This window comes from Pongo pygmaeus, chromosome Y (genome assembly GCF_028885625.2).
Source record: "Pongo pygmaeus isolate AG05252 chromosome Y, NHGRI_mPonPyg2-v2.0_pri, whole genome shotgun sequence".
Lineage (NCBI taxonomy): Eukaryota > Metazoa > Chordata > Mammalia > Primates > Hominidae > Pongo > Pongo pygmaeus.
This window is the reverse complement of record NC_072397.2, coordinates 48,047,055-48,119,143: the sequence shown is the minus strand read 5'-3', so window position 1 is coordinate 48,119,143 and position 72,089 is coordinate 48,047,055. Positions and strand designations below refer to the sequence as shown.

The window sequence follows — 72,089 nt, the reverse complement described above, 5'->3', positions numbered from 1 at the left end:
GGGCCCGTCGGGGGCTGGGGTGCTGGAGGAGAGATAGCACTAGGAGAAATATCTAAAATAAATGACGAGTTGATGGGTGCAGCAAAACCACGTGGCACATGTATAAATATGTAACAAACCTTCACGTTGTCCAATTGTACCCTAGAACTTAAAGTATGATAAAAAATAAAAAATAAATAATTGATTTACATGTGTTGAACAATACTTATATTGGAGAGATAACTGCCTCTTGCTCATGGTGTGTAAACCTTGCAATGTGTTATTTAATTTGGTGTTCTAATGTTCCGAGGAGAATTTTTACGTCAATAGTCATCAGGAAAATTGAGTTGTGGTTATATTTTAGTGTCTTTGTGGGGTTTGGTGTTGTGTTAATGCTGGGATCATAAAATAAGTTGGAAATTATTTTCTCTTTTTCATTTTTCTGAAGTAGTTTAAGAATGGTTGGTGTTAACCCTGCTTTAACATTTTGAAAAAAATTATTGAATGAAGTGAGACGGGCCTGGGCTTTTTGAGGGGAGGTTGTTGTTACTAGTTACATGACTGTTCAGATTTTTTTATGGTTTATTTTTAGTATAATCTATATTTCTAGACATTTGTCTATTCCTTTTAGCTTATCACATTTTTTTGGCATATACTTGGACTTAAGCTTTTATAATCTCTTCTTTTCCTACTTTTGTGGCATCAGTAGTAATAGCTCCTCTTTTATTTCGAATTTAATTATTTGAGATATCTTCTTTTTTTCTTTTAATCTGTTTGTCAGTCTTCTTAATCTTTTCAATAAAACCAAACTTTAATTGATGTGTCTATGGTTTTTAATTGCTATTATTTTAACTGCTGAAATTTTTATTCTTTAATTATGTTTGGTTACATTTAGTAGTTGATTTAGATAGATTTTTTTAAATGTACACATTTACTACTACAATTGAATACAAGCTTTACATGCATTCAATAATTTCGTGATGCTTTTTGTCTCCAGTTATGTTGAAATTTTCACTATGATTTCTTCTTTAAGCCATAATGTTTAGGAGCATGTTACTTGAATTTTTTGTATTTGCAAATTTTTAAATTTTTCTTCTGGTATTCATTTCTAGTTCCGTTCCATTTTAGTTGCAAATGATACTTTGCATGAGTTTAATTTTCTTGAATTGTGGTCCAATTTGTGATATAGTCTCAAGAATGTTCCACGTGCGCACCAGAAGCAGGAGCAGTCTGTTGTTGAGAAGATCGTTTCTATATGTGTGTTGGATTTGGTTGAATCACTGCTTGCTCAATCCTCTGTCTTCATGTTGGCCTGACAGATTGTCCTCTCCATTATTTTAAAGTCTCCTATCATTTTGGTGGTTGTGTGCATTCCTCCCTTTATTTTTGTTTATAATTTTTTTTTTAATATACAGACAAAGTGTTGCTATCTTGCGCAGGTTAATCTCAACTCCTGGGCTCAAGTTATCCTCCTGCCTCAGCCCCCGCCAAAATGCAGGGATTACAAGCAGGCGTGAGCCACTGTACTCAGCCTATTTCTCCTTTTAATTCTGTCATTATTTGTGTTATATGTTTGGAATAGTTGCTGATACATGTGCATATTTTAATTATGATATTTTCTTGGAGATTTACTTTTATTATATAATGTCCTTGTTTGTCTTTATGACAGTTTTTTGCTTGAAGTCTAGTCATCTAATGTAAATATGACCAACTTTGTTCTATTCTGGTTGCTATTTAGGATGATTTAGTCGCCATATAAAATATAATTTTCCATCCCCGCACTTTCAGTCCATGTTTATCCTTAAATAAAAGGTGAGCCTCTTATAAACAGAATTTATTTGATTTTCTATTTTTATTTTTTGAGTGACCTTGTGTCTGTTACTGGAGAATTTAACATTGTTACATATAAGGTTATTATTTGCAGTTAAGCAGTTACTATTGCCATTTTGTTAATTGTATTGTGTTTCTTTTGTAGTTCTTCTATTTATTTATTTTCTTTCTTGCTGTCTTCCTTTTCATCTAATTAATTTTTGCGCTAATATGTTTCTATTTCTTTTTCTTTTCTGTATATTCTATAAGTATTGTTTTTGTGGCTGCTATACAGATTACATGAAACGTCTCAAAGTCATAACAATCATTTTTAATGTGATATCATCTCCAGTAGCATATAAAAAATCCATTGTTTTATGTGACTGTCTTTCCCAACACACACTTTGCCCTTGATGTCACAACTTAGTCCTTTTATACGGTGTATTTAACATACACATATAATATTTTTGTATATTCTCTCTCAAATTCTGTAAAGGAATCAAAATTTCTTACCAACATCACAATAATACAGGATGCTATATTTCTGTATATGTTTACCTTACAACAGTGCTTTATAGTTTTGTATATTTTTTGGTACTCTCATTTTTTAATCTTAGGGACTTTCTGGCATTTCTTGAAGAACAAACCTAGGGGTCATAAACTCCTTTAGCTTTAGTTTATCTGAAAAAAAACCTTAATTTCACCTTCATGTTTCAATGAGAGTTTTGCCATATATAATGTTCTTGGTTGGTACTTTTTCTTTTTTTTTATACTTTAGTATATCATCCCACAATCTGAACTGCAAAATATCTTTAAACACATCTCTTGATACTATTAGTAGGACTAAATTGAATGTGTTTATTCTTTTTTCTGCTGAAACTTTTGAAATGTTTTCTATGAGATATTTAAGAGTTTTATATTTTGTCTTACTTTGGTTTTCTTTAAATTTATGCTAGTCAAAGTCTATTAAAGCTCGTGAGGTTTTTTTGTCCATTTCCTTTTTCAAATATGAGCAGTTTTTGTCCATTTTAAAAATTTATTTACGTATTTTGAGATGGATTCTCACTCTGTTGCCCCGGCAAGAGTGCAGTGGTGTGATCTCAGCTCATTGCAACCTCTGCCCCCCAGACTACAGTGATTTTCTTGCTTCAGCCTCCCAAGTAACTGGGACCAAATGTGCGTGCCACCATGATTGCCTAATTTTTTTTGTGTGTGTATGAAGACCAGGTTTCACTATATTGCCAGGCTGGTCTTGAACTCTTGACCACAATTGATCCACCTGCCTTTGCTCCCAAAGTGCAGGCATTACTGGTATGAGACACCGTGCATGGCCTACCTTGTTGTTTTTTTTTAACAACACACTTGGGACCTGTTATTCATTTTTTCTTGTCTTTTTCTCCCTTTGAAAGAGCAATGTCTGTCCTTTGCCTTTCCCACCGTTGTTTTTCAAAAACATGTAACATGTTAGGTTTCATGGATTCACAGCTAAAGAAAAATTTCCATTTGAAATAATTTTATCTTGAATTTCATCCATATGAGGTTTGCACAAGACTTTGAACTTAGATTTTAACATCGGTTCTGGAAAGAGCTAAGAATTATAGAACTAGCAGATGGAATGATTGTATTTTGTGTGGAAGAAAAAAATAAATTGGGCACATGAGGTATGGTTTTCTTGTTTTTGTTTCACTTAAAAATTTATGTTGAAACTTAATCCTCACAGCAACACTATTAGGAGGTGTGGTCTTTCGGGATGTGTTTAGGTCAGGTGTGCTTTATCCTCATCAATAGATGACTGCTCTTATTAAAAAGTTTGATGAAGAAAGTTTGGTCAATTACACATTATAGCTTCTCCCCACCTCATATTAATTAGCGGAGTGAAAAAATCTGATGAATGGTTTGCCTGCTTATCTCCAGTCATTCACCTTTTTGAAAAACATTAACCTAACAGTGTACCAGGTATGCAGATAAAATGTTTATAAGTCATAGTCCGTAATCTTGTGGAATTTAAGAGAAGATATACAAATTAACAACTTCCGGGACACATGGCACTTATAATTGTTCAGAAAGTGTGAAGATAATAAAATCACAAAAAGAGGGGGCTTCAATGGCATCATTGCAGATTTGATGCTTATGGGAAGTGAAGGAAAGAGCAGGCTGGAAGGATGGTGTCCATGGGGTTGCTAGGGATGACCCAGGACTTTTTGATTGAGGTAACCATGATAGTCAACACTGAGGAGAGTGGTATGGCACTTATAATTGTTCAGGAAGTGTGAAGATAATAAAATCACAAAAAGAGGGGTCTTAAATGGCATCATTGCAGATTTGATGCTTATGGGAAGTGAAGGAAAGAGCAGGCTGGTGGGATGATGCCAATGGGGTTGCTAGGAATGACTCAGGACTTTTTGATTGAGGTAACAATGATAGTCAACACTGAGGAGAGTGGTGGTCGTGGTTGACCTAATCACAGAGATTTCCTAAGAAGAGACTTTGTTTGTTCCTCGTTTGTTTTCCAGATATACATTTATTTTTCTGACAAAGAGCACATCTTCAAATAATAATGCCATAAAATTGCCTTTTATTCCATAGCATTGGAACCTATGTCATCTTCCTTCCTGTCTTCTGGATTTTTGCATGCTTTTTGGTTGCAGGCCCAGGTCCTGTGACAAGGGCATCAGTAACTTGGTCTTCATCTACATAGTGATGCTCCAACCACGGCAAACTTGTTCTCTACAGACAGATTGGGAAGATGTTCTCTAGAGTGGCCTCAAATAGAAGTCTGCTGTCTACCTTAACATGATAATCAGCAGCTTCTTCAAAAGCACCACCTGCTCTTAGAGCGTACTACAAGCCATTGACATTAATTCCAGCACCTACTGGTTGGTAGAATTTCAAACTCACCCATTTTAGTTATACCCTATGCTTTGTCTTCCTCTCACAGATTCTCAACTTCTTTATTAGCAGAGACTAGCTCTACCCCACTAAAGGTAAATCAAATGTAACCTGGGCAAGAATTATTTTTCTTGTTTATTACTTTTTTTCTTCCCCCAGGGGCTACGTGAACATAAGCTTGTTTTTTACACTAGCAGCATTTAGAAATATCTCTTCTGGAGGAACTCTGATGCTCTCAAATCACACGTGGTAATTCTCTGCTCCAGGCACAAAATGCAGTCTCAGCATCTCTATAGCAGGAGCCACTCTCTAAGAGTTTCTCCAGAGAAATAAGCTACCCAGACCATCCAGCTGCTGGTGAGTTGCTTTGTGGTCATGAACTGGGTAGATTTCCTCATCTCATGCTCATTGGCCACATTCAGGATTAGTGATTCAATGCTTTTGTTGTTCCAGAAGCTGTGCTCAGTGGCTATGCAGGAGTCAGTCTTTCAGTGCTGACTGTTGCTGAGAAAATAATAGTATTGTTCAAACAGTATATAGGATTTGCACTCAATATTTAAGAATTTAGTGACAGAAATCTCTTAAATACACATTACACTGATATAAAATAAGTTCCTCATTTATTACCAAATTTACTCTTTAGTATAACCCTTGGGATAACATTTTCTTTTCTTCTTCCATAAATATGCTTCACATGGATATATCACACATTGTGTATAATTTGACACAGTGTTAATATGGTTTAGGTCTATTTAGATGTTTGCACATTTATTTTAGCTCAATGTTTGTTCTCAGGAAGAGTATTTTTCTTCATAAACTAAGTTTTCAGAAAATTTTAAATGCAAGTTTTTCCCTCAGATCTTTGAGGACCATAATCTATTGGATTCTTGATCTTATTCACATATTGAGAAATATGTTTCTTTTCATTGCTTTATAATTAATTTGAATTTTATCTTAGATTCCTTTACGTGATTTTCTCTATTTTGGTATTGTGCTTTTAGCTATTGTTTTTCTTTTGATCAGTATGCCTTTAAGCTATTAAAATTAATTATTTTAAGAATTATATATTTTATTCCCATTCGACATTCATTCCATTTTATTTATACTTGTATTTAAACAATACGTCTTACTCTAGATTGTTATGTATTTTAATTTTTCATATTGTTTATTTGTTTTTTCCCTATTGGGACTTCTAAATATTCACTTCATCCTATCTTCGAATTCGTAATTTCTTTTTTCATTTATGTAATTTGTCTATGTATTCTATCATTTACATTTAAAATTTTTACCTAATTATTTTGATAATATAACTTATTTTGATCTTACTTTTATACCTTTCCCCTAATATGTTTAAACATTATAACTACTTATATTATTTCTATACTATATATACAATTTTGGGATTTATTAAGATCTAATGGTACAGCCATGTTTTTATTATAATTTTGTTTCTGAATAACTTTGGTCTTGATGTCTTTAAATTTGTATATTTTAGAAAGAATAGTAGACTTCATTTTATTATAAAGGACTGACCTCAATTGATGGGACCATTGAAGATTCTGGGTCGAGGTATTTTATTGTAGTGAAAAGTTATATGTAATGTTAATAATGCTCCCTTTACAGACACCTGAAAAAGATTAAATTTATTTACCTAAATTGTCCTGATTAAAACACAAGTTGTACATATGAACCAGAAACTAATATGAGGATTGGTGTTAATTTCCAAATCAACCAAAGAAAAGAAATACCACCTCCACTAACTACTGTAACTTATTTTTCTAAACTTTTGAAAATGTAAGGATTCTAGCTTTAGATAGCATAGTCAGATCCAAATACTCCTGCATCTATTCTGCTGTGACATTATATTCACCAATAAGACATGTTCAATTCTAACAAGCTGTGCTTTCATTATTAGCAATTCCCACAGGCAGCATCAACTTCCAGTCTAATTTTTATTCTACAGTTGTGCTTCTTTATTTCTTTCCTGAAAAATTATTTGTGGAGGTAGATGCCTTTGAAGGTCCTCAGCATATACGGTTATTTGAGGTTGAAAAGATAAGATTATTTAAACTTTTGGCATAAATTCTGATGCCTACATTATATCTTTGAAAGCATTGGTTGTCACACTGCTGCTGACATGTGCATTTAGGAGAAGCATATAAATGTCAATGCTTTGCAGTCTCTGAGGGGTTGAAATAAACAATACCGGCCATCTTGGCCACTGAGTCTCACATGTAGTTTTCATTCCCAATCCAGGCATCTAGATTCAGGGGCACCTTCCTCAGGGGCTTTTGGTCAAGGCCTTCTTCAGAAACCTTTGCTCAGATCCCTATTTCTGGAGAAGAAATGGAATTTTGATAATAATTTTTATTCATTCCTGTTAATACTAAATTCTTTTTAATCTTCCTCATACATTCGCCTCTCACTCTCCTGCCCCCTTGTTCACAAAATTGCAGGCCTGTTTTTAATGAGGGGGCCACCTCGGCAGTGAGACAGTACCCCATGCTTGCACTGATCCATCTGACCCTTTCCTGGTGCTTTTCCATGAGGAAAAAATTGAACAATGAGGAGTCGGTGCTTCATCTGATGTTGCCTGTTGCTTAACACTATCACAGAAAGGAAGACAAAAAGGCTTAAGTATTACTTTGATGTGGGCCTCTTGCTTTAATTTAAAACTCTGATATTAAGCAGGTAAGCTCTTCCCAGCTCAGCTCAGCTCTTGAAATTTCATGGAAGAAATTCTGTTTTTATTGGTCTAAATTTTGTGGCATTTATATAGAAAAAATTGTTATAAAATTGCATCATATATTTAAGAATACAGTGCCTTCCATTTTGCCATTTTACTGAAGAGAAAATTTGTGTAGACTATTGGAATTATTAACAGTGAAGCTCCAAATACTACTATTCAGAAAAAATAATGAATCAAAATCCAACTATTTCTTAATAGCATTTTCTTTTTTATAAACTGTCTATTTTATTATCTGTAATTTAAAAACTTCTGTAGAAAAGAGTTAAAATTTTCAAAGTTAATACAAAATTATTTTTAGAATTTCTTTCTGCATAACGTTTGTTGTAAGTAGCTAATATTAATAAGTTGTAATCATCAACTCTTATCTAAGCTGCACTTTAAAAAATGTGTTAATATTTGCTGCTGCCTAAAATATAATACATATTTACATAATCTAAGTTACTAAAATTATATAATTTTGCATAGTTATATACACACATATAAATAATCAACATACACAGGTCGTTTTTTTTCTATTTCTTGCTTACATTTTATGTTTGATATTTGTAACAGAACAAACTCTTTATGTCCTACTATCATAAATGGAAATTTGCCTATTTTGCATCTTGTTATATTAAATAATCAGACGTAGGCTTAGCTTCCCCTAGGTTACATTTTTTACATAATTATTATTAACATAAATAATCCAGAAATTATTTAAAGTTTGTAGAAAAATTTCCAGTGCCTTCACTGTGCATAATATAATTCTATTTTTTAAAGTGTTAATGCTGTTTGCATTATATAAAAGAACATTTTAGTGTATCAACTAACTACATCCCTGAAAGCATGGCTTAATTTTTCATTAGTATATAGCTTTTATTGTACTCCGCTATTTTTCTAAAAGTGCTTGCAAATCAGTTCCAGGCCACAGGGCTTTGTCTTCAACATAAAAAGAATGTCTCAGAAACCCACAGAAATAACTGCGCCAAGTACTCTTATAAACAGGCTTCTGATAGAATGACCTACGTAAATTTGAGACACTATCAGTGGACTAAGTTATTTGTCTAATTCTAGCAGAGAAGCATCTGTGATTACAAGATAGAGTAAAACAAATATGAGTAAAATAGGACTAAATAAACTGATGATGAATGATAATAGGTCTTGTTCTGAATGTGAACATAAAACATTTCTGCTATTATTTCCTTGGTACCCAAACATGAGCTAATGGGTGCCGTTGTTACTTGTTGTACACCCTTAAGAAGGCTTACAGTTTTTCATCTCCTCTATATTCGTAGTTGCCTGTATTTGTGGTTTAGAATCTCAGCTCTTCTCATAGTTGTAGCTACATTTATAGTTGCGTGCAGTTGAGTTGCATAGTTGCACTCAGTAGCTAGGGGATGGGCAGGGAGATGCAAACAATTCTTCAGAGTAAGTTATTATCTTCTGTTCCAGTGGAAGTTCTTGAGGCTTCGTTGCTACCTGGCACTCTTGTATGAGCTCCGTTGTGTTTCTGACACCTCTGGCATACACCGAGGGTGTGGGTTTGCCTGCAATGCAGCATCAACCTCTAGAGAACAGGGTTTTCCATGACCCAGTCATTGAATAGACTCGTTATCTACTTCTGCTGTTGAGAAAACATTATTTCTCCTTCAGGAATATCCACCCTCTTCATCAAGATCATCGTGTCATTCTTCAGGGTCACAGAATGCTCTACAGCTTACTTCCTGGTGTCCACCATGGAGGAGATTATTTGCACCTGAATTCGAGGAAGATTCTAAAGGGGTCACAGCTGCAGAATTCCAAGCACGCTCAGACAGACTGTGCTGATTTTAGAAAGACACATGGGGACCTGCCACAAGGAAGGCACTTTGCAGGGAGGCTTCAACCCCATGGCACAATTCTGCAGGAGGACTCTTATCCTTGTAACAGTCACATAGCCACTTATAGAAAGGCAACTCTTAGAAAATTTAAATGGGGACCAAAATACTAACCCTAGCCAGTTGATTATCTCAAAGAATTGGAAAAACAAAATTTTCCAATAATAGGGGATTAGAAGAGTAAACAAGGTATGCCTCTTCTTTGGAGCTACAGATATGTATTAAATATGGGATGTACAAAGAATTTTTTATGACATGGAGAAGTGCTTATGAGATAATATACCATTAAATATAATAATTAAAGGCATACATTAAAAAGCATAACCAAACTTATACCATAGAGGTCAAAATTAAAAACATGTAGAAAAAGGACTGAGAGGAAATATGCCGAATTATAGGAATTGAGGTGTTTCTTATAGGAATGAAGATCCTGTGAGAAATTAAGGTGCTTTATTGATTCTCTTGTATTTTTATAGTTTCCAAAAGTTCTACAGAGAGTGTAATATAGGACGTTAGTCAGGAATAAACGTCTCTTTAAATAAGCAGTGGAGAATTTCAAAGGAAGGGTGTGGTATGGGTCTATCTGTTTCTTTCAAAATCTAATATTTTCCACCTAGTGCTTCAGAAAAGACAAGATATTTTCAACAACTTAACCCCATCATCAAGAGGGTGCTACTTAAGTACATTATGGGTGGTCATAGAAAAACAACCAGGCAGCCACCAAGCATCAGAAAGTCCGTGATATCCATTGGCCTCTGAGATGGTCTGCATTTCTTTGAAGGAAAAAAGCAGGTTTTAAATCTCTAGAACCGAATCAAATCCTAAATTTGAATAGAAACATTAGAAAGGCTTATGAATGAGAAAAAGATTCAGGGTAATCAACGGTTAATTCTGACTATTTCTGAGTAATTTAAATTTACCTATAATTTTTAAAAAATTTAAGGTCACGTGTGGTGACTCAAACCTGTAATCCCAGCACTTTGGGAGGCCAAGGCGGTTGAATCACTTGAGACCAGGAGTTTGCGACCAGTTTGGGCACCATGGCAAAACCTCATATCCACTAAAAACACAAAAATTAGCCACTTGGTGGTGTGTGCTTGTAGTCCCAGCTACTTGGGAGGCTGATGCATGAGAATCGCTTGAACCTAGGGGGTGGAGTTGCAATATACCAAGACCTCACCACCGCACTCCAGTCTGGGTGACCGAGCAAGATCTTGTTTCAAAAAATTTTTTGTTGTATTTTAATTAGTAATCAAATAAGTTAATTAAATGTAAACTTACACTTAATTTACTTTTTAAACATTTTAAGAATTGATATTATTGTTTTGTGCCAGTACATTTTAAGAATCAATAAAATTATTTTTAAAATCAAAGGAATTTTAAAGCTTTTACTTCATTAGACTCCCTGGCAAGAAAGCCCTGGGAAGATAGAAAGTTTAGAGGATGTCAGAGGGAAGTTTGGGAAAAATAGAGGAATTTATGGAGGGCAGAAGAAGTGAACATCAGGGAAACCCTACCTTCACTCATTCTTCAGATGTGCTGATGGACTTCCCCACTCAACCTTGGTAACCTTCGCTACTGACCTCATCTTGTCTTCTGACTGGATGCTCCTTGCAGGAAGCTGGTGTCTGGAAAACTTGTCAATTTTAGTGTCAATTATTATTCAGAGTTTGAAAGGCAAGCCTCCACCTAAAGTGCCAGTCCTGGGGCCTTGGTGAGACCCTCTGCTGGGGAGAAATTCCACTTCACCTGGGGGTTCTTATTTTATACAAAATGGGGACATGAGGGGGCAGCCAAGCAGCAGAAAACCAAATCATAAGCAAGAATCAAACTCTTGCGGAGTGTGATTCTTTCTGCTACATAGTGCATAAGTTCTGGAGAGATTATAGGGGTGAAGAATAATAAAAGATTTTCTTTTTGAAACATCTTGCTTGGTTGCCCTGGTTGGAGTGCAGTGGCATGATCATAGCTCCCTGCAGCCTAGAACTCCAGGCTCAAGTGATCTTCTGCCTCAATCTCCAGCATAGCTGAGACTAGAGTTTGGAATTATCACACCTGGCTAAATTTTTTTAATGCTTCAAATTTTTTTGTATAAATGCGGTCTCACTATGTTGACAAGGCCGGTATCAAATTCCTGGCCTCAATCAATTGTTTCTCCTCAGCCAATAAATATGCCAGGAATACAGGCGTGGGTCACCGCGCCTGGCCAGGGCCTTTATAATGTTTTATTCTCCCAAGTTCTTCTCAAAAAAGTCAACATCTACCAAGTATCAGCTGAGATTTGAACTTCAACCCTGAGCTGAACTCAGTGGCAGGACTCTCCGTTCCCAACAAGGGATAAATGGAGAAATAAATGACGAGAGGAAGGAGCTTGATTCTGGCCATGCCAACTGGGCGCCTATTGTGAGCTACGAAGACCCACAGAGGTCAATCCAAATTCCAGCTCCAGCCACAGCAGGACACCCATGGTGTAGAAGGCCTAGCCCAGAGGAGGAAGCTTTAGCAAGCAGAGAACCCCTCCATGGAGTATTGACACTCAGTTATTTCAGTTATACTGAAAACTACTAGAAGGTATGAGATGTTGCACTGAACAATTATGAGCCAGAAAATCCATTCAATCTTCTTTAATTTGTTTAAAACTAACCTTTACTAAAAGGCAGCAAAGAGTAATGCTCACCTGTGAGAATTTAAAGACATCATAGCAAACCACTCCTTTCTCTGTTTAAGAGGAAAGGCGAAAGGCTTGTGTGGGAGAATAAGAAAAAAACATATTTATGCAATACTTTGAGTTTCTATTGCTCCTAACCACAATTGCTACATAATTTTTCCAAAATATAGCTCTTCTTTACCCATCCTACTATTCAAAAGTACCTCACTCTTTCTGTAAGCCCCAACTAATCCACCCTATTGTCCCTAGATGACCACAGATGCCTATTATCCTCTGCTTTTTACTGTCACTCTCCCCAGCCCAGCAAACTCATTCCTCTTCCTGCATAAGGCTCCTGGGTTTCTGCCCCTTTTTATCTGCACCCTCTGCTGAGATTCTTTTGTCTTCACCCATCCCAAAGCCATCCATACTTCCACTGCATTACTAGGGGTAATTATCTCATTCACCCAGCCTAATTTTCAAAGTTACCTTCCTGCCCCCACCCTCTCTTCACTCTGAACAAGATTTTACTAGGTTGTTGTTAAGTTCTGGGGTTCAGAGAATCTGACTAGTGTGAGTTTCCCAAGGTAAAGGTAATGCCTTAATAATTTTCACTTTAAATGCTCTTTGCGCAGTGTTTTGCACAATATTTAACACAATGATTGCTCCCAGAGTAAACGCATAAATCTTTGCAATGTCCTATTTGGCTCCCTTAGAGTTTAGATCTTTTCCCATACAACTATCCAGAGTCCTGTCTAACCAAAGTGAAAATGCAGAACTCCCTCTTTCTGGCTGGCATCCCTGCTGAGAACGGAAATAAATGCTGTCTATGCCAACTCCCTAGAACAAGTATAGGTTTCATCTGGACTAGTTTTCAAAATGAGGAAACAGGATGCAGACAAATACTTTATTCTCACTTTTTGGCCTGGGGTTTATTAACAAGGTGAAATTATATAGAAGAATAAATTAGTTTAGCTGAAAAGGAATAAATATATAGTTAACTGAGGGAAGAAATTGAAAATGCAATACAACCAGAAGAAGTTCAAGAATTCAAAGTTGTTGGTGCATAGAAATGTTACTGATTTTTGTACATTGGTTTTGTGTCTTAAACTTTACTTGCTTATCCATTTCAGGAGGCTTTTAAAGATTTCTCCAAAAGTAGTTTTGGAAAGGCTTTAGCATTCTCTATGTAGTGACTCATATTGCAAATGGAGAAAGAGAATTCAATTTTTTTTTCTATTTTTATGCCTTTTTCTTTTCTATTGGCTGATTGCTCTGTATAGGACTTTTAAATCTAATTAAATTGTGTTTGTTAGATTTTTGTATATTTTAATGTCTCCAATTAATTTTATATCTTTATAATGTCCCCTTATAAAGGAAAATGTATCTGTGTTATTTATTTATTTTATTATCTATGCACATTTAATTTTTTTCCAGTTTGGAAAATTACCAAATAATGCTGCTTCGAGCACTTTTCTGCACTGGAAAATATGCTGGCATTTCTATTGGGTGTATATACGTAGTAGCAGAGTTGCTGGGTCCTAGAGTGTGCTTACGTACATCGTGTATGTATTTATTTACTTGTTGGCCCTTCGGTTCTGTATGTGGAACACCTAGTCACATGTTTGCCAATTTTGTTCAATGTATTGCATCTTTGTTTATCAATTGATGGGATTTAGTTAAATAATTTAAATAAAATGCTTTTGTCACATAAATATAAGACAAATGTTGATTTTCACTTTGTTATTGCCTTTCAGCTCTCCTGAAGGTTTTTTTTTTATGAAGAGAAGGTTTTAATTCTAATAAAGTCCAATTTGTCATACTTGTGTCTTGATAATTAATGCACTTTTTGTCCCAAGAAATCTTGGCCTGTGCCAAAGTCATGAACATATTTATCTATGTCATCTACTAGAAATATTGTGTTCAACTTTCACCTTAAAATTTAAAATCCACTTATCATTGAAATTTGTTAATAATATAAGATAAGAGTATTTGTTTCTCCCATAAATAACCAGTTGACCTAGGGCTATTTACCGAGATGACTATCTTCTCTCCACTGCTCTTCTGTGCCTCTTTTGTAATATACAAAATGCCCAAATGTGTGAGTCTGAGTTGGACTCTCGTGTTTTTCTAGATTTCTTTGTGCCTATTTTTACATTACTACCATCCATAGTTTTTATTACTATAGCTTTAATCTAAGTCTGAATATATGCCATTGTAACCTCACAAACTTTGTCATTCTTCAGGAGAGTTTTTACGGTTCTTTGATTTTTTATATTTATTTAAATTTTTTAAACTGATTAGACTGTTTCCACAAGATCTCTGCCAAAATATTGTATTGTGAAAAGAGAAATCTATAAATCAATTTGGGGAGAAGTTACATAGAAACAAAGCAAAACAAAACACTAATAACACCCAAACAAATTTAAGGAGAACACCACAATAAGAAAAGAAATTCCAAAATTGGAATAAATATTTGCAACTCATGAAATTACAAAGGGGCTCACATTTCCATTAAGATCGTTCTCTCTCTACCACTCTCTCTCTCTTATTTTTTATTTTTATTTTTTTACAGAAACTCGCTCTGTCACCCAGTCCGGAATGCAGTCGTGTAATCTCGGCTCAATGCAACCTCCGCCTCCCAAGTTTCAGCAATTCTTCGGTCTCAACTTTCTGAGTAGCTGGCACTACAGGCGTGTGCCACCATTCCTGGCTAATTTTTTTGTAATTTTAGTAGAGACGGGGTTTCACCATATTTGCCAGGCTGGTTTTGAACTTCTGACCTCAAATGATGCACCCGCCTCAGCCTCTCAAAGTGTTGAAATTACAGGCGTGAGACACCACAGCTGACCTGTAAAGACCTCTTAAAAAATTAGTTAAAAAACAAACAAAACAGAAAGAAGAAACATCCACTCAGTTCAAACAAAAAAAAAAAAAAGAAAAGAAAGAAAAGAAAAGAAAAGAAAAAAAAAAGTCAAAAGACATTATTTTATGGGTCTAGTACCCTGTGCCCCTAACTGTAATGGCGGTGGACATGGGCTTCTCAGGACATGAAATTCATCAAACTGTTGCTGGTTGAAGGCGGGAAAATCTTTCGGGACCAGCCTCAAGAGCAGAGCCTGTGGTGCATTGTTTCATCCCGTAGCCCTGGAAAGAAAACCCGGCTGTGCCGTGCTTGATGTTTGCCTGCATTGGCCCTGTCCAGAGGCCTGAGCACCCGAGGACACCTAAGTCTGCCCAAATTCTCCCCATCCCAATATTCTATCTGGTATTGAGCATGACACCCTGTCTTCACTGAGCATGTGCTTATACAGTTTTGTGACCAACTCTTCATTTTACAACAGGAAGACTGAGTCCCCCAAAAAAGGTAAAGACTGGTCCAGATCCCAGAAATTGGGCAGAGCACAGAGTATTAGGGAGGGAGCCAGCTTTCTAGGCCTTGCAAGCACCCCACCCATCAGGTTTGCTTTGGAAATGAGAGCCCCTAAGTCCTGGAAAACCCTGTGCTCTACTTTCTACCTGGGCTTTCTATTCTTCCATACTCTCACGTAGGTGTTCAGGCATGCAGACACAAACACACCACACACACAAACGCACACAGTCTTCTAAAGTGGACATCTAAAGTGGAGATTCTAAAGTGAGGTTAGGGAAGAGGAAACCAAATAAGTGATAAAAGGGGAAGAAATAGTAGACGCAGCTTTGCCATGAGGCAGAGGCATCCACTCCCCCAGCTACATGTCCAAGAGCTGACAGCATGGGATGAAGGATCCTCCAGGTTCCCTGGGTTCTCCCGGGCCTGGGTACCTCCCCAGCTGTTTTGAGAGGACAGGACTGGGGTTGTGATTGCCACCTCTGTGGGCACCTGGAACTAAAATGAGCTATGCCCTCCTCCCAACACCCCTTGTGATATAAAGAGAGGCTACAGGAAAGAAAGCCTTTGTTTTCTCCATCATAAATAGGGGTACTCGAAAGGAATAATACCAAGGATTCAAGATACTCATAAGGGTCTGCTGCCCTTGGCTCTTCATTGGTAACTCACTGCGCTTTGAGACTCTGGGAAGAGGCTTTTCAGTTTCTAGAGGTCCTTCAGAGAAGAGAGAGGCCTAGAGACTTAGGCAGATGAGGACTTGGAATAAAGCAGAATGTGGCAATGCACTGGGCTCTGGAGTGTGGGGCCCAGAAAAAGTACTAGTTTTTTTGGGTGTCCTTGAGGTCCTCATTCGGAAGTGGAAGAAAATAATGTGTCTGAATGCTGTTAAAGGATTTAATGAGTGCACAGCACACCCAAAGTGGCTGAGGAAAACAGGAATCAAGGGAGGCTTCTGCGGTCACTTTTATGGCCCTTGGAACCTTCAGATACTGCTCCTTTTCCCCAGGGATCCCTGAAGAGCCACTGCCTTGAGAATCCCCCAATGCAGGTACCTGTTTTGTGATGCTTCACCCTGGGACTACAGTGCCAGTGGAGGCCTCTAGGTGGCGGCAGACCCCGTGTTTCTTATACCCGCTGGGCTTTACTGAAGCAGCTGGAGCCAGGGGGAGAGTCACTCTGAGGTCCTGCACCTCCTGTTATCATTCAAGATCTCCACATTATTGGGTGGCCAAAAGCAGGAAGAAGGGCTTTGTGATTTTCCATGTTATTTTACTCAGCGACTCTTCCCCTAGCACCCACCCTCTGGCAGCTACCTTGGTAGGTTCACCATGTGGCACCAAAAATGGTTATGTTATCCCTGCCTCTCCGCGGGGAGCCCACAGTCTGAGGACTGCTGGACAAAAACACTAAAGCAAGTACATGCGAAAGGAAAGAACATTTTACAATGGAAATAAAGTAGAATGTTGTGAGGGAGGGCTGGGGAGAGGTTGCGTGGAGGGGACATGAATGTCTCGCTGAGGTGACATTATGTTGTGACTAGAATGACAACAGAGAGCCAGTCCTGCGCAGATGTGGAAAGTGTGACAGGGAAAAGCCACTCTTTGTGAAGAGACTCACACGCACATGTGAGTTCAGCAGTGGAGGTTGTAACGGGACAAGTGTGGCAGCAGGCAGCCTGACAAAGACAGGAAGAGAGGGGCGGGAGGATCCTGGGGCCTGAAAGAGGAGGTTGGTCATTTGCCCCTCTCTGACAACGTTGCCCTGAATTTTAGCACATTTTGACAACAAATACTATCTCACAGTTTTTGTGAAGCAGAAACTAGATATAGCTTTGTTGGGTGCCTCTGCCTCAAGATCTCTTACGAGGCTGGGGCTGTGATTTCAACTGAAGCTGGATTTGGGGAGAGATCAGCCTCCAATCTGCCTCATGGAAATTGGCACGATTCAGTGTGAACTCAGAGCCCAAGTTTCTTCCTCTTGGTTGGCCTGGGAAACTCCTCAGTTCTCTATCATGTGGGTCTGTGTCTAGAGCATCTTAGGACACTGGAGATCACTTCCTCATCTTGAGGAATATAATAGAGAGATGGAAGATGAAAGAGATAGACAGACATATGCACAGAAAAAGAGAGAAGGGGAGACAGAGAGATTGAGAGGGGAAGCACAGGACAGACAGCCTAATGGCCTTAGCTGGTCAGAGGTAATTAAGTCCTAAGCATGAGGCCCTCTTGATAGAGATTACTAGCTTTGTAAAAGAAACCACAGAAGGCGGTCTCTCCCTCTCTCTGCTAAATGAGAATACAACCTGAAGTCCGGAGGTTGAAACTCAGAAGCAAGTCCTTACCAGACCCCAAACATGCTGGAAGCCCAATCTCAAATTTCTAGCCTCCGGAACTAAAGTCTTTTGTTTATAAGTTGCCTAGTCTATGTTTTTTGGTATAGAAGCCTGAACTAAGTCAGAAGTGATAACCTATCACATTTGTTGTATTCTCTTTGACAGAAACTAGAACCAGGTCGCCAAAGAGTTAAACCAGTGACTAGGAGAAATTCTTCAGTTTGCAGAATGACAGATAAGAAAAGATACAACTTGTTGAAAGACTGAAATTTATTCCATTTATGAGACTTCTAAAAACTGGCTAAAATTGGTCAGAACCAATATGGTCAACTGGAGTCTGTGTGAAATCAGCTCACTGATGTCAGAGCCCAAATTTCCATCATACGTTTTATACTAACTCTCCCCAAATTTGCACATGTGACCTGTGTGTAGCAGGAAAAGATGACTGTTCATGCCCAATGACTTTCCACACATTTCTTCTTTCAGCAATTCACTACTAATCCAGAACCCACCTCCTAAACCTTTCTGAGAATATTACTACCTTTAAGTAAGCACAGGGAAAGAGACGTGAGCTGGAATCCCATCTCTTTGTTGGAAACCCGGTGTTATAGTACCGACTTCTGGGGCACTGAGCGGTGAGCTGCGTTTTTACATAACAGAGTCACTCACAACTTAGTGCTGTTGTGAGACTTAGTTGGGGGCGCCCACCACATAGGCTGAGATGAGGCACATACATGATTCTAAATATAATGAACAGCACTGGAATATTTAATGCCAGACGACAGTATCTGATTTTCTTTTAATTTCAACCTCTTCTGCTGCAGAATGGAAAAATAAGGCCATATATATATAATTTATATCTTTTATGTATAAAGATATATAAAATATGTATCTTTTATATATAAAGATATGCAAAATATGTATCTTTTATATATAAAGATATATATGTATAAGTTTATATATTATATATATTTATATATAACATATAAATATAAATATATATACATAAAATTTATATTTTTTTTTTGAGACAGAGTCTCCTCTGTCACCCAGGCTGGAGTGCAGTGGCACGATCATGACTCAATGTAATCTCTGCTTCCCGGGCTCAAGTGATTCTTACACCTCAGCCTCCTAAGTGGCTGGGATTACAGGCATGCATCAACACATCTGGCTAATTTTTGCATTTTTAGTAGGGAAGGGTTTTTGCCATGCTGGTCATGGCTGGTTTCAAACCCCTGGCCTTAAGTGTTCCACCCGCCTTGGTCTACCAATCTGCTAAGATTACAGGCAAGAGCCACTGCATCCAACCGAGTTTTATTCATTCTATCTCACATATCGCCAGTGACTGTTTCTGGAAGTTGATGCTAGCATAATCCCATTATGCATACCTCAGGGCTGGGGAGACCTAAAGCATACAGTGATTTTTATATGGTCACAGAAATGAAAAGGAAAAGAAGATTTTAACCCAATTCTGTTCTCTCAAACCTGGGGCCCTGGTTGCATTTAAGTCTTTTTGGGGGAGTAAGGGGCATAATTGTGTTTGCACAACTGTTTACAGGTAAAGAGTTGACATGGGAGAGGAGGGTGAGAAATCAGCAGCCCAGCAGGGCCTTCACATAGATTTATGGAGGAAAAGGGCTCAGGGGATAAAACCTTGAAGAAGTTAACAGACTTCCCTTGTGACGGAACCTAACAGAATTTAGAACTTTGGGAACCAGACACCCATATTCTAGAACAGCCCTGTATATCGCTAATTTCATGGGAGATGCTTGAGAGAGCACTGTGTTCTCATTGTATGCTATATTCCTAAGCTGTTGCCTGAGAAAGGCTCAAAGTGAGAGTCTTTTCTCACAATATACGTATTGGCTCAGCCCACATCCTTGATACGACTGGCCATTCGACAAGAGGCACACACAGGTAACACAGTGTGGCCCAGGGCAGCTCCGTCCAGGCCAGGCCACCCTTGTCACCTAATCTGGGCAACCCGACCCTGCCTACCGTTACCATATGTTGCAGGGGGAGCAGGAAAGGAGGGGGCTCTTCCTCACAGGGGCAGGTTGTAAGGCATTGGAACCCTGCTGGGTCTGTCATGTTCATACCCAGGTCATGGCTGGTGGAATAAAAAGTTGAGTGTTGCGGACCAAGTGTATCTACTCAGATGTGAATCCCAAGGCCTTAAGTTGTCGTCTGGTTTCCTCATTGGCTGGGGGTCTATGCGGATACTTCTATGTTCCTGATCTAGGAAACAGAATTTCTAATGGAGATGTCACCTGGTGGTAAAAACAAAGCAGACAATTAAATTCTTTTTTTTTTTTTCCGGCTTCACTGCTGGGAACACACTTTGTAGAGCTGCATTAAAATCAGTGAGCAGATATTTGTGGGTTCAACTCCCCCATAACCTTGGACAACTGGCAGGTTCACCACAACCCCAAGCATGGCATACAATGAGTTCCTGTGAGAGCAGGCACGTGGCTGACAAAACCAGGATGGGCCCAGGATCCAGACCCAAATATGGAATTTCTCTGGGCTCTCTCTTAGGGGGTTTCCATGATTGACCCGAAGATCTTCCACCCAAAAGTCTAGCCTTAACTAGTCCTAATGGCAACTGAGTTAAGAGTAAAGTCCCTTTCTACGTTCTTGTAGAAATAGCAGAGGAGGCCTTTGTGTTGTTTTTACTTTACACTAGGCTGTATTTATTCATGTTACTACAGTTTGTATAGTTTTAATTATTCACCCCTGGTATCATCTGTAGCAGGCAGCTTCACGGTACTGCCAGACCTTCTCCAAGACTTAAAAGCCACCACTATCACTAATACTCTACAAAAATAGGGAAGAGCTTACATGAAAAGGGGATTATATTGTTCCCTGCATTTCTCTGCAATGTGTCATCCCAGAAAACTCATCCCTGTAGCCCATCAGCGCAGAAGCGGTGCCCTCACATATCTTTGTAATGTTCTGTAATGGAGGTCACTTCCCAGAGTGTTTAGCGTTTCAATGACTATTATTTCTGATCAAAATGGAATAAAACTAGAAATCCATAGCAGAAGAAAACAAAGGCAGCCACATATACATGGAAATTAGATCACTTTTGAGCATGCTCATGTTTAAGGGTTGTAAGACTTAATATTAAGAAGAATGCTCATGATGCCTAAAGCGAGTTACCGATTCAATGCAATCGTTTTAAATTAACAATTTTTTTTTTAGAAATAGAAAAAGGAACCAACAAATTATATGGAATCTCAAGCGACCATAAAGAGCCCAAAAATGTTTAAAAAAAACAACCATGCTAGTGACCTCACCTTTTTTGATTTCAAAGCACATTACAAACCAAGAGTAATGAAAACAGTTTGTGTCTGGCATAAAGACAGACACTTTTTCCAATAAAACAGAAGATAGCACAGATGTAAACCTCGCACATATGAGCAAATAGTTATTTGCACACCCATATTCATTGCAGCGTTATTCACAAAGGCCAATAGCTGAAAGCAACGCAAACTTTCCTGATAGAATAAATAAATAAATACAATTTGTAATATAAAAGTAATGGACTATTACTCAGCTTTTAAAGGTAGAAAATCTTGTACCATCCACAATAAAGAGAAATCTTGAGAACATGATGCTACGTAAAATTAGTCACAATAAAAGAGATGCTCTATGTTTCTACTTATGTGTAATATCTAAAGTATTGAAACTTAGAAACAGAAAATAGAATGATTTTTATCAGGAGCCAGGTTGTAAGGAAAATGAGTAGTTGTCATTTCATGTGTACTGAGTTTTAGTTTTGCAAAAGAGAAAAGTTTTACAAATATGTTGCATAACAATGTAAATACACGTAACATAACTGAACTGGATAAGAAAAAATGTTAAAGATTCTAAATTTTATGTTATGTATTTTTTCCACAATCGAAATTAAAAATGACACCCAAGAGCCAAGAGTGATGGCTCATGCCTGTAATCCCAACACTCTGGGAGGCTGGGGCATACAGATTACTTGAGGCCATGATTTCAAGACCAGCCTGGCCAACATGGTGAAACCCCAGCTCTATCAAAAATACAAAATTAGCCACGCATGGTGGTGCACACCTTTAATGCCAGCTACTCAAGTGGCAGCAGCAGGAGAATTGCTTTAACCTAGGAGGTGGATGTTGCAGTGATCCAAGATTGTGCCACTGCACTTTGGCGACAGGGTGAGAGTCTCTCAAAAAAAGGAGAAAAAAAAAAGAGACACCCGAAGGGACAGAGTTACAAAGTTTTTGAAAAATTATCTTCAAATCGCATAAATCTTTCTTTCACACTAAGATAATATAAACAATAGATATTGAAATTAAGACAATTTCCATGATTACCCACTTAGACAGAATCAATTATTGGCCATGAAACAAGACGAAAATATACCAGTCATAAACAAAATAGGGGCAATATTTATACAAGCAAACAAACCCTTAAATCATTATATTAACAAAAGACATAGGGATGGTTCATATTTGACTTTTGCCCCACACTGTCTTAAGGTGTACAGAGTTGAATATTGTCATACAAAATTACATTATATAAATTAAAACTAAAAACAATAAACTGATGTAAGGTGCCCTACCCTAAAACATGAAACACAGAAATGTAAAATTACAAAAAAAAGTTAAAAGAAACATTAACCCCCAGAATTCTTATTTGAATAATGTAATTCAAAATCATAATAAACAGGTAGAAACTAAAAACACAATTAACTGATGTCAGACAGCCTACTCTAAAAAATACAGAAACATAAAATTATAAAACATAATTAAGGAAAACTTTAATCCATAAAATCCTGAATGAACCTAGTGTCCAACTGAAAAAGAATCCTAGGTAACTACAATTTTCAACTCTTCCTGTGAATCCATGAAAAGTATAAATTTTGAATCATTTGGATACAGTTAGGGCAACAACAATTCAGAGAAAACACATTATAATTATTACAAAGAGCTGTGATGAGAAAGTTTTAAGGAATAAGCCTTTAGTTAATACTAGAGAAAGTTTTATATTATGCTAGTTGATGCATTGCTGCTTTTCTTACACAAAATGGTAAGGCTGTAATCTAGCCTTTAATAGAAAAGTCTTACATTTTTATATATGGCAACAATATAAATATTGTAAATACAATATAAAACATCAATATATAAAATAAAAATTGGAAATAAATTGTACTATTACTCAAATAAAAGTTAGGAAAACTGGAAGAAAATGCTAATAGTGACATTGAGCCTAGAGTCAGTTAAACATACAAGCCAAATATTTTAATAAATTTTTAATTATATAATTTATACATAATATATTCAGTTGAGCATGCTATTTTAGAACTTCTGAAACTGAAATTACAGACAAATGTGACACATGATAATTCAGAAAGTGAACACACAGTCATAGTAACCTTCATATTAAAGAAGACAGAATCATAAAATAATAAGTGAGAAATAAGGTAATAATTGGGAATTAAATATATGTCGAACAATATTCTAATTTACCTTAAGGAAACAGTTTTTGTAAGAAATCTGTAAAATGAGTACTTACAATAAACCATCCTACAGTAGAGGCTGTTGGAATACAGAGTTTAAATTTCTATGATTAGGTCCTACTAAGAAAAAGAAAATTTTAAAATAAAATAATTAGATTTTCCTATTTAATAAGATAATTTTTGCCTATAAAGTTTTTCAGTCTAATTTTTTTGTAGAATTAGGTTTTAGCCTTCATAAGGCTTGACACTATGAAGCAGAAAACAAGTATCATCTGTCTCTGGTGTTCCTGGAATTTCTAAACCAAATGCCAATTCCTCCACAACTCCCCTCACACATTTCTGAATTGAAACCCAACATATTTATAAAAAATGGCATAACAGCTGTCTCCAGAAATGTGCAGAGGTTTTCCCAGATCCACAAAAGCAATGACAAACTATTCAGATCATTTAGGTCCTCACAAGATTCTGGGAGGACTTTGGCTTTCAGTGTGAATGCACTGGAAGATTCTAAGAGAGAGGGAGAGAGAGAGAATGTGTGTGTGTTGAAATCAGAACCCTACCTTATGTGTTTATTGTAGAATTTGAAAATGAAAGCCTAAAGCTGAAAATTAAAATCACACATGACAGCACCTTGCAAACTATTTTCTTTGCTAGATAGGTGGTTCTAAGGTGTAGGACCCTGGAAAACCCTTTTCCCCTCCTTCCGGAAACAGCTACACACACTGCTCAAAGCCTGCATCTACATGTACCATGTCCAAGATCAGCTCAAGAGCCTGGACCCATATGCCACCTTCAGCAGGGTTGACTGCAGCTGCTTGTTCTTCCTGAGCATCTTCTCCAATGGTGACCTGAGAGTTGCGGGAGGCATTGGGGCCAGGATTGAACAGAGGAAAAAGGAGCATGGAAGCCAGGTGCTGAGGACCAGGCCATCTCACCTGGAGAGTTGTGGCCCTGAGACATCCAGAACAGCATGACATTTAGCTGCAGACAGCTGGCCCTGGGTGGCCCCGTGCTGATCACCGGCCTCGGCCCCTCAAACAGTGGGAAATGGAAGAATGGCTTGGAAATGGGCCCTGTCGACTGTGTGTCACCTGAGCACATTCTCCCGGGAGTCCAAGAGGGGCCATCGTGTCTCCAGAACCAGAACTGGAAGGTGAAACTGCCAGGCAGAACAAGGAAGACGGTCCTCAGTTGGGTGGAGGGTCTCACAGCAAGACACCTGGCTTAATCAAGCTTGGCCATTTTTGAAGCACGTTCAGTGACTAAAAGTGCCTACCATAAGCAGCTGGAACAAACTGTCTGAGAGCTGCAAGATGCATGCGAACCTCAAGTACCTGTTTGTAATTACAGCCAAGGACCAGCAGGCAGCATTACTGCATCCACATGGGGCTTTTGCTGAAACAAGTAAGTCTCTGCCAGCCCCTCCCAGGCTCCTGGGATGCCACTTGTTCTGGGTCTGTGGACAGATAACCAGGACACTTACTCAGTGTTTGACCACTCCTTGTGGCCCACAGCCTATAGCTCAACACCACCCCACCAGACCCTGCTTCCTAAGCCATTCCTCTTGTCAGAAGAAAAGGCAATGCCTTTGTCCCACATCCCCTGCCTTGTGTCATGTCATGTAGGGGTATGGAATGAATCAGTCAGCCTAAACTCCAGTCCTTCTGCCTGAGGAATCTGTCGTCGCCATCTGAGTCCCCCTCTAGGGAGCTGCCAGTGGGGGAGAGAGCAGCCCTGGAAGAGAGGCCCACCTGCTTCTGTTTGACTTCAGGGCAGACTCTCAGGGCAAGAACATAGAGCAGGTGGAGGCTTCACAAAAGCCTGTGGCAGGACTCTGGGCTTTGTGGGCTGAGCATCTCCCTCTCTGCTGCCTGTCATGGGGCCCACAACCACCCATTCAAGAGGGTCATCAACACATTGCAGGTGTGCAGATGTACGGCTCCCCAGGCAGAGCCTGCCAGGGACTGCATGCACACAGAGGATGGACACCTTGAAGTTGGACCATGGGGGGAACATTCCTGGAGAGGTGCATGCAGCCTGACCCTGCCATCACTGGGAACCCCTTCCAGCTGGGTACTAGACAGAATTCTGTGCACTTTCCTGGAAGCTCCATGCTGGGTCTGTTCATTTGGAATTTGAGGCTATCTGTGAGGAAGTAACAAAAGAGATATCTCAGAGCAGATTGTGGGGTTCAGGCTGAGTCCTTGTCTCCCTCCCTAGTCCCTCTTCAGACACGGGGCTGGAAAAAGGACCTGTGGATAATAAGGGAACTGCTTTGCAAGAACCCGCCTGAACAGCTGCTTCAAGAAAGAGCCATATTAAATATGCCTATAGCCCCTGATGAGGGAATGGAAGCCTCAGTCCCGGCTGCCATCTGTGAGCAGGTTTTCTTGCTAACAGGATGAAAGCAAAGAAATCTGGAATGAGCCCAGCCCTCTCAGGCATCTTGAAGGCTGTTGGGGTTCCTTCCAGGCCTTCTAGACTTCTGCTTCTTGGCAGGCCACCCAAGCACCTTTTTCCGGCCTCTGAGACTTTCTTGTTGTGGAAGGAGAGGGTCGTACTTTTCACTAGGCTGTGGGGACAGGCCCATCCAGCTCCCTGCTTCCACTAACAACCATGGGGATCTCACCTGGGCACACACTGCCCTAACATGGCCTTTCTAAGGCAGAAGATCATGTGTCTTGCAGTTTCAGCTTGCTAGGTCTTAAAACTTATCAGTGCTGTTATTAAGGTAGGGAAGTGAATGGGGAAATGATGCTTTAAAAAATTTCCCATAATCTTACCACGGAGATCATCAGCACAGATGACAGCACAGGCGGGGCTGCTGGGGAGGCTGAGGGAGAGTGTCCAGCCTGTTCTGCCAGCTGGTCCTTGCCAGGGGTGCCTCGTGACCCAGTCCCTTAGAGAAGCATGCAGACGCCTCAGCAAGAACCTGGAAGGTGCAGATCAGGGCAACACAGCACCATTGATGGTGGAGTGGGGCTACTTCCCATCAAGCTGTGTCTCCACAGCTGACCCTTGGAGCCAGGAGGTGATGTACAACATGGGCAAGGCAGTGAGCTCCATCAGCTGTGTGGCCTTCAACATTCACTTCAACTCAGACATCTCACCAGAAAGCAGTGTGGACTGGCTGATGCAGAAGCCTGCAAAGTGGAACAGAGCATCATGGGGTGGAGGATGTGGGACCTGCCTGCTCATCTGAGCACTGCTCCCTGAGGGTGTGATCTGCAGGATTCCTGAAGGAGGGCTGTGAGCTCATCAGCGAGGCCCTGAGCCTGTGGAACATGCCTGAGGCCATGCCCATGGGGATTTGTGTCTACTTGCACTTGCTTGCTCATCTCAGTACACTACAGGTGACTGTGCGGAGGTGAGCCTTGAGCATCCCCTGGGCTGTGTCAGCAAAAGGCTCTGGGCCTGGCCTGGCATTGAGGGATGGCAAATAAGTGGTCTGTGGTTGCATTGTCACCCCCTATGGTAGCACAAAATGAGAGATTCCAGACCTGCAGGACTGGAACCCAATCAAGTGGGTTAGGAGGCTGCTCACTTTCCCTCAGGGACATATGTGGAGGAGCTGAGGGAAGTTAAGGAGACCCTAGGGACTCACTTTTTCTGTCTGGGCTTCAACCTGCTCCAACCTTTTATGACCATTTTCTGGGAAGAACTCAGGAAACTCCTGTGCTCTAGTGAGGTGGGGCCTCCCCTCACAGGGTATTCTGAGACTGTGAGTGAGAAGCTAACACAGTGCCTTAGAATACTCATGGGAGCTGTCATCCTCTGTGGCCATCACATGTCCTTGTAGTGTTGAGACTGCCTGGCCTGCCTGGGATATGGCGGGGCTGTTTTGTGGTCAGCTGCTTTAGAATCTCACTTTCTCTGCAATCAAACAGTGTCTGTTTATGGGTTTAAAAAATCCTAATACTTCATTTATAGTAGTTTCAGCTTGTATGTGTTTATTTGTGTACATTTTATTAAAGAGGGCTTAAGACAATCGCATTTGAACGTCTTAATGGGGCATAGAATTTCATGTCACAACAGCGAATGTTGACCTCTTTTTCTACCTTTGTGTAAAGTATACATAGAAAGTGCAGCCAGAGGTGACTAGAGCTGAGCTGCTTGGGCTTGCTTGCTAGCCTGCAGTCAGGTGGACTCTGGCCGTGAGGCGGCGCCCACCCTGGATCTACATCCCCCACCCCCTCTCCTTAGTCCCTGAGTAACCAACAAGACCGTGCTAATGAGCCCGCGAGTGATGGGCATCGGGTACCCAAATACTATCCGGGAAGATTTGAATGCCATCTGGGCTGGGGCTGTTGGGGGTAGAGGCTGTGGCTGTCTTGGCTTTTAATGGTGCCACCCGCAGATGTGCCTGCCCTGTGCTGCTTCTCTAGCAGCCGGCTGCCCATGGCCCTGAGCTTGTCACAACATGCTTGCTACCTCATGCTGCTTGTGTTTGAAAAACCCATCCCGAGATGGCGCTGCTGGATGTAAGTCCTGAAAAGAGGGCATCACCTTTGTCCTGGGGGATTAGGAGCTGACCAGATTTCTCCTGACTCCCTCCCCGTACAAGTGGGGCTGGTGCTGCAATTCATGATGCCCCCCAGAAGATGTATTTGCACTGGCTGAGCGAATATATGATGCAGAGACCTAAATGAAGACACGTGAATGGGGTGTGTGGACATCAGATAGCAGCTGGCAAACAGGTGCCTCTCAGGTCTCTCGCACTCCAGCAAGTGTGGAATATGCTTGTGTCCATGTGTGTAGACATCTAGAGTGTGTATATTTGGCTGCTGCTTTTGCTGCCACTATTCCCAGGCCCAACCTGGCTTAAAGTCCAGGTTTTAAGTCAAAAAATAGGAGGTTTTTTGCCACACAGCTACTTGAGAGGCTGAGGGGAAAGCATCACTGGAGCCTAAGAGTTTGAGGCTGCAGTGACCCATGATTCAGCCACTGCACTGAAAGAGTGAGACGAGAGTGCGCCCTTCTACAGAGAATAGCTCTGGGGCATTTGGGGATCCCTACAGTCCCGGGCCTTCCCTGTCCCCTGCTGCCTGTGCTGCTTCCCTTGCCTGCTGTCAGAGCCCAACATGGAGGAGGAGGAGGTTGCCGCCCTGTGAGCCTGAGGGAGCCGTGTCTGACTGGGACTTCTGTCTGGGGTTTTGCGAAGAGCTACTTATGAATATGGTCTGTCCAGTACCTGGTTTCAAAGGAAGTGAGCATGAGCTAGCAAGTGTAGCAACCCCACAGCTGATAAACAACTTTGTTTTGGTTTTAAATCATCAATCTTCATTTCACATTGGAATAATGTAAGTGAAACCTGCTACCCCAGCCTCACCCGTGTGTTCTGTAACCCAGACTCATTTGGTTGTGAGGGCTGTTGTCAGAAATGTTATAAAAAAGTTATGCATAAATTAGATCAAATGTAAAATTATGCTTATAATGTCACTTGAGTGGGAGGTAAGAGGGTGGAATCACAGGAAATCGGTTGGGGTTTACACCCATGCTACTTACCAAGCTCATGAGAGTGTGGCACAGGTGACCATCACCTGACATTGGTGACAGAAGAGAAAAGGCCGACATGAAGGCAAGGTAGGGGAGAGGTGCCACGCTGTGGGGCCAGGCCCTGCTCATGCTGGGCCTCTTATGTCACTGAACATCTAACTGCCTGGGAACCGGCACTTTTCACATCAGTTGAGGTAAGAAGATGGGGGAGCACTCTCCAGAAGTCACACTGCACTGGGAGAATAGAAGAGAGTCTACAACTCGCCATCCTAGGGTAGGTTTTAGATTGAGCTGGACTGTCTTGGAGAGATAGTGAGATGGGAGGAAGACAGTCCCCCAGTTGCACCTGGCAGCCAGAGCCTATGAAGTTAGGGGGTTTGTGTGGGGGTGGCCTGTCCCTATGAGAGGACAAGCTTAAACCTACTAAAGGTGGTAGCTGCTGCTCTGCCATCCCTCTACAGAGCAGGCAGGTCCTCAGCTGCATGAATAGCTGAATGTCTTTTGGAGTGTTAGAGAGTCCTCTATGTCTTAGAAATTTTGAAAAGAAAAACAAATCTCAATTTTAATGTTTATTAGTTTCTCTGAGCCAATTGGGGAAAAAAAGGTCCTTCACATCTAAGGTTTAAGTGACACCCAAGGGTAGCCACCAGCGTCTCGGCCACTGAAGCCTCATGCATGCTCCCACTACCAGTTTGATTTGCGGCCTCATAGTTGTGTTGTACTAATCTTTCCTCTGGCCTTGTCCATTGAACACGGTTCACATGGCTAATACCACCTCTTGAGATGCGAGCACCATGCAAACCTGAGAATGGATTGGGTTTTTTTTACCATTGTGCCTCCTCCTCATCTGAGAGGCCCATTTTTCCTGGTTGATTCATTAAGTGTATTAGTGCTGTCAGTCGCCTTTGGACAACTCAAATGACAAGTTGCTGTTGATTCATAAAGAAAATGAAGGCTTTAGATGTGAAACCCTCCTTTATTCTTGTCCTTCTCTTAGGTGAAAGATTTTATTTCTTTCAAAAGGCTACATACTGGTATCCCAGCAGGCATAGTGTGAGAACGGGCATTTGTTAGGCTATGGTTTCAGTGTGGATGGGCAATTCTTCAAGATGGAAAACCAAGTCTCACTGAATTGCTGGAGCCATACTCACATTTCTCCACATCCTCCAACATGGGCTTTCATTTTTCTCCTGTGCTAGAATTTTTTTCACATACAAATTTTTTATTCACACTCCCACACAAACACGCACACACGTGTCTCACTCTGTCAGTGCAGTGGCTGAATCATGGGTCATTGCAGCCTCAAACTCTTAGGTTCCAGTGATGCTTTCACCTCAGCCTCTCAAGTAGCTGGGACTACAGGCATGCATAGCTACACCCAGCCAATTTTTATTTTTATTTTCTGGAGACTGAGCCTACTTATGTTGCCCAGACTCATCTTCAACTCCTGGGATCAGGAGATCATCCCACCTTGGCCACCCAAATTGTTAAGATTCCAGGTGTGAGCTACCACTCTCACCAAAATATGTTTTAAAGAACTGTTACAACCAAATTATGACTTATGATTATGCCACTGCCCTCCAGCCTGGGCACCAGAGCAAGACCTTGTATCTAAAAACTAAGCAAAACTAAACAAGAACAAAAAAAAACCCTTATAAACAAATTAAACTTTCAAGATTGTGTCATCTGTGTCCTTCCCTGCACTCCAAGCTCTCAATGTTAAATATAATGGTTATTGAGAAAATGGTTAGATATTATTAAGAAATTTCTATATATCCTGCAGCTGAGAATAGGTATTCTGATGTGGCCCAAATATTTTCTCACCGCTACCTTCAGGTTCTAAACTAGCAAATCAGGACACCTGCAGAGGACAGTTGGCAGTTTTCAAACAGAAAGAGAAATATCCCCGTTCATGAGAGTAATCCAGTGATTTTCAAAAAGACAAGTCAGACTGAGATGCAGCGCATCAGGACACAATTGCCCTGGAATAATCACTTCACACAGAATGGTTGAGGAGACTTTCTAAGATGTACAAATTTGGGCAACATAATACATGCTTATTTATTTCCGGCCCCTGCTGCCCGCCTGATTCCTAATGGCCACCCCACAATGTGGTCAGCAGTGGGGTGCAGCGTTCTGAGAGAGGGGCTCAGGGATGGGATGAAGGTCTTTCCTGCATTATCAAAATGCAGGTTAAAAAGTTGTTAAAAAGAAGTCCAAATGTTCTAATTCCTACCCTTAAATAGCTGCTAAGATGCATTATACAAGAGACCCAGGTAAGGGAAGGAGCATGTGCATTTGAATTCTCAGCTCACGTCTTAATTAGCTGTGATACTCTGGGCATGTGACCTCAACTATATGAGCCTGTTTTCCTGTCAACCGAAAACAATACTAAGCAAGAACAACGAGACTTAAGGCATCCTGCTACCAGACTTCAAACTATACTGCAAGGCTACAGTAACCAAAACAGCACAGTACTGATACCAAAACAGATATGTAGACCAATGGAAAAGAACAGAGATCTCAGAAATAACATCACACATCTACAGCCATCTGATCTCCGACAAACCTGACAAAAACAAGCAATGGGGAAAAATTTCCTTGTTAACAAATTGTGCTGAAAGAACCGGCTAGCCACATTCAGAAAACAGAAACTGGACTCCTTCCTTACACCTTATACAAACACTACCTCAAGATGGATTAAAGTCTTAAATGTTGAACACCAAACCATCAAAAACCCTAGAAGAAAACCTAGGCAATACCATTCAAGACATAGGCAAGAGAAAAGACTTCATGAATAAAATATCAAAAGTAGTCGCAACAGAAGCTAAAATTGACAAATGCGATATAATTAAACTAACGAGCTTCTGCACAGCAAAAGAAGCTATCATCAGAGTGACCAGGCAACCTACAGAATGAGAGAAAATTTTTGCAATCTAACCATCTGTCAGAGGTCTAATATGCAGAATCTACAAGGAACTTAAACAAATTCACACACACACAAATACCATCAAAAAGTGAGCAAAGAATATGAACAGACTCTTCTCAAAAGAAGACATTTCACTGGGCGTGGTTGATCAAGCCTGTAATCCCAGCACTTTCAGCCTTGGAGACAGGTGAATCATGAGGTCAGGTATTCAAGACCAACCCGGGCAACATGATGAAACCACGTCTCTACTAAAAACACAAAAAATTAACAGGGTGTATTGGCAGGTGGCCTGTAATCCCAGCTTCTTGGGACGCTAAGGCAGGGGAATCACTTGAACCTGGGTGGCAGATGTTGCAGTGAGTTGAGATCCTGCCGCTGCACTCCAGCCTGGGTAACAAAGCAAGATTCCATCTTAAAAACAATAATAATAAATAAAATAAATAAAAAGAAAAGAAGAAGAAGAAGAAGAGGAAGAAGAAGAAGACATTTATGTGGTCAACAAACGCACAAAAAGAACAAAGAAAAAAGCTCATCATCACTGATGATTACAGAAATGCAAATCAAAACCACAATGGGATACCATCTCACACCATTTGGAATGGAAGTTATTAAAAAGTCAGGAAACAACAGATGCTGGTGAGGCAGTGGAGAAATAGAAACGCTTTTACACTGCAGGAGTGAGTGTAAATTAGTTCAACCATTATGGAAGACAGTGTGGTGATTCCTCAAGGATCTAGAACCAGAAATACCATTTGACCCAGCAATCTCATTACTGGGTATATAACCAAAGGAATATAAATCATTGTAGCATAAAGACACATGCACTCATATGTCTATTGCAGCACTGTTTACAACAGCAAAGACTTGGAGCCAACCCTAATGCCCATCATTGATAGACTGGAAAAAGAAAATGTGGCACATATACACCATGAAATAATATTCAGCCGTAAAAAGAATGAGTTCATGTCCTTTGTAGGGACGTGAATGACGCTGGAAACCATTATCTTCAGCAAACTAACACGGGAACAGGAAACCAAACACCATATGTTCTCACTCATATGTGGGAGTTGAACAATGAGAACACAGGGACACTGGGAATGAAACATCACACACTGGGGCCTGTTAGGGGATTGAGGTCAAGAGGAGAGAAAATTAGGACAAATCCCTAATGCATGTGGGGCTTAAAACCTAGATGGCAGGTTGATAGATGCAGCAAACCACCATGGCACATGTAAAACTATGTAACAAACCTGCAATTTCTGCACATGTATTGCAGAACTTAAAGTAAAACAAACTAACAAAAATGTGCTAACGCTGAGGGGGAGTTGGGGTAGGGGCAGGAGTCAGGCTGGGGTGGGTGAGTCCTGGAGTTTTACCCAATCAGTGACACTGATGTGGGAACCGTCCAATCAGGCGCGCAGTGGGAGAGGAGAGGAAAGGAGGGCGTGGCTTCTGGCGTTTGGCGGGGTCTTTTTCTCTCGCTGGCGCTGGCACAGGAGCTTGGGATCCGTCTCCTCTTTAGTCTCCTCCACCTTGGGAGCCCCGGGCTACTCTCTCACAGCCCCTGTTACCCTGTGACCTGTAGGTCCTTGGGGACGCATAGTTAAGGTGCCAGGACATCATGGAAGCTGGGAAATGGTGAGTATGCGGGGTTCGGCATCCTGAGAGGGGAGAGCAGGCTGTGAAACCGGCAGGACCGGCCTCCCCACGGTTAGCTCCCAGTCTCCCGCAGCTTGGCCCTCAGTCCCCTGTGGCTGCAAGATGGCCGCTGGGCCAGCAGCGAAGACCCCCACGTCCCGCCCGGCCCATTCGGTCCTGTCCCTGTGCAGCGCCCTGCTCTGCGCCCACAGCCATGAGTATTTCCCAGATTGTTCAGGGATGCCAGGTGGGTCATCAGGGAAAAACCGAGACTGGGTGTTTGCGTGGGAGGAGCTGCAGCCCGTGGCGTCCACAGTCTCTCTTATTAAAAATTAACAGGAGTCTATGTTAAAATGTTAACCAGTTTATCTCAACAAACAGTGATTGCTGAAATGGAAAGCACCCAGACATGATTTGTGGTCCACCAGAGGGGCATAAAGGAAAGGCTTTTATAAGATGCATGAGAAAGCAACCCAAATTCAAGAACTTGTTACAGTTATGTAGTCGCCTTATTTGAACTATCCAGATGGAAATTTCCTAGATACATATTCAGAGGTTAATTGTATATTTGTCGTTGCTTAAACCTGCATTTTGTTTCAGGCTAACATAATGGTTTATAGGAAATGTATTTCAGTTAGGTTTCAGTTTTTTTTTTTTTAACCTATGAACACAGGGCACTAGAGCCACTTTAGTCTAATTTTCTGCTCTTTAATTACTTTAACACTCCAGAGGAGGACGGGTTTTCTCCTGTATTTTTTTAATGTATGGCAAGTGGATCCTCTTATCGACCACACTGTTTTTCAGCCTAACTCAGGTTTGCAGTAAAATTATAAGTTCCCACTTTCTTTGCTGCATTCTCAAATGCAACACATGAGACCAGGTTTCCCTTGCCAACTTACAATGCTATTAACTATTTGTCCTTTACTATACATTTCATTAAAGTTTTCTATTATTGGATTTCTTTCTACTTCTCCCTACATTTCTGGCAATATTTGCTTTTTATATTTAGAAGCCTCCCTTTTGGGCACATAAATATATATAGCTATATTCTCTTGACAAATTAATCTCTATTATTATTGTATGGTAAACTCATTTCATGCTTGTGGGAGACATTGCTAGAAAGTCTGTTTTGTCTAATTTAAGCATAACTACCATTGCACTCCTTTGGTTATTATTTCCATGGAATATCATTTTCTATCCTTTCACTTTTAGCCTATGCTCTTAATTCATAATTGAGTCTCCTGTAAGCAGCATATTACGAGGTTTAAAAGATTCATTTATCCACTGTCTGCTTTAGTCTTTTTTGGCTGCTTTAACAGAATATCACAGACTGGTAATTAATAAAGAATAGAATTTTATTTGACTCATGATTCTGGAGGCTGGGAGGGCAAAACAACATGACACTGGTATCTGTTGAAGGTCTAGTTGCTGGATAATAATGTTGCCAAAGATGTGAGAGAGAGAGAGTTTTTGTATTAATATATAACAACAGATCCATTCTTGTTATAATTAGCCCATTCCCATAATAAGAACATTAGTCCATTCATGAGGGCAGAGTTCTTATAGCTTAATTAATTTTTAAAGTTTCCACCTCTTAATTCTAACACATTGGCTATTAAATTTTATCCTAAATTTTGGAGATGATATTCAGTCTACAGCAGTATGTGTTTAGTAGATAATTTAATCTTTTTATTTGTAAGGTAGTGATAGGTAAGCAGTTACCATTGTAAATTTGTAGTTTTCTGTCCAGTTTAAATTTGTTTCTTTTTTTTCTGGTTCTGTCTTTCCTGCAGTATTGTTAATTTTTGTTGAGACAAAGTTATGCTTTCTTGCTCAGACTGAAGTACAGTTGCATATCACGGCTCACTGTAGCCTCAACCTCCTGGGATCAAGCAAACCTCCCACCTTAGCCGCCCAAGTAGCTTGGACTACAGACACACACCACAACACCCAAGGAGCTTATGATTCTTCCACTTTGGCCTCCCAAAGTGTTGGGATTATAAGCAGGAGCCACCATGTCCAATGTGTAATTTTTGTTGTTTGTGTATGTTTTAATTACTTTCTCTTTTTTTACTACAGTTTTTTTCCTAGTGGTTGTCATGAGACTTATATAAAACATCTTGTATTTTAATAGTCTAGTTTAAGATGATAACAATTTAGAGTATTCAGAATTTCGGTATGTATTTACCATTTTTAGTGACATTTATACTTTAGTATTTTTCATATTGTTAGTTAGCATTTCATGATATCAATATGAAGATTTCTTCTAGACCATGGCTGGAGAAGTAAAGAAGGTGTGTTTTGCCTGATTCAGGGACTATAGAGAGAACCAAATTCTGCAGGCCTGTCACCTGTCTCAGGTGAGTACGAATTCTCTTGTGTTTTTGACAGATAGTTGCAGTGGCAGGACCAAAGTCAAATGAGTTATAGGCAAGTCTACAGTAAGATGTGGCAGTATTCTGTTTTGAAGCGGGGACCACGATTGGCAAGCTTGCCACTTGGTCAAGTGCTTACCCTCTGAAGATGTCTTCCTTGGTCTTTGCCTCCAGCTGGGTGTCACAAACTCTGAACTGGATTCCAAGGCTTACATGAATGCACTTATGTTTGCTGTGGCAGCTGCATTATGTTGTGAGGGATGTGCACGCAAAACCACCCATTCTGTCGTCTTTCTTATGTTACTCTCGTTTATATTTCGCTTTCTGAAATAAATGTCAAGCTGGTGATTTTTAGATTCAAAAATTCTAAAATAAATTGCTCAAATTTACACATTATGTAAGCTATTAATAAAATTTCTTGTAGGTGCAACATATTTATTAAAATTTTTGGTTGTAATTTCAAGCTCACTGCAGGCAGAAAGGAATCATTAACATTTATATTCTTTTTTTTAGTCTGTGTCTAAATGATGGTGTTTTTAATTCCAGATATTTACTTTATACTTCAGTAATGCTCAGCGTATTTTGCAAAATTTTTGTTGTTCTTTTATTTCGAAACATAAGACTTTTTTATCTCCTGAAAACTATATTATAGTCATAGAGTTTTATTATATTTTGTGGTAAGAAGAGCAGAAACATATTGAGGACATAATTAAATTCTCCTATCTTTTTAATGATTATTAATTAAATTCTTCTCATTAGAGCATGTTATTAATGATTGTAATGCATTTTCTGTATAATTTTACTGCAATTTATTAAATTCCAATGACTTAAAATGTCTGCTTTTCATGAGTGAATGCAGTTTAATGCTGTAGATATCTAAAGAGTCATTTTTTGGCCGGGTGTGGTCACTCATGCCTGTATTCCCAGCACTTTGGGAGGCCGAGGCGGGTGGATCACGGGGTCAGGAAATCAAGACCGTCCTGACTAACATGGTGAAACCCCGTCTCTACTAAATATACAAAAAATTAGCCGGGCACAGTGGCGGGCGCCTGTATTCCCAGCTACTCGGGATGCTGAGGCAGGAAAATAGCATGAATCCAGTGGGCAGAGCCGAGATCATGCCACTGCACTCCAGCCTGGGCGACAGAGCAAGACTCTGTCTCAAAAAAAAAAAAGTTATTTTTCATTGTAAATCCATGTTTTATTCAGGATTTTATGCATTAAAATCTCTCTTCTTATTTTCAATTGCGTGTTATTGCGTTTCTTTTCTTGGGTATGTTTTCTCAGATCAGTTAATTGTATTTTTGCTTTTAAAGCTTGATATCACGAGTTCAATGATAATTTTTAGCTCGATACAGTTTATCTCAATGTGATGTTTAATATATGTGTGAATTAGCTGTGTTTGTTGGTTATAGATATATCTGTGTGTTTTTCACCTATGTAAGTCTGACATCTTTTTTGCTTGTTTGTTGTTTTTTTTTTTTTTCAGTTTCAGATAGGCTTTTTTTTTTTAAGAGAATTTTAAAACATATTTAAAACAGCAGAAATCAGTTATTTGTCCTCTTGCAGGGTGGGGAGATAACTTCCTTCCCCACAGGTTTGAGGCTATGGCTAAGTGGTGAGTCTTGGGGACATGCAGAAAAGATCCATCCCAGGCACTTGGCTGGACTTAAGTAAGCACAGCCTTTGGGCCACAAGACCTGATGGCTTGGGTACTGGTCTGAACATAAGTCCCCATCTTCCCAGAAATGTTGTCTTTTGTCTGCAACAACTGACTGGAGAAATATTTCAGAAAGATGTGTGTCTGGAACACCCAAAGGCATACCTTTCGTTTCTCCTTGGCGTAGGCCTTGCAGCACTGAGGAAACACCAGGTTTGCAATTGAGCCTTCAAGAGTCTTCATCCCTATGGAGCTCAGGGGCTCATAGGGTGACAGGAGAGGAGACAAGCTAACTTGGGAAGTATTCGTCCTTCAGCTTCTCCCCCACTGAAACACTATATATTAGGGCCACAGTTCATGGCAAAACATACATGCTCTCTTTCTTTCTCTCACACCTACATCTCGGAAACCCAACAACTTGATGGCAGGTAGCTCTGGGTATCCTTGGTCTGGCATTCACCCACTGGGCATCTGAGCTGTCCTAAAGCTCTTTTCAATCATTTCTTACTCTTTCCAGGCCCATGTGGGTAGGTGTTCCAGCCTTCACTCTTTCAGGCTGATCATAAAGGCACAGTGTGGGAAAATCCCCTACTGTGATGGCCATCGCTGGGAAGGGGGGAAGGCTAAGGGCCCACTGCTGCCCAAGGCTAGTGTAGACACCATCTGCTCCACTCGTCTCCTCAAAGATTGATATCAGGTGCAGCAGCTGCTGTCTGGAATGTTATCAAACCAGGACTGCACAGGCACTGCATTCTCTGTGTGGAAGATGTAAGAAGCAGGCGAGTTGTCCAGGATGACAGTTTTCCTCAGGTCCGTCCCCAGATGGCTGAGGTCCTTGACATAGCAGCCCTGGTGGAACAAACACAACTCATGAGCTAGGCCACCCCAGATCACCCCACACTGGTCCAGCACACCCATCACAGTGTGTTCGGAACAGGGAGTTTCTTATTCTCACTGACTTCAAGAATGAAGCTGCAGACCCTCATGGTGAGTGTTACAGTTCTTAAAGGTGGCATGTTCGGAGTTTGTTCCTTCTGACATTCGGATGTGTTCAAAGTTTCTTCCTTCTGGTGGGTTCGTGGTCTTGCTGGCTCAGGAATGAAGTTGCAGATGTTCGTGGTGAGTGTTACAGCTCTTAAGTTGGCATGTCTGGAGTAGTTCTTTCCTGCCAGTGGGTTCGTGGTCTCGCTGGCTTCAGGAGTGAAGTTGCAGACCTTCACGGTGAGTGTTACAGCTCATAAAGACATTGTGGACCCAAAGAATGAGCAGCAGCAAGATTTATTGCAAAGAGCAAAAGAACAAATCTTCCACAGTGTGGAAGGGGACCCGAGTGGGTTGCCACTGCTGGCTCGGGCAGCCTGCTTTTATTCTCTTATCTGGCCCCACCCACATCCTGCTGATTGGCAGAGCCGAGTGGTCTGTTTTGGCAGGGCTCTGATTGGTGCGTTTACAATCCCTGAGCTAGAAACAAAGGTTCTCCTTGTCCCCATCAGAATACCTATATACAGAGTGTCAATTGGTGCATTTACAAACCCTGAGCTAGATACACAGTGCTGATTGGTGTATTTACAATCCCTTAGCTAGACATAAAGGTTCTCCATGTCCCCACCAGACTCAGGAGCCTAGCTAGCTTCACCCAGTTGATCCTGCACCGGGTCTGCAGGTGGAGCTGCCTGCCAGTCCTGCGCCGTGCGCCCGCACTCCTCAGCCCTTGGGTGGTTGATGGGACTGGGTGCCGTGGAGCAGGGGGTGGCGCTCGTCGGGGAGGCTCCGGTCGCACAGGAGGAGTGGGGGAGGGCCAGGCATGGCAGGCTGCAGGTCCAGAGCCCTGCCCCATGGGAAGGCAACTAAGGTCCAGCGAGAAATTGAGCACACCAACAGCTGGCCCAGGTTCTAAGCCCCTCACTGCCCAGGGCCGGTGGGGCAGGCCGGCCACACCGAGTGCGGAGTCCACCGAGCCCAAGCCCACCCAGAACTTGCGCTGGCCCGCAAGCACCGGGCGCAGCTCCAGTTCCCGCCCGCACCTCTCCCTCCACAACTCCTCGCAAGCTGAGGGAGCCAGCTCTGGCCTTGGCCAGCCCAGAAAGGGGTTCCCACACTACAGCGGTGTGCTGAAGGGCTCCTCAAGTGCCGCCAAAGTGGGAGCCCCGGCAGAGGAGGCCCCGAGAGCGAGTGAGGGCTGTGAGGACTGCCAGCACACTGTCACCTCTCAACAGGATCTGCATACTTGTTCAGGCTGGAATGAAGACAGCAATGAAAAAAACACATTTAAGCAGTTCCTCCTGTCATCTCAGGAACTTATCCATATAAGGCCTTATGAGCAAATGGATCTGGTGCCTGATCCCCTCAATCTCTACAGGCATTAGGTAGTCAGCATTGCTGAATGCCTTCAAGGAGCTAGGCACAAGGGTTTCATCCAGGTCAGTGCCCATACAGATCCTTCCTTGATTTTTCTCTGTCACCTCTGGGAGCAGGCAGGTTCCTGGGATCTGATAAAACTGATACTGGAGACTCTGGAGCTGATCTGACTTAGCAATGGTGTTGACTTCCTAATTATGTGTGAAGAACTTAGCAGGGGAACGTGACTGGCCAACATGCTGGGTGCAAGAAGAGCAGAAAGGGGCCTTCTAAGGTGTGACAAACATGAGACCTCTTCGGAGAGCACTTTGGAAACCAGGACTTGCTTGGTAAGGACCAGGGCGTCTTCCCTCCATGCCTGGGTGATGATGGAGCCTTGTTCCATCTAACAATCCTGAGGGCTGGGCTGGCTGGGTGGGAAGACTGGAGGGCACGCTGGCCGGACTGGGATGGGGGGCATGGGCTGGGGCCTTATTCAGTTCCCGAGAGTCTGAGTTCCACAGCTGTTCATATTCCCCCTCTCCTTTCCATCACTGGCCGGGAAGGGAGGCGGCCTGTAGGGACGGTGGACGGCCTTGGCAGCGGCTCCCCAGGGTGCCCCCAGCCCCGATTCTCCCAGCGGGAGCTTCAGGATCCTCAGTTTGTTTCTAACATAGAGAATCCAGCAGATACGCATTTTTTTTCAACTTTTATTTTAAGTTCAGGGGTCCATATGTGTTAAACTTATTTTTCAACTTTTATTTTAAGTTTAGGGTTCCATGTGCAGGATATGCAGGTCTCTTACATAGATAAACGTGTGCCATTGTGCTTTACTGCACAGATCATCTCATCACCCATGTACTAAGGCCAGCATCCGCAGCTATTCTTCCTGATGCTCTCCTTTCCCTCCCCCATGCCATGAAACAGGTGTCCAGTGTGTGTTGTTCTTCCTAGTGTGTCCATGTGTTCTAATTGATCTGCTTCCGCTAATAAGTTAGAATAATAATAGGTGGTGTTTGGTTTTCAGTTCCTGCATTAGTTTGCTGGGATTAATGGCTTCAAACTCCAACCATGTCCCTGCAAGGGACATCATCTCATTACATTTTATGGCTTTATAGTGTTCCATGTGTAGGTGTACCACATTTTCTTTATCCAGTCTATCATTGATGGGCATGTAGATTGATTACATGACGTTGCTATTGTAAATAGCGCTGCAATGAACATATGCATACATGTATATTTAAAATAGAATTCTTTTCCTTCGGGTGTATAATAGTATTGCTGGGTCAAATGGTATTTCTGCTGCTAGGTCTTTGAGGAGCCTCCACACTCTCTTCCACAATGCTTGAAATAATTTACACTCTCACCAACAGTGTAAAAGTGTTTTCCTTTTTCTCCACAACCTCACCAGCATCTGTTTTTATTTTTTCTTTACTGTTTATTAATAGCCATTGTAATTGGTGTGATATGGTATCTCATTGTTGTTTTGATGTGTATTTATCCAGTTATCAGTGATGTTAAGCTTTTCATGTTTGTTGGGCACATGTATGTCTTCTTTTGAGATATGTCTGTTCATGTCCTTTGACCACTTTTTAATGGGGTTGTTTGTTTTTCTCTTGTAAATTTCAAGTCCCTCGTAGATTCTGGGTATTGGACGTTTGTCAGATGGATAGGTTGCAAAATTTTTCTCCCATTCTCTAGGTTCTCTGCTCTAATGATAGGTTTTTTTGGGTCTGCGGAAGCTGTTAATTTAATTAGACCCCATTAGTCAATTTTTGTTTTTGTTGCTATTGCTTTTGTCCTTTTTGTCATCAAATCTTTCCTCCTGCCTATATCGTGAATGGTATTATCTAGATTTTTTCTTCTAAGGTTTTTATAGTTTTAGGTTGTACATTTAAGTCTTTAATCCATATTGAGTTAATTTTTGTCTATGGTGTTAGGAAGGGTTCCAGTTTTAATTTTCTGCATATGACTAGTCAGTTCTCCTAGCACAATATATTGAATAGGGAGATCTTTCCCTAATTCCTTGTTTTTGTTGACTTTGTCAAAGATCAGGTTGTTGTAGGTTTTTGGCTTTATTTCTAGACTCCCTATTTTGTTTCATTTGTCCATGTTTCTGTTTCTATACCAGTACCATGCTGCTTTGATTACTGTACTAGTATAGTTTGAAGTTAGGCAGTGACGCTTTCAGCTTTTTTTTTTTTTTTCTTAAGGTTGGCTTGGCTATTTGGGCTCTTTTTTGGTTCCATATGAATTTTTAAAGTTTTTTTTTCTAATTCTCTGAAGAATGTCAGTAGTTCAATGGGAATAGCATTGAATCTATAAATTACTTAGGGCAATATGCTCATATTCATGATACTGATTCTTCCTCTCCATGAGCATGAAATGTTTCTACTTTTGTTTTGTGTCCACTCTGATTTCTGTAAGCAGTTGTTTGTAGTTCTCCTTGAAGAGGTCCTTCACTTTCCTTATTAGCTGTATTCCTAGGTATTTTTTTCTCTTTGTAGCAAATGTGAATGAAAGTTCATTCATTATTTGTCTCCCTGCTTGCCTGTTGTTTGTGTATGGGAATGCTAGCTACTTTTGCACATTGATTTTATATCCTGAGATTTTGCTACTGTTGCTTATCACCTTAAGAAGCTTTGGGGCTAAGAAGATGAGGCTTTCTAGATATAGGATCAGGTCATCTACAAACAAAGATAATTTGACTTCCTCTCTTTCTATTAGAATACTCTTTATTTCTTCCTCTGTTCTGATTTTCCTGGCGAAGGTTTCCGATACTGTGTCCAATAGGAGTGGTGAGAGAAGACATACTTTTCTTGTGCCAGTTTTCAGGGGGAATGTTTCCAGCTTTTGCACATTCAATATGATATTATCTGTGGGTTTGTTGTATATGGCGCTTATTATTTTGAGGTATGTTTCCTCAGTTCCTAGTTTATTGAGAATTTTAAACGTGAAGGAATATTGAATTTTATTGCATACTTTTTCTGCATCTATTGAGATAATCATGTGATTTTTGTATTTACTTCTCTTTATGTGACGAGTCACATTTATTGATTTGCATATGTTGAACCAACGTTGCATCCTGGGGACCAAGCCAATTCCATTGTGGTGGATGCACTTTTTAATGTGCTGCCGGATTTGGTTTGCCAGTATTTTATTGAGAATTTTTGCACGGTGTTCATCAAAGATGTTAGCATGATGTTTTGTTGTTGTTGTTGTTGTATCTATATTAGGTTTTGGTATCAGGATGATGCTGGCCTGATAGAATGAGTTAGAAAGAACTTCTTTGTTTTCAATTTTTTTTGGGTAGTTTTAGGAGAAAATGTACCATCTCACCTTTGTACTTCTGGTCAAATTCAGCTTGCTTGGTAGGCTAGTTGTTACTGCCTCAATTTCAGAACATATTATTGATCTATTCAGGTTTCAGTGTTGTGGCGGGTTTTTTTTTTTGCAATAAATTGTCCATTTCTTCTAGATTTTCTGGTTTATGTGCATAGAGGTGTTTACAGTATTCTCTGATGGTTGTTCTTATTTCCATGGGATCAGGGATGATATCTCCCTTATTATTTCTCATTGTGTTTGGTTCTTCTTTCTTTTCTTATTTATTTGTCTAGCTAGTGTTCCATTTAGTTTATTAATTTTTTTCATAAAAACGGCTCCTGGATTGGTTGAGTTTTTTTTTTTTTTTTTTTGGAAGGGTTTTCAGTGTCTCTATGTCCTTCAGCTCTACTCTGATCTTGGTTATTTCTTGTTTTCTGCTAGCTTTCGGGTTCTTTTTCACTTGGTTTTCTTGTTCTTTTAATCAAGATGTTAGTCTGTTAACTTTAGATCTTTCTAGGTTTTTTTTTTTTTTCTTGTGGGAGAGTCTCACTCTGCTGCCCAGGCTGGAGAACAGTGGCATGATCTCGGCTCACTGCAACCTCCACTTTTCAGTTTTAAGTCATTTCTGCTGTCTCAGCCTCCTGAGTAGCTGGGATTACAGATGTGCATCACCACACTCAGTTAATTTTTGTATTTTTTTGTAGAGATGGGGTTTTGCTATGTTGGCCAGGCAGGTCTTGAACACCAGGCCTCGAGTGATCTGTCTGCCCCAGCCTCCCAAAGTGCTGGAATTACAGGCATGAGGTACCATGCCCAGCCCTTTCTAGCTTTTTGATGTGGACATTAGTGCTATAAATTTCCCTTTTTTCTTGATTTCTAGTGATTATTTTATTCTATCTTGGTGAGTAGTCAGGGAAATAATTGTAAATTCACAATCAACTTATAGTTAAATCTAAACAATTATGTGAGGAGAACCCTTTATTATTTGAAGGGGATGTTTGAGGATTTTGTAACTGTGCCTTTTAGGTAGTCTTAAGTTTCTAATTGTCGTTAAAAACATGCCATTGTCATTTCTAACATTTTAAGTATATGGTTTAGAAGTGGTAAGTATAGTTCTATTGTTTTGCAATAGGTTTTAGATAATTTTTGTCTTACAAAAGTAAAAGTGAATACTCATTACTTGTGAAAGAATTTAGTTAGCTTGCTTTAGGTAGGTAGCAACAGAAGGGTCCCTGGAAAGTCCCTGGACCTTGGGTCATTGTCTCATCCCTGCATAATATAAAATGAATCCTGGAAAAAATCAAGCTGTAGACACCAACAAGGGAACTAGCACTTGGTGTTGTGCTTGGAGACCTGCCCATGGCTGCACAGAGAGAAAAACCTCTGGCCCATTTGGATAGAAACTTGTACAAACCTCCAGCCCACTTAGTTAAGGGAACAAGACCGAACTGGCATAGAAATGCCTTTGTTTGTCCAGGCACGGTGGCTCATGCCTGTAATCCCAGCAATTTGGGAGGCAGAGGCGGGCAGATCACCTGAGGTCGAGAGTTCGAGACCAGCATGACCAACATGGAGAAACTCCGTCTCTACTAAGAATACAAAATTAGCCGGGCATGCTGTCGCATGCCTGTAATCCCAGCTACATGGGAGGCTAAGGCAGGAGAATCGCTTGAACCCAAGTGGCAGAGGTTACTGGGAGCCGAGATCGCACCATTGCACACCAGCCTGGGCAACAAGAGCAAAACTACATCTCAAAACAAATAAATAAATAAATAAATAAATAAATAGAAAAAAGTACATCTCAAAAAAAAAAATGAAGGAAAGAAAGAACAGAAAAAGAAAAAAAGAAACGCCTTTGCCCTTTGTACAGTCAGTGGGCTCCCAGGAAAAAGTTTCTTCTCCTTTTGTGGGCATAAGCACAGTGGGCTCTGGTGCATTCCGGTCGATACTCTCCTTTATTTGAACTGTAAGTCTGATCTCTATGAATAGTTACTTCAGCCCCTAATTGCTCCCAGGCCAAGCTGCTTGGCCAAGCTTTCACCTTATCTTCTGATAAGTCTTGGGCCAACCTAAGTAGCATCTATGAATCATCCCTTCAGCTCCTTATTGGTACCGGGCCAAAGTCATGGGCCAAGCTGAGCCACACGTTTTTCAAGACGGCCTGTGAACTATGCACATTCCCTTCTCTTCCCTTCCCAGTCCATAAAAACCCTGGACCCCAGCCTCGTAGAGGGCACCACATTCAGACACCTATCTCTGCTGGCAAAGAGCTTTTTTCTCTTGCTTATCAAACTTTCACTCCAACCTCACCTTTGTGTTCATGCTCCTTAATCTCCTTAGAGGTAGAAAAAAGAACTCTGGGTGTGATCTCAGACTACGAGATACTGTTACATCTTGGTGCACTGCTGAGACTACAGCACTTGGTTCCTATAAGTTTGACTGACTAAATATTTTATATAAGTGTAATTATACGATTTCCTTTTTGACTGTCTTGTTTTACTTTACCGAATGTTTTCAAGATTTGTCCTTATTGTAGTACTTTTCAAGATTTCCTTATTTTTAAGGCTGAATGCTATCCCAGTGAATATACGTGCCCTGTTTGTTGAATCTACTCATCCTTAAAGGTACATTTGCTTCCAGGTAGTATGTTTGTGAGTAATACTACAATGTACATAATTGTGCATATATCTATTCCATGTTCTGCTTTGCCTGTTTGGGATATTTTTCTCACACTGATTTAGTACTATCTGTATTCCCTTGCTTTTGTTGTCTGATCCGTTGATGTTACATCCCCCAGATTATTGCCAAGACCAATTGTCATGAAGCTTCACCCTTCTGTGTTGTGCTAGGAATTTTACAGCTATAGGTTTTACATTATAGTCTTCATTTTTTAAAATTGACACATGTAATTGTACATATTTTGGGGAAACAATTATGTATGTATGTTGTATAGCAATAAAAATCAGAGTACTTAGTGTATTTATTGCCTCATGCTTGTGTTATTTTTGTGGTGAGAACATTCAAAAGCTTCTTCTCTAGCTATTTTATTTTATATTTATGTATTAACTTTTTTTAGGGAGAGGATCTTGCTCTAACACCCAGACTGGAAGTGCAGTGGTGCAATCCTAGCTCACAGTAACCTCAAACAATCTTCTAACCTCAGCTTCCCAATTAGCTGAGACTACCGGAACCTGCCACCATGCCTGGATAATGTTTTAATTTTTCACAGAGACAAGGTCTCACTATGTTGTCCAGGCTCATCTTGAACTTCTGTCTTCAAGTGATTCTCCCACCTCAGTCTCCCAAAATGTATGGATTGCAGGAATGTGCTACCACAACTGGTCTCTTTTAGGTATTTTTTAATAAGCGATACGTTTTCATTAATTATTATTATTCTATCGTGTAATAAAAAACAAAAACTTCTTTCTCCTGTCTAATTGTAACACAGTACTTGTTAAGCAGCCTTTTCCCGTCCTCCTATTTCAGTCTCTGGTAACCCGCGTTGTACTCTTTGCTTATATCAACCCTTTTTTTCAGGTTACACAAATGAGTGAGATAATAAGATCGTAAAGTACTAGTGTTTCTCTATGTGGCTTATTTTACTTAACATGGTATGCTCAAGGTTCATCCATGCTCTCTTAACTGACAGAATTTTATCCTTTCTTATGGCTGAATAGGATTTCACTGTGTATATAAATTACATTTTCCCTATCCATTTATCTGTTGCTGTACATTTGAATTGATTCCATATATAAGCTATTGTAAATAGTTCTGTAATTAACAGGAGAATGCAAATATCTTTTTGACACAGTGATATCCTTTCTTTTGTATATACAGCCAGGAGGAGTAAAGTTGCTGGATCATATAATAGATTTATTTTCAATGTCTTTCTGAAACCTCCATACTATTTTCTATAATGGCGATACTAATTTACAATTCCACCAACAACGTATACATTCAGTAGTTTTTATATCCTCATTAGTACTTTTTATTTATTTATTTATTTATTTTTATTATAGCCATTCTAATGGGAGTGAGGTGGTACCTCATTGTGGTTTGGATTTGCATTTCTTTGGTGATTAGTAATGTAGAACATCTTTTTATGTTCCAGTTAGCCATTTTTGTATCTCTTTTTCACAAACGTCTGTTAAGATCCTTTGCATTTTTTAAATTAGATTATAAGTGTATTTATTTTGAGATTTTAAAGTTTCTTATATATTCTGAATATTAGCCTTTTGTCATATGTATAGCCGGAAAACGTTTTCTTTCATTGTCTAAGTTGTCTCTTCAATCTTTTAGTTGTTTTTTTAATATGAAAAAGCATTTTAGTTTGACATAATGTTGTTTGCTTATTTTTGATTTTGTTGCGTATGTTTTGACATCTTATTTTAATAATCCTTTCCCAGTCCAATGTTATAAAGCTTTTTTTTACGTTTTTCTCTAATAGTTTCATAATTTATAGCATTACATTTAAGTCTTTAGTTTGAGTTGATATTCATATATGGCAAGGCCCAATGGTCTAGTAGAATTTTTCTGAATATAAATATTTAAATGGCCCTGCACCATTTATTGAAGAGATTAGCTTTTCCCTAAAGTGTGTGCTTGGCAATTTTGTTGACAATCAATTGGCTTTAGGTGCATAAATTAACTTCTGGGCTTATTGGGTACATTAGTCTATTTGTTTGTTTTTATGCCAGTACAGTGCTGTTTTGGTTACTATAGCTTTATAGGAAGTTTTGAAGTTTGATAAAGTGATGCCTTTAGCTTTACTTATTTTGCTCAAAGTTGTTTGTCTATTCAGAGTTTTTTGTGGATCCACATAAATTTAAAATATTTTTTCTACTTCTTTGAAAAAATGTCATTGATATTTTGATAAAAATCAAGTTACTTCTGTAGATCACTTTGGGTAGCTTTATTAACAGTAGTCTTCCAGTGTATAAACACAAGATTTTTTCATTTATTCATTTGTATTTAATATTCTTTATCCATGTTTTGTTGTTCTCAGAGTAGAGATTCTTTACCTTTTTAGTTAAGTTTGTTGCTAGGTGTATTAGTCAGGCTTCCCTGGAGAAATCAGAAGATCCCACAATAGGTTGTGTGCAAGTTTGAGGAGCAAGGAGAGGCAGTCCACGTCCCAAAGCTGAAGAAACTGGAGTCTGGTTTTTGAGGGCTGGAAGCGTCCAGCACAGGAGAAAGATGTAGGCTGGGAACGTAGGCCAGTCTCTCCATTTTACATTTTTCTGCCTGCTTTATATTCACTGCAGCTCATTAGATGGTGCTCACCCAATTAAGAGTGGGTCTCCCTTTCCCAGCCCACTGACTCAAATGTTAATCTCGTTTGTCAACACACTAACAGACACACCCAGGATCAATGCTTTCCATCCTCCAATCAATTTGACACCCTGTATTGACCATCACATTAAGTATTTTATTTTTGTACGTTTTGCCTATGCAGAAGAAGCGTTGGATGAAATTCAATATTCATTATGATGAAACCTCTTAACAAATTAGTAATAGAAGGTATTTGCCTCAACACAATAAAGGCCATTTATGACAAAGCAATGCTAACATTATACTGAATAAGGAAAAGCTGAAAGCTTTCTCTCTGAGATCTGGAACAACAAAAATCACCCCCACTTTCAGCCCTCTTATTCAACATAGTAAGGGAAGTCCTAGCAAAGGACATTAGGCAAGAGGAAGAACTAAAACTCATACTAATTGGAAAGGACAAATTCAAATGGTCTCTGATTGTGGACAAAATAATCTTATATGTGAAAAACTCTAAACACTACACCAAAAACTATTAGAACTACTAAACAAATTCAATAACATTGCAGATGCGCACCACTACTCCTGACAAATTTTTGTTGTTTTTCATAGAGACAGGGTTTTGCCGTGTTGCCCAGACTAGTCTCAAAATCCTAAGTACTATAGGTATTTTCTTTGTTGTTACTATATATATTACCAAGAATAACTACTATTGCATATAAAACCCTGCCTCTTTATGGCTCCCTAAGTGTTTTCTTGATGTCACAAATTATATCATTTTGTATTATAAATCTATTGGCACAGATTTACAGTCACTTTTAAGTCTTTGTTATCTCAAACATATAGCAGAAGTAAAGTATTCTGTGCATCTTCATTATAATAACAAAGAATATAGTTAGAATTGGTAAAGTTTCATTACATTTTAGGTCATTTTCTCCCTCAAATTTTGAGAGTTCTCAGCCACTGTTTGTTTCTTGAAATAACTTTGCTGCTGTCTTTTCTCTCTGTTTATTTTAGAATTCCCATTATAAGTATATTGGCCATTTTAATGGTCTCCCATAAGTACCTTAGGCTCTCTTAATTTTTAAAATTATTTTTAGCCTCCACAGCCTATAATTTCAAATGACTTCTTATCAAGCTTGCTGGATTTTTTCCTGCTAGATCAAAGCTGTTGCTGGGCCTTCTAGTGAATCTCTAAATTCAGGTATTTTACTTTTCAGCTCCACACTTTATGTTTCTATTTTGTACCTTTAATCACTTCGTTGATAATCTCATTATCTTCATGCATTGTTTTCTTTTTCTGTTTAGTTTTGTATGTTCTCCTTTAGCTGAATGAGCATCCTTAAACTAGGTGTTTTAGCCAGGCACAGTGACATGTGCATGTAATTCCAGCTACTTTGAAAGCTAAGGCAAGAGGACTACTGTATTAAACCATTCTTATACTGCTAATAAGAACAAAAACAAGACTAGGTAATTTATCATGAAAAAAGTTTTAACGGTCTCACAGTTTCACATGATTAGGGAGGTCTCACCATTATTGAAGCAAGCAAGAGACTTTGTTCAGGGGAACCTCCACTTATAAAGCCATCAAATCACATGAGACATATTTGCTATCATGAGAACAACACGGGAAAATCCCACCCCCATGATTCCATTACCTCCTACTGGGTCCTTTCCAGGACAAGTGGGGATTATTCCAATTCAAGGTGAGATTCGGTCGGGGACACAGAGCCAAACAATATCAATTACTTAAGGCCAGGAGTTTGAGACCACCTTGGGCAATATTGTGACAAGCTGTATGTAAAAAATATTTCTACAGATTAGCCATGCATGATGGAATGTTCCTGTAGTCAGGAAGTTGGGGGTGATGTAAGACTATTGCTTGAGTTCCCCAGGAATATTAGACGGCATTGAGCTATAATCATGGTGTTGTATTCCTGTCTGGGTGAGCGAGTAAGATCTCTTTTTAGAATTTCAAATTTATTTTAGATTTAGGAGGTACCTACACAGGTTTTTTACATGGGTATTTTTTATAATGCTGAGGTTTGAAATGTGAGGAATTCCATCACCCAGGCAGTGAGCATAGTACTAAGTAGACAGTTTTTCAGTTCTTGGTCCCTCCCTCTCTCCACCCTCTAAGAGTTGTCTATTATTTTTGTTTTTATGTCCATTTGTACCCGGTGTTAATTTCCATTTATAAGTGAGAACATGCAGTATTTTCCTTTTCCATTTCTGCTTTAATTTGCTGTGTATAATGGCCTTTAGTTGTATTAACGTTGCTGCAAAGGACAAGTTTTGTTTTGTTTTGTTTTGTTTTTTGCTAAGTAGTATTGGTGTACATGTGACACTTTTTATATTCAATTTACCATTAATAGGCTGGCCACGGTGGCTGACGCCTGTAATCCCAGAACTTTGGGAGGCTGATGTGGGTGAATCATGAGGTCAGGAGATCGAGACCATCCTGGACAACATAATGAAACTGCGTCTCTACTGAAAATATAAAAGTTAGCCGGGCGTGGTGGCACGGGTCTATAGTCCCAGCTACTCGGGTGGCTGAGGCAGGAGAATTGCTTGAACCTGGGAGGCGGAGGTTGTAGAGAGCTGTGATCGGTGCCACTGCACTCAAGCCTGGGCAACACAGTGAGATTTCATCTCAGAAAAAAAAAAAATACCATTATTAGACACCTAGGTTGATTCATGTCTTTCCTCTTATAAATAGTGTAGTGATGAACCAACAAGTGCATGTGCTATTTTGGTAGAAGAATTTATTCTCTTCTGGGTATATACCCAGCAGTGAAATTGCTGGGTTGAATCATAGTTTAACTCTCAGTTATTTGGAAAATCTCCAAGCTGCTCTCCACAGCGGCTGAACTAATTTGTATTCCTATAAACAGAGTATAAGTGATTTTTTTCCCTCTAAAACCTCTTCAACATGTATTATCATTTTACGTTTTAACAAAAGCCATTCTAACTGGTGTACGATGGTGTGTTATTGTGGTTTTTATTTACATTTCCTTGATGGTTAGTGGTGATGAGATTTTTTCATGTTATTTGGCCACTTGTATGTATTCTTTTCAACAGTGTCTGTTATTGCCCACTTTTTTATGGGGTAATTTTTTCTCGTGAATTCTTTAAGTTTCTTATAGGTTCTGAGTATTAGATTTTGTCAGGTTCATAGGTTGTGAATATTTTTCCCATTCTGCTAGCTTTGGGGTTAGTTTGTTTTTATTTTTCTAGTTTCTCTAAGTGTGATTTTAAATTGTTAATTTGAGATCTTTCTAACTTCTTGATGCAAGTATTTAGCACTCCCAACTTTCCTCTTAGCAGTGCTTTTCCTACATCCCAGACATTTTGTTATATAGTGTCTCTTCATCTATTTCAAAATTTTTTTAATTTTCTGCCTTAATTTTGTTGTTTACCCAAAATTCATTCAGGAGCAAGTTGTTTAATTTCAATATCATTCTGTGATTTTGTGAGATTTTCTTGGTATTGATTTTTACCTTTGTTCCATTGTAGGCTGACAGTATGGTTGGCATAATTTTAATTTTTTAAAAATGTATGGATAATTGCTTTATGGCTAGGAAGTGGTCAATCCTAGTGTATATTCTGTGAGCAGATGAGAAGAATTTACTTTCCATAGATGATGTGTGGCATATACTATAAATGTCTATTAGTTTCAATTGATCATGTGTCAAATCAAACTCCAGAATTTCTTCGTTAAGTTTCTGCCTAGATAATCTGTCAAACACTTAGTGGGGAGTTGCATTCCCCTACTATTATTGTGTGTCTACTTGAGTCTTATTGTAGGTCTAGCAGTACTTGTTGTATAACTCTATGTTCCCCAAAGTTGGGTGCATCTACATTTAGGATAGCTAAGACTTCTTGTTGAATTGAACCCTTTATCGTTATGCAATACCCTTCTTTATTTTATTTTCCTATTAATTATTTAAAGTCCTTTTTTCTTAAAAGAGAAAAAATTCCAGGTATGGGGGCTCTTGCCAGCACTTTCAGACTGAGGCAGTAGTATTGCCTGAGACCACGAGTTTGAGACCAGCCGAGACAATATAGCAACATTCTGTTTGTACAAATTTTTTTTAAAGAAAATATACAGGAGTGGTCGTGTGCACAACTGTGGTCATATTTACTCAGGATACATAGGTGGCATGACTGCTTGACTTCAGAAATTTGAGGTTATAGTGAGCTGTGATTGCACCACTGCATTCTGTCCCAGGAGATAGAGTAAGATCCTGTGTTTTGGTACTAGTACCATCCTGTCTTTGTTACTGTGGCCTTTTAGTATAGTTTGAAGACAGCTAGCTTGATGCCTCCACCTTTGTTCTTTTTGCTTAGGGTTGTCTTGTCTATGCAGGATCATTTTTGATTCCATAAGAAATTTAAAGTAGTTTTTTTTTTTCTAATTCTGTAAAGAAAGTCAAAGGGAGCTTGATGGGGATAGCACTGAATTTACAATTTTCTTTGTGCAATATGGCCATTTTCACAATATTGATTCTTCCTATCCATGCGCACGGATTGTTTTCCGTTTGTTTGTGTCCTCTTTCATTTCCTTGGACAGCGGTTTGTAGTTCTCCTTGAAGAAGTGCGTTACATCCCTTTTAAGTTGGATTCCTAGGTATTTTATTCCCTTTGTAGCAATTGTGAATGAGAGTTCACACATGATTTGGCTCTCTGTTTGCCTATTATTGCGTATAGGAATGCTTGTGATTTTTGAACATTGATTTTGTATCCTGAGACTTTGCTGAAGTTGCTTATGAGTTTAAGGAGATTTTGGGCTGAGATGATGATGGGGTTTTCTAGATATACAATCATGTCATCTTCAAACAGAGACAATTTGACTTCCTATTTGAATACGCTTTCTTTCTTTCTTTCTTTGGCTGATTGCCAGAAGTTTCAATACAATATTGAATAGGAGTGGGGAGAGATGGTGTTCTTGACTTGTGCAGGTTTTCAAAGGGAATGCTTCCAGTTTTTGCCCATTCAGTATGATATTGGCTCTGCATTTGTCATGAATAACTCTCATGATGTTGAGATAGGTTCCATCAATACATAATTCATTGAGAGTTTTTACCATGAAGAGGTGTGGAATTTTATTGAAGGTCTTTTTTGCATCTGTTGCGATAATCATGTGGTTTTTGTCATTTGTTCTGTTTATGTAATGGATTACATTTATCGATTTGCATATGTTGAATCAGCTTTGCATCCCAGGGTTTAAGCTGACTAGATCATGGTGGATAAGCTTTTTGATGTGCTGCTGGATTCGGTTTGCCAGTATTTTATTGAGGATTTTTGCATCGATGTTCATCAGGGATATAGGCCTGAAATTATCTTTTTTTGTTGTGCCTTTGCCAGGTTTTGGTTTCAGGATGATGCTGGCCGCATAAAATGAGTTAAGGGGAGTACCCCTTTTTCTATTGTTTGAAATAGTTTCAGAAGGAATGGTACCAACTCCTCATTGTACCTTTGGTGGAATTCGGACGTGAATCCGTCTGGTCCTGGACTTCTTTTTGTTGGTAGGCTAGTAATTACTGTCTCAAATTTAGAACTTGTTATTGGCCTATTCAGGGATTCTACTTCTTACTGGTTTGGACTTGAGAGGGTATACGTGTCCAGGAATTTATCCATTTTGTCTAGATTTTCTAGTTAATTTGCAAAGAGGTATTTATAATATTCTTTAATGATACTTTTTATTTCTGTGGGATCAATAGTTATATCCCCTTTATCATTTCCTTTTGCATGTATTTGATTCTTCTCTTCTTCCTTATTAGTCTGGCTAGAAGTTTACTTATTTTCTTGATCTTTTGAAAAAACCAGCTCCTGGATTCTTTGATTTTTTGACGGGATTTTGTGTCTCTATCTCCTTCAGTTCTACTCTGATCTTAAATCTTGTCTTCTGCTATCTTTTGAATTTATTTGCCCTTGTTTCCCTAGTATTTTTAATTGTGATGTTACGGTGTCTATTTTAGACCTTTTCTGCTTTCTCTTGTGGGCATTTAGTGCTATAAGTTTCCCTTTACACACTACTTTACCTGTGTCGTATTTTAGTTTTTAAGAACTCAGTCTTTCTTTTTCATCATGATAGTCTTGACTGTTTTATGTTTCTGTAATGTAAAATTGACTACACAGTATTTACAAAGATTTTACCAAAATATTTTATTGAGAATGTACAAACCTGTCAGTCAATTAGAGGAGAATTTACATTGTAGTAATAAATAGCCACAAAACCCCAAAAGACATCCAAACCAGAATAAAACAAAACATTTTAACAAAAACAAAAAGAAAAAACTGGCAACATATTTGTGCAGTTTATATCACAAAGATGCTCACGTCTCCACTCTGAAGAGAGGTTTTAGAAGTTCGTTTAAAACATGGCAAAGACATTATCCCACACTTCACAGAAAAATAAATTTAAGCAGCTGTTAACACATGAACATATTATCAAGCTCAGATATAATCAAAGTTAAATATTTCACAAGAGATTCTACAATTTGGGAGAAATAGAAAAGTGTTTTTTTTCTTTTCTCCAGGCCCACAAGTCTAGTTTCTTGGGCTCCCTCAATATTCTGGGGTTTTCATCAGCTCCCCAAAATATAGGAAGCACAGAGCAGGTGGTGGCTGAAGGTGGGTTATCCTGTGAAACCATATTTAAGATGAGAGCCCTTGGTCAATTGTATTGTAATCAGCTGGCTCAGGAAAGAAGACCTGGCTGTCCAGAGCTCTACATCTACTGCACTGGGTATGACAGGAGGCCTGAGAACCCATGGGGCCCAAACCCACCCCATCCCAATAATCGTCCAGTATTGAGGACTCTGACACCAAATTCTCACAGAGCATATGCTTATGCAGTTTTACATTTAATTTCTCATTACAATTGGGATATTGATGTCCCAAAAGAGGCAGGGACTGGTCCAGATCTCGGGAGGTAGGCAGGCTCCAGAGCATTAGGGAGGGCTCCAGCTTCCTAGGCCTTGGCTCCGTCCCACCTATCAGGTTTGTTTTGCAAATTAGAGCCTGTAGCTACACATTCAAGGGCACAGAAAATGAGCAGATCCAGGGTTCTTTACACATGGGGACCTCTCCATGTCAGTTTCAAGATGACAGGACTGGGGTTCTGCATCCAGCTCTGAGAGCACCTGGAAGTAAAATGAGCTATGCTCCACCTCAGCTTAATGTAGACAATGCCTACAGGAAAGCCTGTTTTCTTCCTCATAAAAAGGAGTGCCTGAAGTGGGTGACCTCGATGATTTCACATACTCTTAAGTGTCTGCCTGCCTGCATTCTTGCTCTGAGACTGCAAAAATGCATCCACTCTCAGCAGGTCCTTCAAATCAGAGGGAAGCATGGCCACTTGAGAGGCTTCTTGGGTAGATGAAGATGAGACAGAGTTAAATGTGCCAGAGCATTGGACTCCGAGGCTGAAGTCCACGAAATTCCCAGCTACTGTTGGGTTCTTAAGGTCCTCATTTGAAAGTGGTAGAAAATGATTTCACTGGATAAGGGGAGGATACCTCATGAGTAAATAGCAAAACTGAAAAGGTGGAGGCAAAGAGAGGGCAAAAGGGGATTCCTAGGTCACTCATCATACTTGGGACCTTCAGATCCAGCTACTTTGTCCCCTAGGACCTTGAAGAAACAGTGTCTTGAGGACACAAAAATCAAGGTACCTGATTTGTTCCGTAGTGCTCCTGCATGGGGCTGTAGTATTAGTGATGGCCTGGAGGTGGTTACAGCCTGCTGTTTCTGGTGCCCACTGAGCTTTGCTGGGGCAACTGGAACAAGTAAGAGTCACACACCTCATGTTGTTATGAGTGACCTCCAAATTATCATGTGGTGAAAAGAAGAAGGGATATTACAGATCCCCCATATAACCACAGCCAGTCTGCTTTCCCTTGCACTCACCCTTTGCCAGCTAACCTGGTGGGTCAAACATGTGGTACAGAAAATTATTACATCATGCCTGCACCCCCCAACCCAGGACCAAACAGTCTGAGGACAGCTGGATAAAAGTACTAAAGCAAGTATATGTGAAAGAAAAGAGCAAGGGCTATAATATAAAGTAGATTGTTGAGAAGAAAAGCTGGAAAATTATTGCATGGGAGAACCTCAGGCCTCACTGGGGTGACTTTTAATCCATGATGAGGATGACAACAGGAAGGCATCTGCACAAGCATGTGTCAGGGAGAAGCCACCCTTAGTGAAGAGACTCATAGGTGTGAGATTGACAGAGGTTACAAAGGAACTAGTTTGGCTGCAGACAGCCTGAGGAAGATATAATCAGACAGATGGAGAATCCTAGGACCTGGGTGATGAGGTTAGATATCTGCTCCTTTCCGACAACATTGCCCTAAAACTCACGGCTTTTCAACGACATATAATATCTCATAATTTGTGTGGACCAGAATCTGGACACAGTTCAGCTGGCTACCTCTGCCTTCAGGTCTTTTATGAGACTGGAGCTGTGGTCTGAGCTGAAGCTGGACTGGGAAAGTATGAGCCTTTAAGCTGACTCGTGTGAAAATTGGCAGGGTTTAGTGTGGACAGAGAGCCTGACGTTCCTTCTCTCTACTTTTCTGAGCGCCCCCTAAGGTCTTTGCAATGTGGGTCTCTGCATGGAGCATCTCATAACATTGGAGCTTGCTTTCTGTATTTGAGGAATACAATAGAGAGAAAGAATTAGACAAAAAGGTTTACACAAAAAGAGACAGAGAGAAAGATCGAGGGCGCAAACAGGAAAAACCCAGTAGCAGAAAAATGAGAGCTTTAAAAAAATCTTCACAGGGTGCCGTGGCTCACACCTGTAATCCCAGCACTTTGGGATGCTGAGACGGGTGGATCGCCTGAGGTCAGGTGTTTGAAACCAGCCTGGACAACATGATGAAACCACTGTCTCTTCTAAAAATACAAAATGAGCCAGGTGTGGTGGCACATGCCTGTAATCCCAGCTACTTGGGAGACTGAGGCAGGAGAATCACTTGAAGCTGAGAGGTGAAGGTTCCAATAAGCCGAGATCACACCACTGCACTCCAGCCTGGGATACAAGAGTGAAACTGTGTCTCAAAAACAAAAGCAAACAAACAAAAACAAAGACAAAAAAAAAAACTTGAGAATTACAATAAATTTTCTTCTATATTTGTGTTAAAATTGTAACCCCCGGTGTAATACTATAAGGAGGTAGGATGTAATTAACCCCTGAGGGTGGGACCCTCATATAGAGATTACTGGCTTTATACAAGAAACTTCAGAGGGCTCTCATCCTCCTTCTACAAAATGAGGATAAAACCTGAAGTGTGCAGTCTGACATTCAGAAGCGAGTCATCACCAGAGCTCAACCCTGCTGTCACCCTGATCTCAAATTTGAACCTCTGGAAGAATGAGAAATTAAGTCCTGTTGTCTATAAGCTGCCTATCTATTGTTCTTTGGCATAGCAGCCTGAATTAATACAAAAGTGAAATCCTTTTCTGTATTTCATTGGAGAGAAGCTGAATTTGTAACCCCTACACTGTTAAAAAAAATGAATTAAAAAACGGATCTTCAGAATGAAAATAGGAAATGGCTTGTTGAAACACTAAAATTGTATCTGCTTATGAGATTTTTAAACATTGGCTGAAATCGTTCTAACCAATATGGCCAACTGAAGTCCATGAAGAATCAGTTTGCAGATGTTAGAGCCCAAATTTCCTTTGTGTGTTTCATACTAACTCTCCCTGAATTTGCATGTGACCTGTGAGGAAGCAAGAAGAGATGACTGTGTATGTCTCATGACTTTCCATATTCCTGCTTTCCTTCCAGCAATCCCCTACAGAACCCACTCCTTAGGCCTTATCTAATCACTGCCTTAAAGCCAGTATCACAAAACAAATTTGAACTGGACTCCTATCTCCTTGTTGGCCAACCTACAAGACGATATTTTCCTCAAAACCGAAGGGCCATACTACTGGCGTCAGGCACTAGGCCATTTTATTCAATAGAAAACTGAGTCACTAACCACCTAGTTCTGGGACATTTTGTGAAGACTTCCCCTGTCATAGGCGTGATAAGGCACATGGATATTTTTCTAAATATAAAGAGAAAGCACTGTAAAGTTGAATTCCTGTATTAGTCCATTATCATACTGCAATGATGAAGTACCCGAGACTGGGTAATTTATAAAGAAAAGAAGTTTAATTGACTCACAGTTCCACATAATTGGGGGAGCACCTCAGAAACCTTCCAATTACAGTGGCTGACAAGTGAAGTGACTGAGAGCAGGGGATATACCAGATGATTGTGAAACCATTGGATCTCATGAGAACTCACTCACTATCACAAGAACAGCATGAGGAAAATCCGTCCCCATAATCCAATCATCTCCCCTCAGGATTCTCCCTTAACACCTGGGGGTTATAATACACAATGAGGTTTGGGTGGAGACACACAGCTAAATTATATGAATGCCAGAGGACAATATCTACATTTAATTTCAACTTCGTACTGGAGCAGAATGAAAGTGAGGCCCAGTGGAGAAGTGACATTCCCAAGATCACTCTGCCAGATCCCATTCCTGTTTGAGTTGTGGCCTATGTTACCTCCCATGTATTCTCCTGATGCTTCCATCTCTAAGTGTGTGCATCATCTACAGGTGACACTACATCATTATTTTTATGTCTTATCTTATATACACCTAATCAATTCCCTAGGAATTAGATGTTAGCATCATCCCCACTGTGCATGCTAGGAGGATGGGGAAGCCTCGAATACACAGTGACTTTTATTGGGTCCCAGAGATGGTAAGAAAAACAAGGTAATGTTCCAGCTGTCTCTTCTATCCTGGAACCCAGGCCTCATTTAGTTCTTTCCAGAGAATTAAGAGGAAGTTGTGTTTGCATAATTGTGTACAAATAAAGAGTTGACATGGAAGAGGAGACTGAGCAATCAGTAGCACAGTGGGGCCTTTGGGTAGGTCTTACAGAAACAAGGGGCCCAGTAGATGGAACCTTGAAGAGTTTAACACACTTTATTGGTGACAGAACCCAACAGCAGTTAAGAAACCAGGAATCCACATTCTTGAAACAGCTCTGTATCCATCTCTGTTTGTGAGAGATGCTCAAGAGATTGAGATATTCTTTCATTGTGCCCTGAAATTTCTGAGTTTCAGCCTTACAAAGGCTCAATGTAAAAGTCTTATCTGATAACCCAGATGTCAACTCAGTCCTCATCCCTGATGCCCCTGGCTATTGTCTGGGTGCACCTACAAATAACACAGGGCAGGCCAGGACAGGTCCCTCCACGCAAGGCCTCTCTTGTCAACTCATCTTGGCAGTCCCACACCACTTCTTAGTACCATGAGTTGTAGGGGGAACAAGAGAGTGGGCACTCTTCTTGGACTGAAGTAGACTGTCAGATGTTGGAACTCTTGTGTATCTGTCGTGTTCATACCCAGGCGATAGCTGGCAGAATAAAAAGAAGGGGGTTGGAGAATGAGTCTGTGCACTCAGATGTGAATTCCAAGACTTTAACTTGTCCTCTGCTTTCCTTCATTGATGGAGATTTATACAGATTCTCCTTATGTGCCTAATCTGAAGAACAGAATTTTTCTTTTCTTTTCTTTTCTCCTTTCTTCTTTTCTTTTCTTTCGTTCTTTCTTCCTTTCTCTTTCTTTCTTTCCTTCTCTCTCTCTTTCTTTTTTTTTTTTCACGAAGTCTCGCTCTGTCACCCTGGCTGGAGTGCAGAGAAAAGCAGAATTTCTAATGGAGTTGTCACATACAGTGAAAACAAGGAAGACCACTGACTTTTCTTTGCGTGGTTTCTAGGCACTTTTTGCAAAGCTGCATTCAGATTGATGAGGAGCGGTTTGATGTGGCCAGCGCCTCCCTCTTTTTGGAAACAGAGCAGATGCACTAAACCACCAACCTCAGCCAGCACCGGTCTGTGCTGAGAATAGCCACATAGGGGTCTCTACAGACAGAAACCCGAGAAGAGCGGGACAGACCCAGGACCCGGGCTCAAATATGAAAAATCTCTGGGCTTCGTTCTACGGCCTTCCCATGAGTAACTCATAGTCTTGTTCCAGTGGAATCGGGCCTTCATTAGTCTCAGTGGCAAGTTGGTTATGTGGAAAGTCTCTTCACACACTTCTGCAAATAACAGTAAAGACTTTTGTATTGTTTTCACCTTACTTTAGGCCATGAGTATTTACGTCTGTGGCTGCAATTTGTATTAGTTTCCTGCCCCAGGTATTTCCTGCAGCATGCAGCTTCAGTCCTACCAGACCCTCAAAACTTAAAAGCTAACATAATTACTAGCGAGGATTTCACAGGAAAATGGAGAAAGCGTTACACACAAAAAAGTTTAAACTACTCTATGCATGTTTCTGCAATGTGTTATCTCAAGAACTCATCTCTGTAGCCCATCAGGGCAGGAGCTGGGCTCTCACCTTTTGATACTATTCCATAAGGGAGGTTCTTCCCCACAGTGTTTAGTCTTCCGACGCTGGTACAGCCTGACATGATGACATTCTACTGTCATGTCGGTCATGCTGCAGGGAATATTCTGTGAGTGTCCTAATAGGCTGGAATCATTTGCTATGGTGAAGCCCATCTTTGGTGCTCCCTTTTCTGTTATCTTATAATTAGCTTTAAAGCAAATCCATGTCTGTTTTATTTATCTGTTTATTTAATTATTTTTATGTATGGAAAAACACATTTTTTAATTTACTTATTTATTTAGAGACAGGGTCTCCCTTCATCACCCAAGCTGGAGTACAGTGGTAGAGTGGTGTGATCATGGCTCATTGCAACCTCAAACTCTTAGTCTAGAATGATTCTTTCACCTCAGCCTCCTGTGCCACCATGGCCTGCTAGTTTATTTTAATTATTTATAAAGAAGGAATCTCATTATGCTGCCCACGCTGGCCTCAATCTCCTAGGCCCAAGCAATTCCCTCATCTCAGTCTCCCAATGCACTGGGATTAAAAACATGAGCTACTGTACTGAGCTGTGCCTACTTCAAAAGACTGAAAATAAAAAATAGATAAATCTTTGCCAAATTAAAAAACAAAGCAATAGTTTCCAGGTCTTAGATAAAGACAATTTTGTGTCACGAAGAATGGCAAAAAGCTTATTTAGCTGTTAAAATGATTTGCTTATATTTCAAAGAAGCAGAGAAAAAAAGGTACATATAAAAGTTTTCCAGGCCAGGCAAGGTGGTTCATGCCTGTAATCCCAACATTTGGGGAGGCCAAGGCAGGAGGATCTCTTTAGCCAAATGTTTGAGTCCAGTACAGGCAACATGGTGAAATTCTGTCACCATAAAAAAATAAAATAAAATAAATATGGCTGGGCATGTTGGCTCACGTCTCTAATCCCAGCACTTTGGGAGTCGGAGGGAGGTGGATAATGAGATCAGGGGTTAGAGACCAGCCTGGCCAAAATGGTGAAACACTTTCTCTCCTAAAAAATAAACCAGGCATGGTGGTGTGTGCCTGTAATCCCAGCTACTCAACAGGTTGAGGCAGGAGAATTGCTTGAAATTGGTAGGCGGAGGTTGCATTGAGTTAAGATCATGCCACTACACTCTAGCCTGGCCTACAGAGCAAGACACTGTCTTGAAAATAAATAAATAAATAAATAAATACAGTTAGCCAGGCGTGGTGGTGCATGCCTATAGTCCTAGGTAATTAAGAGGTTGACGCAGGAGGACTGCTCAAACCCAAGAGGTTAAGGTTATAGTGAGCTATGATTATGCCATTGCACTTCAGACTAAGTAAAAGAGTAAGATTCTGTCTCAAAAAATTAATAATAAAAGTTTTCTAAATTACATTGTTTCAGAAAAGGGAAAAGAAAAAATATATATTTTTTTTATTTTCAAATGGGAGAATAGAGCCTCTCATTTCTAACTTGTATTTCCTTCTGCAAAAAGTTGGTCTAGGCCCATGGTCTTGAACTACTGGACATCTGAATTTTAGTAGGTGCTGGATTCAGGCAACTGAGGGGTGGCATTGGTCACACTGTGTGCACATAAAAAAAAAGTGTTTGAGTTGAACTAAAAGGTAAAAGAGGGTAAGATGCTATTAAGAAACCACAATTGGGAGACAGTTCAGGGTTGATGGAAGGATTGGTTCATGCTACAGATACTGACCTAGGTGAAAGTTTGTTCTGACTTATTTCTATGTCCATGCAGGAAGATGAGATTATGATCAGGTGGCACAGAAACCTGGGATGGTGAAAAAACCAGGTTGCCACTGCAGATTCGGTGTCTGAGGTAGAGCATATGCCAGGGGTCTTGTTGGCACGTGTGTGGGTTTTTGGTGGGAAAGTCTATGAGGAAAGGTAGCTTAGCAACAATCTTGATGCCGAAGACCTGTCCTGGGAGGGGCTTGACCACATCAACACGCAGTGCGTATGTTCGGTGGGTGAAAAACATGTGGTGGTCTCAGGTTGGCAGGAGGGCAGAGGGCATTTGTTCTCAGAAATTCTTCCCTCAGAGTCCTTGGTCCTTCTCACCCTGGGAGGATGCCTGGAACCACAGGGCAGTGCATGGTGTAGCAGGCTGCGTGCAGAGCAGAGCCTACCTTCCCCGAGACACCTGGAGTCTCTCTCCAGCAGAGGCCCCAACATTGTCTTTCTTCTTACAACAGTTTTGATCCTAAATGTGTAAAGATCCCTGAAAACCCAGTGATTCTCCAACACACATTTGTTGCCCCAAAATTTAATTCTGACACAACTTAGAGTTCGCACAGACCCCACAAATTCAGGGTTCAGTCTCACATCACCGCTCTCACTGCAGAGGACAGTCACATGTCCCGGAAGACAATCTATACTTCTGAGCTACCTCCTATAAATGTGAGACTCCCATAAACCCCTTTTCAAGTTAAATAATTTGACAGAATTATTAAAAAAAATCAACAATTAATTCTAATTATATTTACCACTTTATTATGAAAATATAATTCAGAAAAGCCAAATGGAAGAGATGTCTAGGGCAAGGAACTGTGGTGGGTGAAGGTAATTCTGGAAATAGCTATATTCAAAGAAATTCCCCCATTCTTTGTATTCTCAAAGAACAGCTTAGTGAAGAGCAACGTGCTTCCCATTATGACTTTGAGGATGCTCCCCGCTGTTTTCTTTTAAACTATCACAAAGATGGACATAGATTGCAAATTGCTATTTTTAAAAATGAACAACCATTCAGTAATTTAGTCTTGAGTGGTCAAAACAAAGTACTCGTTACAAAAATTTTTCTTGTTTCTCTTCTTCCAACCAGCCCGTGAACTTTGACTCACCCACAGCCTCAGCAAACCTACAACCCTTATTTATACATACCCTTCCTAAGAACAGGCTGACTTCAAGGTGAAACATTACCTTATCTGGGATCAGATTTTGCTACCCTCCATCCTGTGCTACCCTTCCTACCTTGTTTGTAAACTTGTTTTCTCCTCCCTATGAAATAAAGCCCTTTTCCACCTAACCTTTGAGATCCTCAAAGATCTACTCATTTGTACTTTTTCTTTCTTGCAATACTTCTTAGGTAACTCCTTAGATCAAGTCTAGAAACAGTCTCAGGACAATAACAATTCCATTCTAGAAAGTATCTCCCAACGTTTCTTCTATCTCAACCTCAACTGCATCTGCCTGTGAACTTCCAGCTTACCAAGGCTCTATATCTTCTGGCAGTGACAAAGGCTCCTTCCGTGGTTGGTGTGAGCAGGCTTGGACACCTGCAGGACAGACACCCAGGAATAATCAACTGGACCTTCAGTGGTCCCCTTTTGCAGGATCAAGCTGGGCCTTAGCTTTTAGTCAATGGTCTAAGACCTCTACTTACCAGTTAGAGTCATTCAGTTAGTTTTCAATTTAAAAAATACTTCATGTTTGAAGAATCTAGCAAAAATTATTCAAATCTAAGGTATAAAAGAGAGGAAATTACTGCCGGGCATGGTGACTCATGCCTGTAATCCCTGCATTTTGGGAGGCCGAGGCGGGCCGATGACATGAGGTCAGGAGTTTGAGACCAGCCTGAACAACATGAAGAAACCCCGTCTCTACTAAAAATACAAAATTAGCCGGGTGTGGTGGTGTGTGCCTCTAATCCCAGCTACTCAGGAAACCGAGGCAGGAGAATCGCTTGAACCCGGGAAGTGGAGGTTGCAGTGAGCCGAGGTCGTGCCATTGTACTCCAGCCTGGGCAACAAGTGTGAAACTACATGTAAAAAATAAAATAAAATAAAAAAGAACATTATAAGGGGCTTACGTCTTATAACTCATCAAGAAAAGCCAAAGTGTCTATCCCTTTCAGAAAATAAACTTGTAATTTAATTATGTTCATAACAAATCATTTAGTAAACAATTAATCATATGTGAACACTTCCAGGAGGTGCCAAGTCTCAGCTCCTAAAACTTAGCATTACCCTCAGACACCCAGATGGCAGCATATGGAACAGAGATATTCACTTGCACAAGTTCTCTGTTTTGAAAAAAACAATAACTGATGGGATAAATTTATGTAATTTGACAATTAATCTACCTCACTTGCTTGTGGAAATGTATTCATTTCCTTCCACTGTAGTGGAAGAGAGACTATCCCTGTCTTTACACCCGGTGGCATTTCCAACAGTAAGCTGGGAGATTCTTCTTGAAATCAGCTCTCAAACAAATAAAAAACAGACCTGGGAAATGTGCTACACTCATTCTGCTGAAGAAATCGGTAAGTAATAATTTTTAGCAAATGAAATATATTACTACTTAATTGTATTCAAAATCCACCAACTTAATGTGTTTATAAATATTTTCATACATTTGAAGCTCCACTGACAAAACATAATTTACAGTTAATGAAAAAGTGAAGTGAAAATAAATACAATAATATTTTCAAACTGACAAAATTAGAAGGTGACAATGCCAATTGAAACACAGACATATCTGACCCAAGGGTCAAGTCAAGCCATTCTATGACTTGGGATATTTTCCCTGCTCCTATCTTGTTCAGTGAAGTGGGTCATGAGCGTCCTACCAGGAGCCGCTACGCTGTGCTCCACTGTGTCTGTGAGGGGCATTTTACTTTGCGGATTTTTGCACTGCCTCACTGGGTTGGGTCTCTTTGTCTTTTGAAACATTCTCTCTCCCTTCACCAATCTGAGAATATTTTTTCCTCAGTATCAGCATCCAGTTGCCTGGACTGCAGTGTGTCTCTAAGGAATGGAAACCAAGCGTTGGGGTAAGAAAATCTTAATGTCCTAAGGGGTTTGCTTTTAGTGCAAGGGTATACCTGGAGACTCTTTACAGGTACAGTGCATCCAACCACTCCACAGAGAGGCTGCATTCCTATACCTTGGGCTGTTCCCTGAGAGAAGATGACACAAAGGGTGCTATTTACTAGACACATCAAGAGCCATTTCCACTGTTGGCATCTTGGGGAATCCTCAAACAGTTTTGAAACTCAAAACCAAGAAAATAACAGGATGGCTAAGGATGTATTGCCCTGTGAAGTTTCCGAAATGAAACCTCAACCCAAAGACATTGTGATGGTGTTTCTGTGCCAAGGGAAGATTAAAGAAAGGGGCACAAAGGTTTTCTTTTTCTTTTTCTTTTTTTTTTACTGTGGAGCGTCAGGGGATTATTATCTGCTTTCCTCTCCTGTAAAATGTTTACAAATGAAAAATATTTTTTTAAGTGTCTTCGACTGCTTTTTGAAAAAATGAAGAATTAAAATAGTGTGTCTAAAATGTACAATAAAGAACAGTTGATAATGTTGTGAGTTACACAAGTTTAGTTAGTGTTGGTGGTTGTCAGGGAAGAACTGGAAATTTAAAATGTGACTGCAAACCAGAGTTAGGCTGGGGTAACAGGGTGGTAGATTTGAGGCCCTGCTTGCCACACATTTGGAAAATGCATGAGAAAACTAATTCTCTTTTGGAGTATTAAAACAACTAAAAAAACAGGCCATTGCATTGAGTTGGCTCTAGTGTCCTGAGCTCTGAGTGGAGAGACAGGCAAAGACCTCCCTAGATCCATAAAGCTGCCCATTCTTCTCCAGCTGTGCACCTGATTAGATACTTTCCACTCCAGCACCCATGATTGGATAGAGTTCAATTCCCCATCCCGCCCCCTCAGGCCATGAGTGACATATGTGATTTGACATTGGCTTGAATAAAGCAAGAATTATAGGTTTTTCCTGGATCCTTTTCTGGCAGGACTTCCTCCATGCACTGGACACTGGCCCTGCCTGTAAAAAAGGTGCATTTACATTTGTGTGTAAGATTATTTTTATTTATGAATAATATATATGTGTTATTCATACCTGGAAACAATATAATGACAATTATTAAAATTTCAGATTTTTTACTTTCCTGGCACATCCAGGCTTTAGAGGAGGCAGTCTGAGATTTCAAAAATGAGGCAATTCTCTAAGAAATAATATGTGAGGCACATGTGAATTTTAAATATTCTAGTAGCTACATTTTAGTAAATACACCAGGCATGCTTGCCTGTGCCTGTAGGTCGAACTGTTAGGGAGACTGATGTAGGAGGATCACTTGAGGCCAGGAATTTGAGACTAGCCCAAGCAACGTAGAGAAAGCCATCTCTACCAAAAAAAAAAGAAAAAAATTGAAAAATTAGCCAGTCATGGTGGTGCATGACTTCACTCCCAGCTACTCAGAAGGCTGGAGCTGGAGGATCGCTTGAGCCTGGGAGGTCAAGGCTGCAATAAGCCGTGATCACACCACTGCACTTCAGTCTCACTGACAGAGCAAAACCCTGTCTCAAAAAACTGATCTCTGGAAAGGCATTTTCAATTTCTTCAATGTAGCCAAACAGCTAAGTATGTGTTGAAGCTATCCTTTAATTTTTAACAGGGCAAGAATGTTTTCTAAGACCCCGAACTCTAGATTTGCGATGCGGCAAATCCTGAAGCGTACATGGATCTCTCTCACAACTAAAGTATCCCTCACCCTTATCCAGCTCTTCTTACCCCTGGCGCGAGAGAATCACCTGTGGGGAGGAAAACTTTCAAAATCCCTTAAACCCAAGTTGTAACCGATCAATTAAATCAGAATCCTTGGAGTTGGATCTGAAAAAAACACGGTTTAAAGTTGTGCAGGTGATTACAATGTGTAGGCAAGCCACAAACCATGGGTTTAACCAGCAACTTTTGTTAGAAATGATGTCTCAAATGAATGTAAAAATGTTTGCTGCTGAATTGTGACCTTTCAATTTTACTTGCTTTTCCTACAAAGTATATTTTGCAGACCCAGGCAGTGCTGCTCACTCTATTCCTGATTCATCGAGTACCGTGTGTGCTCAGTGCATCCTGTGCACGAGTCACTGTGCTGTGTGCCCTGGCCTGGGTGAGCATCATTCTTCGGGGAGAACCTTGCTGAAAACAAAGCTGCATTCCAAAAAGTTAAAACCATGCTACTTACTGTGTTGAGGTTAAAATTAAAAGACCTAGGGGACTCATCCAAAAGTTAAAACATAAATAAATAACTTGGAACATTAATATACACCTGATGATGTCCTGAGTGAACATGCCCCACTTTAAAACAAAACAAAACATTACTATTATTCTAAAATATTAATTTAGGGTTTTTATGCAAATATGTACAATTTAAATTTGTATTGATATATAACATGCATACCGCAATATAGGCCCAAAACATTTATGGAAGGCTTGATGAGTTATTACAAAATAAATACACTTGTGTATCTAAGAATCAGATTTGTTCATGCTCTTGACACTTTCTCCTTCCAAAAGGTAACCAAGACTTTAAGAGATAAGTGCAGATAAACTTTGTCATTTTGTACAAGTGTTTTATTACAGAACATTAAAAACGTATACACGAGACAAAAAAAGTATAACAGACCAGTCACTCAGCTTTAACAGCTACTATTCATGTGCCATTTTTGTGTCACTTATACTTCCAGCCATTCCCCCACCAATTTCATTATTTTTTAGGCTTTTTGGATAAAATGTATATTCATTGCAAGGTACAATGTGAACTGTAAATAATAGAGAGATGGGGTTTCACCATGTTGGCCAGGCTGACCTTGAACTCCTCACCTCAGGCGATCCAACCGCTTCAGCTTCCCAAAGTGCTGGGATTACAGGCATGAGCCAATATACTCGGCCTGAGAATTCATATTTCTAACAAAGTACAAATCCATAGGTCACATGACAACTGCAATATCTATCTACAGTAGATACAATTTGATGAATAAAATGAAAGGCAATTGACCTAAGGTGAAAAAAAAAATCAAAGGAATGCTATTACGTGCTATCTGTAGGAGCATTTGGTTAAGAATAACAAACATACCAATTTTATCGTTTTAATAACCGAAATTGTCAAAATTTCTAGTTTTTCTTTCATAGAAATGCTCTCTGCAAGAAAAAATTTTCATATAGTGAGAGCAAAAATGGCAACCATTTGCAAGTAAATGTCTTATGAAATTAAGTAGCAGATACCAACCTCACGACCTTCAGATAGTTAACCCAAACTCAATCATTTACATAGCAAGTGCAGATAATTTTCATAGCTTCCTATTAAAATTATATTTGAAAACCCTTACAAATTGTGACTGTTTTCAAACAAAGTTCACTAACTAAAATTTTGTATATGACATATGATAAATTCCACTTCAAGTCACCTTACATTTATTTAATTTTATTAGGCAGTGTCTGCCTATCACCCAGTAATACTTGGGGATTCTCCCTCCATTTGCACAGGCATCCTAGCTGGGGAAACAGGGATTCAAAAGACCCAGGCTGTTCCCTACATATATTTCCTCCTCAGACATCAGTTCATCAGTCAATCAAGTCATGTGAGAGTGGATGCCGTGTATTCCCTATTAATCTTGGGCACTCTCCTCCAAGGAGGAAAAGGCCAGGAGGTCCTGTTAGAGGATGTACTCTGAGAGGCCGGGATCCCTAAGGTGTGAGAGTTCTAACCAGCAGGTGTAGACTTTTCAGGAGTGAGGAATGAGGCAGGTATTCCAAACCTGAAGCTTCATCACCTTTTGTTTCATCTCAAGACAACTCTGAGGGGCTGTTTTGGAACGTGTCTGGAAGGTGAACATTGAAGAAGAGTGTAGGCTTTGATGTGACTCAGATAAGATCCTTCAGGGGAGGCAGGAATTTAATGCCCAGAATCTGGGCTGGTATCTTTGAGGTCAGTAGGTTGCCTTTTGGTATCCAAGTCCATTGTTACTAGGTTGAAGGCTGGAGATTCTAAATGGCTTCCAGACCACCTCTCTGATTCTCTTTTGGAGATGGGGTCTGAAAAAGACAATGTCAGTATTTTTGGGAAATTCTGGAAAGTCTGTTTGGAAACCTGTGAAGACCTCTTGCTTAGTGCCTAAATGCTCAATGTGCAGCTCTAGCCATGTAGATGTTTGGTAGGTACAGAGCTGGGTTTGCATTTATATCAGCAAAACCTATGGCAGAGCTGAAGAGGTAATCAGGACAAAGTGTCTTGGTCGCAGGCCAGAGAACATCTTAAAAGCAAACTTCTAGCCTGCTGACTCTTGGCAATGAGTGTTGGGTCCTGGCCAAAGTGCCTTGAATGCAGCATGAAGCCAATCCATAAATCCAACTTCTAATGGAGAAATGTTAATATTTTTTCAGTTGAATCAATCCGGGTGAAATTACCATGCTATTGGTTTGTTTACTTTTTATTATTTCATATAAAATCTAAGACAAAATATATTAAACGCTTATTGACTTATGTATTTATTCTTCACCTGGCTATAACATTTGCCTAATTTTAAACTTTCTTCTATTATGTAGATTTCAACTTATTTTATTGTAAGATATTGTTAAATCTAATACAGGAATTGTCACCTTTACATGTAATTTTATTTTATTTCATATATTTCCTATTCGCTTTCTACATTTAAATTATGGACTGTTTCATCATATAAAAAGCTTCATTTCTATTTTAAAAATAATTCTTTGGGTTTTTTTGGTCTTGTAATTTCCATATTACATAGTAATGAGATAAACATTAATGTTTTCAGGGTATTTAAATTTTAGATAATTACTCATTTTATCCATGTGAAATTTGTTTTTACTGCATGTGTGGGTTGGAGAACTGTTTTCTCTTCGGAGTCGTCTTTAGTGTTATCTCCTCAGAACTCATACCTCTCGTAGTTGGGAGATTGCAGTTTAGAATTCCAATAAATGGGGCAAATTCAATAATAACATAATACAAATGAGTTTGAAAGCGGGACAGGTCTTCAAAGCATACACAACATGGGCCTACATATGTACACCAATAATAATTTATAAGTTACAGTTTGGATGGAAAGTAAAAGTACGGAAAATTTGTTAAAGTAAATTAAAATGGAGATCATGTCTCAATAATCTCTGAGCAGACAAAGTTAGTTAGGTCTCAGAAGTGATCTCGACCTGCTTGATTTGCAAATAAAAGCAAAACTTAAATTATTTCTTGTAGCTGCATATTTAAAAAAGAGAAATGATGCTCAACCAATCAGGAGTAGCCAACAAACTTATATAAATAGAAACTGTCCAACAAGGTAAACAGACAAACAGAAAACAATAAAAAAAGTTGTGCTACCACCAATTAAATGATTTATTTGTTTCTACATTTTTCCAATAAATACTTGCTTCTTACACAGTCAGTGAAGCACTAAATATCTTTTGGTCTGATATTTTATAATTTATCAATTGGTCTTTCTCAAATAAACATTTTACAATTTCATTGTGTCTCAAATTACTTTTTAGCAGAATAAAATAAACTAGGAATAAATATTACAAATATATGTACAGAATATGACAAAAAACATAGAAAGTTTATGAAATATATGAATGTAGACATAAGCAAAGAGACGGTTTGTATCGTATTCTTAGGCAGAAAAACTCAATATTGTCAACATCAATTGTCCTTAAGTTTATTTGTAAATTCAATTTTGTTCCTATACAGATACCATTAAATATTGGAAGTACACGTTACTATAAAATATTATATAGATGAAAACACAAATAAAAATAGACAAGAAAACTCTGAAAAAAATTAAAACAAGACTGGCAAGCCCTGTGAAAAATCTTGATTGATTAAAAAACTCATAGGTCACTGAAACTAAAAATTCAGAAATAGACCAAAGTGCCTAAGAAAGTGTCATAGGGCATCCGGGCTGCTGTAACAAAATGCCTTAGACTGGGTACAGGACAAACAACAGAAATGTATTTTTCACAGTTATAGAGGCTGGAAATGCAAGATCAAGGCAGCAGCAAATTTAGTATATGGTGAGAGCCCTGTTCCCCATAGATGGTACCATCTTGCACACGGAACAAGGGCATTCCCTTCAACTTCCTTTGAAACAGCACTGATTCCACTCATGAAGATGAAGAACTCCTGGCTTCACCACTTCCCCGAAGGCCACATGCCTAAAATTATGCACATATGAATTTGAATGGGGACATAAACATTCAGGCCATAGCAACAAAACTACATGGAGGATGACATCATTAATACTTGAGGTGTAAAAATGTGATGTTCTTATCACAAAGGAAATAAATGATTTATTCTTCATGACATATAACAAAATAAAGGTCCAAAGAAAATTTTTTTTATAAAGAAAAATCTACATGCTAAAAAACTAAGTGTTCATAAGTTTAACCCTACAGGTTGCATCACGATGTTCAAGGTTTCCGAGGATGAGCAAGGCCCTGGAATTTCCTCATGTGACATTTTCGTGGAAGTTGCTCATGCTGTTATTCAATTTGAAAGTAGATAATATTGTTTGTTTCTGTTTCAATGTTTACTAAATTCAAAATAATATAGGGCTTTTTACGCGTAATTCTCAAACAATCATTCAGTCAAAGGTGCTTTGCTGAGGAAGAGCACAGATACATCCACACACGTATGATGTTTCTCAAATAGAGGACTTCTCCCTGTGCTGGAGCCACCTATGTTGCACATGATCAGCGGCTTT

General features: G+C 39.8%; 1 long non-coding RNA gene and 1 pseudogene across 1 annotated transcript; one reads left to right on the top strand and one right to left on the bottom strand.

The window, feature by feature from the left end:
• Positions 1-37,808: 37,808 nt before the first annotated feature.
• On the bottom strand, positions 37,809-39,963 carry LOC129025872 (carboxy-terminal domain RNA polymerase II polypeptide A small phosphatase 2-like; annotated as a pseudogene).
• A 5,165-nt stretch (positions 39,964-45,128) lies between these two features.
• LOC134739075 (uncharacterized) lies at positions 45,129-69,829 on the top strand. The gene is made up of 3 exons (XR_010125565.1): positions 45,129-45,505; positions 64,708-65,355; positions 66,995-69,829. It is a non-coding gene; the product is annotated as an uncharacterized LOC134739075 (long non-coding RNA).
• Positions 69,830-72,089: the final 2,260 nt, after the last annotated feature.